This window comes from Opisthocomus hoazin, chromosome 13, assembly GCF_030867145.1.
Source record: "Opisthocomus hoazin isolate bOpiHoa1 chromosome 13, bOpiHoa1.hap1, whole genome shotgun sequence".
NCBI classification, from domain to species: domain Eukaryota; kingdom Metazoa; phylum Chordata; class Aves; order Opisthocomiformes; family Opisthocomidae; genus Opisthocomus; species Opisthocomus hoazin.
Window position 1 is genome coordinate 16,836,809 of NC_134426.1, and position 65,527 is coordinate 16,902,335.

Genomic DNA, 65,527 nt, shown 5'->3' on the forward strand with positions numbered 1-65,527 from the left:
CTCACATTCCCCTGCATCTCCTTGGCCTTCAGGCAGCTTTCGAAGCTGACAGGCAGACAGCGCCGAGCCATGGGAACCTCCCACTCCCACTTTCTCCCTAATATTTCCACAGTGAGTAAATCTCCATCCTTTTAGGGCTCTCAAATCTATTATTTTTACATTTGCAGTGGATTCCCTGGCCCTGTTATTAATGAAAACCTCCAGGAAAGCTGCTCAAATACAACTTTGACTTTCTGCCCAGGACCTGTGGACAAGGAAAAAAAAAAACACAAGGCAACCTTAATAAAGCAGGAGGTTTCTATTAAGTCTCAGGGACTGGACGCTCTGGCTTTCTTGGATGCTGAAATCCTCTAGTGCAGGATAAATCTTATACACTTCATTTTCCCAATAGCTCCTTCAATATATTTTAAGAGAACGTTGCTAGTATCAGAGTAAATAATGTCCTAACTGCAAACGTGGGGTCTGCAGAGTGGCGTGGGGTCAGCCTGTGGGCTGTGGCATCCTCCACTGTGGTCTGCTTGTGGTCTCAGCCCTCTCTCCGTAATCAGGGGGTTGGGCTTGGAGAGGTTTTAATTAGCCGCGAATACAAATAACAAGCAATTCCTCGAAGGCTGGGGAAGGAAGCCAGTGAGGTAACGTTACGGAGATGTGCACTAAGTCACAAAATATGCAAATCAACGAGCTCTGCATCCAGCACCAGCTTGGTGTGAGCAAACCTCCCCCAGCCCTCTTTCCTTCTAGCAGGATGCATTTCCCATCTGCCTGCGAGGGAGCTCTCCGTTTGCGGGCTCTGCTTTCTGCTTTGCACAGCACCTGCATTTTACACCTCTCGGCTCCTCCTAAAGATGCCGGATTTTCTTGGTAAAAGCTGTTCTCTGGAAGCATGCATGCCAGCTTTCTCTGCAGAGGGAAAGGGAGCAAGTCCATGGGGTCCTGTGAGCCTAAGGTCATGCTGGGAGACGGCTTTGCTTTGCTTTTATGCCTTTGGCAGCTTTGCGGAGCGCACTGAATGTGGGCTAAATGCAGCACTGTCCATGCGGGCAGGTGAGGGAGCGCCTTTGTGTCTTGTTTCGGCACCGGCGGCTCGCACGCAGCCACCGGTCTGCGATGGATGCTGTGAGCACAGATGCAGGGGTTCCATTTTGTTTGTATCTTGGCACCTCTTTTGCCTTGGATTGCTGTGCACTGCTGGCAAGGGGGCAGCTGTGCTTCCAGCAGACATGAGGAACTGCTTGTTGCTTCGGGCTGCTTGGGGGACTAAATATGAAGGACTTCTGTTAGCTGGAAAAACATCAACCTTCCTAGGGAGAAAGAGCTTGCGTGTTCTTCAGTCACTCACGCTGGTGGTTTTAACCCAGCAGGACTCTTAGGTGTAGCTGTAACGCAAATGCTGATGCTTTCTGATGGTGCTGGAGTGTCAGAACTACCTTTCTCCTGCCTGAAAAATGCCAGGCCAGTCCCAGTCTGCAGAGGCAGCAGAGTTCAGCCAACATAAGACAGGAGCCTTGAACTCACAGCGTCCTAATGCTGACACACATGCAACCAAAGCCCCCTGCAATAAGTGGTAAATGAGAGAAGGGTGTGGCACAGATTCAAATTAATAAGATCCAGTATAGCTTATAAGGCAGTTCTGGGGCTTGAGGAGCCAACTGTGAAGGGCTCTGGCCCCAAGTTGAGAGTGTAGGCCTGGAAAGCACCATTTGGACGAGAGGCACCAATCCACTGGCAGCTCTGAGTAGCCAAAAAAGGGATATTTTGGACTCTCCGCCCAGTTCAGAGGCCACCGAGTCTGCAAACACATCCCAACCCTCTCTAGAAGATCAAGGTGTGTAAGTCACAAAACAAATTTCAATCTCACTTGGAAAGCCCCAGAGGCCGTGCCTCGTGACGTGCTGCGTTTGCCCTACGTCACACCCAGAAGCCAAGGTGTAAGCGCATCTTTTCGGATACAAAGGTTAGGAAGACCATCTTCTCCAGCTGAAGTTTCCTCTAATGGAAAGATGCATCCAGGAACAGCACTGGGACGGGCAGTTGTAGCTCTTGGACAGAGACGATGCATTCTACGGCTGGACCAGCGTGGATCTGATCCATTCCTAGGGCTGCCAAAATTGCAGTGGGTTTTTGCTGTTCCCTGTCTGGCAAGGACTGGGAGAGGCTGCGAGCTGAGTCTGTAAGCAGTGCTTTTGGGATGGGTTGATGCTGCTGTGATTGAAGATGTTGTGTGGCTTCACACATACGGTTGGTAAAGCTCCCCTTCATTTTCCCAGTAGCCAAAGGTGATTCATGCCCAGGGCTCTATTGCCACCCAACCTGAGAAATCGGCAACGTATCCTGCTGATGAAGTACAATGATACCAACATCTTCATAGCTCATCCTCTTTGCCCTCTGCCTTACTTGATCCATCACAGGGGAAACTCAGCACAGGCTGGATGAAATACATGGCCTAGTCCTGCTGGAGATGAGGGTCCAAGGATGACGCTGTGAACAACTCGCATCCTTGGTAGATGAGCCATGAAACAGGTCTCCGAGCAGATGATGTAACTTTGGCACGGTGAAGGCATCACACCACGTCTGTGCGGTGGCTCCGCCAGGGAGGGCCAACAGCGTGGAAAGACGTTTCCTCTCTGCAGGCTGTGCTGCGGGAAGCCCTGCGAGGAGCTGGGTACAGGATCGCTCGGCCTCCATCCCCCTGCAGCACTTTTACTGGTCCCATCAGGACTCATATTCAGTGTAAGCATGCGAATTTAGGGGAGGGGGCAGAGAGAGAATGGCTCTCTGTCAGTGGCCAAATGCAATAAACATAGTCACTAACCACTTTTCACAGTACACACATAATAATATGTGGTATTTATGTTTTTACCACCCCAGTGGGACTTCGGAAAGTAAATGGGATTTTCCCACCCTGACCCAACTAAACATTCAGGGGTGAAAATAACAGATTGCCTTTGCCTGAAATAACCATGTACTCATTCCAGGGGGATATCAGCTGAGCGATCCTTGCTTCTCTAGACCAGTCAGACCTTGCAAAATTTCCCCCTCTTCTCCTCAGCTTCTCTAAGGACCCACTCACATTGAGCCGGATCCAAATTCCACCAAAGTCAGTGGAAAGTCTCCATCTGGCTCACACAGATTTTTAACAATTCTTTGGCCATTAAGATGCCAAGAAGGATGGGTGGGTAGAGTCCTAACAACTCTGGCCCTCCTCAGAACAATCTTTTCCCATGTTTCAGACCCGATACCAGAATGTCGCTCCATTAGGAATGGACACAGGGGAGCGATCCCCAGGGAAAGGGCCCCCCTCGACCATCCTGTTCCTCCCGGGGTAGGGTACCTTTAAGGTCACAGGACCCCAGCTTCCAGAACAGCCATATGTGGCTATTTGCATAGGCGTCACAGTGGTCTCCTGATGTCACGAGCTACCTCACCGCATTCTGTTCAGGAACCTATAAACACCGGGCCCCCAGCAGTTGGCCCACATTTGCTGAGCGTCCGGGCCCTCAAGCGCCATGATAGTTGGCAGAAAGAAGACTCACAGCAGCAAGGTGAAGAGGTGCCCACGTCTGCATGGGCACCCAGACAAACAACAGCAGGAGGTGCACAGGAAGAGGCAGCGTCAGAGGGGAGGCACCGTCACCTCTATGGCAGTGATGGCCGTCGCTCATGTAGCTGGTGGTGTGGAGCCCATGGAGGTGGATCCACCTGAAGGTGAGGAGGAGCCGATGGAGGTGGATCCATCTTCAGGATAGCTCCCTTGGCACCACTACATCACGCCAGGGCTCCCCACCCCAACACCATCGACAACATAGTGTAGGAGCGCCTGCCCAGCACCCTACCACCAGCCCGGCCTCCGCACCTGGCACTAGCTGGGAGACCTACCCTCCGCTCCTGGCCTGCTTGCGGGCTCCCACCTTCCATCTCCCTGGCATCAACAATCATTTTGTTGATTGCCATGGGTCCTGTGAGCCCTTCCTCCCTGTCGCCCACCCTCTCCCCTACCCCCGCCCCTTCTGAAGGGGTGCCATCTCCTCTGCTCTGAGCCCTGGGAAAACGGGACGAGACAACACGGCTTCGGCCAGGCTGCTGCGCTGGGAGAAGTCCCTCAGAGGACACCGAGGGCCCTGGGCCCTGGAGGTGGGGGTTCTTCGGCCTGAGGACGAAGAAGGTTGCCCCACGGCAGGTTGGAGCTGAAACCAAACGCCCCGTGGTGGCACACAAAGAGCAGCAACAGACCGAGAAGAGACCCCAGAGAGACAGCCACTCCTCTGGAGAAGCAGAAGGCTGCAGGCCTGCCAGGAGGAAGGGACGGCCTTCGGCATTAACACCCCCTCTTGCTGCTTCGTTAGCTCTCTTCAAGGTTAGGCAACAAAAAACTAAAAAAGACCCAATAAACCAAGAAAGTAACAGTAAAATTGCTTTCGCTCTCTCTTATTTGGCACTTTGGCAGCTGCGTCCAGACTCCCCTGTCCCCTCCGATGTCCCCAGCCAAGGAGAGGCCCGGGTGGGTGGGAGCAGGCCTAGCGCCGGGCCTCGGGGTGCTGAGGGGCAGGCGAGGGCCGGCCGAGGGAGCTGCCTCTGCCCAGGAGGGTGCGAGACCCCAGGGCAGGCTGCCCAGAGGGGTTCTGGGTGCCTTGGAAACGTCCAAGGCCAGGTGGGTTGGGGCTTACAGCAACCCGATCCAGGGAAAGATGTCCCTGCCCATGGCGAGGGGTGCACCGGGTGAGCTTGGTAGGTCCCTTGCCACCCAAGCTGGTTTATGCATCTGTGGTCCTGCAAGGCCATCTTGCAAAATTTTCCCCTCTTCTCCTCAGCTTCTCTAAGGACCCACTCACATTGAGCCGGATCCAAATTCCACCAAAGTCAGTGGAAAGTCTCCATCTGGCTCGCACAGATTTTTAACAATTCTTTGGCCATTAAGATGCCAAGAAGGATGGGTGGGTAGAGTCCTAACAACTCTGGCCCTCCTCAGAACAATCTTTTCCCATGTTTCAGACCCGATACCGGAATGTCGCTCCATTAGGAATGGACACAGGGGAGTGATCCCCAGGGAAAGGGCCCCCCTGACCCTCCTCTTCCTCCCAGGGAAGGGAGTACCTTTAAGGCCACAGGACCCCAGCTTCCAGAAGAGCCATATGTGGCTATTTACATAGGCGTCACAGTGGTCTCCTGATGTCACGAGCTACCTCACCGCATTCTGTTCAGGAACCTATAAACACCGGGCCCCCAGCAGTTGGCCCACATTTGCTGAGCGTCCGGGCCCTCAAGCGCCATGATAGTTGGCAGAAAGAAGACTCACAGCAGCAAGGTGAAGAGGTGCCCATGTCTGCATGGGCACCCAGACAAACAACAGCAGGAGGTGCACAGGAAGAGGCAGCGTCAGAGGGGAGGCACCATCACCTCTATGGCAGTGATGGCCGTCGCTCATGTAGCTGGTGGTGTGGAGCCCATGGAGGTGGATCCACCTGAAGGTGAGGAGGAGCCGATGGAGGTGGATCCATCTTCAGGATAGCTCCCTTGGCACCACTACATCACGCCAGGGCTCTCCACCCCAACACCATCGACAACATAGCGTAGGAGCGCCTGCCCAGCACCCTACCGCCAGCCCGGCCTCCGCACCTGGCACTAGCTGGGAGACCTACCCTCCGCTCCTGGCCTGCTTGCGGGCTCCCACCTTCCATCTCCCTGGCATCAACAATCATTTTGTTGATTGCCATGGGTCCTGTGAGCCCTTCCTCCCTGTCGCACACCCTCTCCCCTACCCCCGCCCCTTCTGAAGGGGTGCCATCTCCTCTGCTCTGAGCCCTGGGAAAACGGGACGAGACAACACGGCTTCGGCCAGGCTGCTGCGCTGGGAGAAGTCCCTCAGAGGACACCGAGGGCCCTGGGCCCTGGAGGTGGGGGTTCTTCGGCCTGAGGACGAAGAAGGTTGCCCCACGGCAGGTTGGAGCTGAAACCAAACGCCCCGTGGTGGCACACAAAGAGCAGCAACAGACCGAGAAGAGACCCCAGAGAGACAGCCACTCCTCTGGAGAAGCAGAAGGCTGCAGGCCTGCCAGGAGGAAGGGACGGCCTTCGGCATTAACACCCCCTCTTGCTGCTTCGTTAGCTCTCTTCAAGGTTAGGCAACAAAAAACTAAAAAAGACCCAATAAACCAAGAAAGTAACAGTAAAATTGCTTTCGCTCTCTCTTATTTGGCACTTTGGCAGCTGCGTCCAGACTCCCCTGTCCCCTCCGATGTCCCCAGCCAAGGAGAGGCCCGGGTGGGTGGGAGCAGGCCTAGCGCCGGGCCTCGGGGTGCTGAGGGGCAGGCGAGGGCCGGCCGAGGGAGCTGCCTCTGCCCAGGAGGGTGCGAGACCCCAGGGCAGGCTGCCCAGAGGGGTTCTGGGTGCCTTGGAAACGTCCAAGGCCAGGTGGGTTGGGGCTTACAGCAACCCGATCCAGGGAAAGATGTCCCTGCCCATGGCGAGGGGTGCACCGGGTGAGCTTGGTAGGTCCCTTGCCACCCAAGCTGGTTTATGCATCTGTGGTCCTGCAAGGCCATCTTGCAAAATTTTCCCCTCTTCTCCTCAGCTTCTCTAAGGACCCACTCACATTGAGCCGGATCCAAATTCCACCAAAGTCAGTGGAAAGTCTCCATCTGGCTCGCACAGATTTTTAACAATTCTTTGGCCATTAAGATGCCAAGAAGGATGGGTGGGTAGAGTCCTAACAACTCTGGCCCTCCTCAGAACAATCTTTTCCCATGTTTCAGACCCGATACCGGAATGTCGCTCCATTAGGAATGGACACAGGGGAGTGATCCCCAGGGAAAGGGCCCCCCTGACCCTCCTCTTCCTCCCAGGGAAGGGAGTACCTTTAAGGCCACAGGACCCCAGCTTCCAGAAGAGCCATATGTGGCTATTTACATAGGCGTCACAGTGGTCTCCTGATGTCACGAGCTACCTCACCGCATTCTGTTCAGGAACCTATAAACACCGGGCCCCCAGCAGTTGGCCCACATTTGCTGAGCGTCCGGGCCCTCAAGCGCCATGATAGTTGGCAGAAAGAAGACTCACAGCAGCAAGGTGAAGAGGTGCCCATGTCTGCATGGGCACCCAGACAAACAACAGCAGGAGGTGCACAGGAAGAGGCAGCGTCAGAGGGGAGGCACCATCACCTCTATGGCAGTGATGGCCGTCGCTCATGTAGCTGGTGGTGTGGAGCCCATGGAGGTGGATCCACCTGAAGGTGAGGAGGAGCCGATGGAGGTGGATCCATCTTCAGGATAGCTCCCTTGGCACCACTACATCACGCCAGGGCTCTCCACCCCAACACCATCGACAACATAGCGTAGGAGCGCCTGCCCAGCACCCTACCGCCAGCCCGGCCTCCGCACCTGGCACTAGCTGGGAGACCTACCCTCCGCTCCTGGCCTGCTTGCGGGCTCCCACCTTCCATCTCCCTGGCATCAACAATCATTTTGTTGATTGCCATGGGTCCTGTGAGCCCTTCCTCCCTGTCGCACACCCTCTCCCCTACCCCCGCCCCTTCTGAAGGGGTGCCATCTCCTCTGCTCTGAGCCCTGGGAAAACGGGACGAGACAACACGGCTTCGGCCAGGCTGCTGCGCTGGGAGAAGTCCCTCAGAGGACACCGAGGGCCCTGGGCCCTGGAGGTGGGGGTTCTTCGGCCTGAGGACGAAGAAGGTTGCCCCACGGCAGGTTGGAGCTGAAACCAAACGCCCCGTGGTGGCACACAAAGAGCAGCAACAGACCGAGAAGAGACCCCAGAGAGACAGCCACTCCTCTGGAGAAGCAGAAGGCTGCAGGCCTGCCAGGAGGAAGGGACGGCCTTCGGCATTAACACCCCCTCTTGCTGCTTCGTTAGCTCTCTTCAAGGTTAGGCAACAAAAAACTAAAAAAGACCCAATAAACCAAGAAAGTAACAGTAAAATTGCTTTCGCTCTCTCTTATTTGGCACTTTGGCAGCTGCGTCCAGACTCCCCTGTCCCCTCCGATGTCCCCAGCCAAGGAGAGGCCCGGGTGGGTGGGAGCAGGCCTAGCGCCGGGCCTCGGGGTGCTGAGGGGCAGGCGAGGGCCGGCCGAGGGAGCTGCCTCTGCCCAGGAGGGTGCGAGACCCCAGGGCAGGCTGCCCAGAGGGGTTCTGGGTACCTTGGAAACGTCCAAGGCCAGGTGGGTTGGGGCTTACAGCAACCCGATCCAGGGAAAGATGTCCCTGCCCATGGCGAGGGGTGCACCGGGTGAGCTTGGTAGGTCCCTTGCCACCCAAGCTGGTTTATGCATCTGTGGTCCTGCGAGGCCATCTTCTCCTGACCAGCCTGAAAAAGCCACTGGAGGAACTGAGCTTGCTTCCGCTGCTGCTTGTCATTTTATATACCAAAACAAAACCACTCTCCTCCTCCCTCAGCCCTTCATGAAGAGCAAAGGTGGAGATTTTAAGCAAAATTAGGATTTTTTTTTATACCAAAGGGATACAAATATCTATATGTTTTAGGATAAAAAGGGTATCAGGATCCTTTTCACAACAGGATCGTCTTTTCAGTATTAAAGCATATAAGGATGTGTTTGTTTTAGGATTAAGGCAAAATTATAGGAAACCACTATCCTCCTCTCTCAGCTGCTTCATACAGAGCAAAAGCTGAGAATTCAAGCAAATTTTGGAAGGACCAGGTTTTTCTGTCTTCCAAAGGCACTCAGTAACTGCTTGCGTTGGATGCAGTGGTCTAGCCTGCAGCTCCCAAGCAGGTGCAGTGCCTTCTGCTGCCATGTGGCACATACCTGCATTTTCATTAGGACTTTCCTTCTTGCTGCTTCTCCTGTTGTCTGGAGACACCAAGCCACAAAGCTGCAGCAGAACTATTTCTTACCCTGCCCTATTACTACAGCTGAGTTCCTCCCTGGTTCTTCTGGAGTAGACATTTCATTTCTCTACAGGGTATGGGCTTAGTAGGGTCACCAAAGGCTATTTGAAAAGGTGGCTGGTCTGTGACGTCCCATGGAAAAAAGTCACCTCCTGTTACTACGTCCTGAAACCTATGCTGCACCTGAGGTAGGTGTCCTTGAAACCCTTCAGGAGCTCTACGGCTTTCAAGGCCCTTGGTGTGGTCAGAGGCTAAGGATTAAAGCATATAAATCGTTGCCTCTGTGGTGTGTGGGGACCTCAGATGGTTCATCGCAGACCGGCGGTCCCCTGCCACTCCCAGCCGCTGCTGGAGGATCATCATCTCAGTTCAGGTTCCATAACACTGACAACAGGAACAGCTGTTATCCCCTTTCTTGCCCTTGATCAATAGTGTCCCAGTCTCAGCGTTCGATGGCATAAATTATTTATCTCTAAGTGGATTGGATGCTTCCTTGGCCCCAATGAATCAATTAATGAGTATTTGCCATCAGACTTCTTGGTGTCCTCCAGAGAGACTTGTCAGCGCAGCACCAGTGGAAACTGGTGCTGAAAAGGCTGGGAGGAGCAGAAAGGAGATCTCTTGAGGGGTTCTTTCTTTGGAGGACAGGCTTGGTTGCAATGGCTGTCAGGCATCTGATCTGGAAGGGGAGTTTCATAAAACCTTTGTTCTCATTGCAAGACCTTTCCTTGAAAACCAAAGCTCCTGAGATCACATGAAGCGTGGAGAAGCCTTAAGTCAGCGTTGTCCACTCTGCATCTCCATCACTTTCCTCTTCTATCTGTAAACAGTTATCTACCCCTGCTATTATAACCTCAAGCTACTTTTCAAGGGCAGTAGCCATCTGTCCTATAACTCCCTTACCATGCTTGGCATTGATAATCAGCATGAGGATACCCTCGTGCTGATACACTCTTGGGTAGCAGTGATCCTCTACATGCCAGCACCTGTCTTTGATAATGAAGAGTCTTTGAGAACTCAAATGTTCTCATTTTAAGCTCTGGTAATATTTAAACATGTGTTAACTGTTTAAAGAAGCAATCCACTAGAGAAAGTCTCATTTGTCAGGAGCAGTTCCTCTAAATTTCATCATAACTGAATTAAGGCAACCCAGAATGGAGCAAGCTAGAGTGAAGACAGGAGCGCTGACGGATGGTTCGCACTAGCTGCTAAAATGGTCCTTTGAAAGCTCCTTGAGCTGAGGTTCTGCAGATCATCCGTGTAGAAGCAAGGCAGCTTGAAGAAGGCTGAACTGGATTTCTGAACTATTGTGCAGAGCCACACATCAACACGATGCCTGACAGTAATGCTCCTCATCCTCCAAATCATCCATATGCTGTACGAAATCAAATCATGGGCTGTCACTGACGGTGATGACTGGAGAGACTCAGATATCACCTTCGGAAGTGCAGCACAGCTTCAGGAACTGCATACTTAAGATAGAAGAAAATCCACCACCATTGTGGTTCCTGGAGATCTTCACAGTTCAGAGCCTTTTCTGCATTTTTAGCAACAAGACCATGAAATACCCTTGCAGCCCTGCTGTTCCTGATTCCTTCTACTCTGGATAACTTAAACTGCTTATCAAAGCAGTGAGCCTAGATAATTGCTTAACACTTCTGCGACTGCTAAACATGAGAATCAGCAAATATACTGCAGTGAGTTATTACTCCAGGCTATAAACAAGGATGGCCGTGGAGATTAGGTGCTAACCAGGCCAGGCAGGGAACCAAGTCAGCAAGTCGCTCCTAAAGTTACCTGCAAGGTTGGTTCATCTATCAGATGAAACTGAGAAAGTGGAGGCTCTTTTGGGGCAGCCAGGGCAGAGGAGGTCTCAGTGTAGGGTGGGATAAATGCCAGAAAGTTCCTACACCAGTCTGGGTTTGTTACGAATCAAAATATTTTGGTATGAATGTGTTGAGACTGGCTAGCTCGGGAATACTTTAGAACTTCAAAATATAGGAAATGGGACCTTTATCCCTATGATATGACAAGTACAGCAGTGACAAGCATTACACAACATGCTGTGCAAGGAGCTGTGCCCACAATAGCAAGAGACCACTTGGAATACACGAGCAAAAGAAAAGGAACTCACCCAAGACCACACGGTTGGGCAGACCTGGGACCTTCAGTGACCGATGTCCTTGCCAACCTGAAGCAAGTGGTTGCATCGCATGTTTATGGCTCCTGGGGAGCAGCAGCACTGAGCAACACCCAGGAAGGCAAAGACATTATTCTCCCTGTGGGACAATATTTTCTCTGCTCTCATCATAAAGCTTTTTAGCACCCGCACCGGCCTTCTCCATTCTGATTTTCAGCAGATGCTGTGCTAATGAATAACAATGTAATCTCAGTGCCTTAATATAGTGCTGGGGTGCGATAAGTCTGAAATGGCTGTCATCATCGGTGTGGGGAAGATCTGGTCATTGTTCAGAACTGTCCTCCTCTGATGATTACATGAAGGGGAATGTATTTTCTTCCATCTACTCCCACTCTGCTTCCAAATTTAAAACTATTCAGGCATTAGATACTTCTGTTTTTCTAAGGGCTTAATAAGAGGCCAGGATGCAGATGTTCTGATAAGGCCATGACAAATTGCATGTGGAGAAGCCATATTAAACTTGACCGATTACAGGATGCCAAGCTCAGCTCTGCCTGTAGAAGAACAGTGACAGTCAGAAAAGGGCCCCAGTAGCTGTGCTAAACCAGCTGCTACCACCATGTGCTGTGTACTGGTGAGGGCAGGGTAGATGGCTTACAGCCCAAGCAAATATTGCAACTGAAAGCTGAAAGCCAGAGATTAAACACACGACTTGAGGAGAGAGTAGATGGGCAAGGGGAAGGCTTGGTTTCTACGCTGGCATCTGGTGATATAACCACACTTAGATCAGAGAATGGACTAATCTGCAGAGGGACCAGCCAGAGTAGGAGCCCAGGAGAAACTGCATAGCGGAGAGGATGGTTGAGCAGGATGGGCATCACTATGGGGCTGTGCAGCTCCCACCTTTGGGAGGTCTGGGAGCAGATGCTCCAGGCATCTTTCACCGTCCGTGCTGCCAGGATGGGCTTGGCAGCTCCCCAGACATCTCCCTGCACATCAGGGCAAGACAGGCCCAGCCAAACACTGTAAACTCCATTCTGCTTTTAAAGGGTCTAAGGAACATGCCTACATGGCCCATGCTTAGGGAGAGAACAGTGGGACACAAAGGGAACTGAAAGGGGAGAGTAAAGGACAGTCTGGGTGTGGGGAGGGTAGCAAAGCACCAATGCAAATGGAAGCTCTTTTCTAGGAGAGAAGACAAGGGATGGGAAGGCGGCTTGGGAGCAACAACACGTGCAGCAGTGCTGCCTTGGAAGAGGAGTGGAGAACTCAGGGGCAGAGCAGGAGAGAGGGCAGGGGTGAAGTGCCATGTGTGAAATCATTCACGCAAATAAAGGTAAACATCAGAACACCAGCCTTTGCTCCACTGGAAAAGGACTGACTACAGGCAGCTGGATCTACCAGGCAATTTAATTCCAACATCTAGAGAGGCATGTAGGTTAGGAGGGACTGACCTCTGGAGGTCTCTAGTCCAGTGCCTGGCAGCTCGCCCTGGCAGCTTCTGACCAGGGCAAGGTGAAAAACTTTTTTTCCTCATGTCTAACATCGGTTTCCCATGTTCCAGCCTGCCTGTTGCCTCTTCTCCTATTGCCATGCACCTTGGAGATGAGTTTGGTCCCAGCTTTTCTATAAAGTCCCATCAGACAGTAGTAGACAGCAATAACATCTCCCCTTAGCCTTCTCCTCAAGGCTGAAGAAATCCAGTTCTCAGCCTCTTCTGTACCCCGCATGCACTGGATTCCCCCCGCCGGACTTACTCCTCTACGACAATGTTTTCCTTGTCCTGGAGAGCCCCAGACTGGATGTTATACTTCAATGCAGCCCCCTCTATTTGGGGAATAGTCACTGCTCCTGACCTTCTGGCTACACTCCTGCTCATACAGCCCAGCTCATCTCTGCAGCAAGGACTCGCTGCCAGCTCCTATTCAGCTTGTTGTTCACAGGACTCCCTTTTCTTCAAAGCTGCTTAGAAAAGCTGACCCCAGCCTCTCCTGTCACAGGGCTAAGTCCCTCCCAGAGGCAAGTATTTGGGTTTGCCTTTGTTGAACTTAACGAGGTTTCTGTGAGCCCATGCCCCCAGCCGTGGAGACCCTTCAAAAATGGCAGCTTTGTCCTCCAGCATATTGACCGTTTCCCTCCAGCTTGGGGTTGAGAAGAACAAAAACAGTGACCATAGAGAACATAGTGACCAGCAGCGGGCTGACAGCCTCGACCAGGACTGCCATAAACTCTGAGAGACACCCTGGAATTTGGGTGGTGAGAAACGTGGACAAAACTAGTGCCTGTAAGATTCTGATCCTCTGTCATAGGCTGGGATCTCTTCCCATGCAATTAGACTGTTTGAAACACTGGTAAAACTGGAAAAAAATAATCAGGAACCATCCTGGGTTTATCCATATGAAGCAGTTTGGCAGCAGTTTGCAGTTTGAGGTGAAGTCCCCTAATGAAGGGGGGCCAAATCACTGGCAGCTGAGCTGCTCTGGCTCAGGACCGAGCCTGGGGCTCACCCTGATGCGGAGGAACAGCAGGTGGGAGCTGAAGCTTTGAACTCCCCCAGGGAAAAAATGCTTTTTGCCCAGTTTCATTCCTTTGCTGCCAAAAATCCCAACTATTGAAGGAGGTTAAGGGGCCAAGTAGATGATTTCTATGAAAAAGTATCTCCAGAAAATAAGGAGAGGGTCCGTAAGCCGAGGGACATACTGCCTTTGCTTCCTTTTGGATCTCAGCCCACATCACCAGGCCCTTCAGGATGCAGCAGAGAGGCACAGCAGGTACCCTGGAAACATCTGCACCCTCCCCTCCTGCTTCTATGGCAGAACCTGGCCAAAACCCATGGCCAATTTTCACCACGGCTCAAGGTGTAACTGACATCTATGGGCTATTTTTCTTTAATAAAAACTCCTCTGGACAGTGTTTTCTGGCTGAGGCTGTATCTCCTGGTACCTGTTGCATGCAGCCCAGCACTTACCATAGCTACCAGCACTCACCAGCTTCACACTTTCGAAGGTGAGAATCCATAAAAATATATACACAACCACTGAAGCCCAATTTCATCCTGTCAGAGCTCCTTAGGAGGAGGCATATCCACCTGCAAGTAGTTCTAGGGTACCTTCCGCTGCTTCTGCATCTCCATTTGTACAAAAACTTCAGTACGTCATCACATGAAGTCCTGAGCTCAAATTAGTTCTCCTTCTAAACTCTAGGGCTGTGACAATTCTTCTGGAAACCAGCGATTAAAATCTCCCTGTCCGGTCTTGCTTCCACACTGCCAGCTTTGCCGGCAGCCATTCTGCACTGGTAAAGGCAGGATGATGAAGGAGCCAGCAAACACAGCTTAGAAACGCCTCTGTTATCCAGGGACAAAAGAAAAGCAGAGATTCATCTAAGTTGTACGGTCCTGGGGAAATGCTAGCTGTGCTCCTTTTCTTCCGGACTCTGCTGGACAGCTAAATCCCATCCTAAGCTTATGAAATATCGCTTGCTCTTTAGTTATAGATCTGATGTATTTGCTGATGGCCAGAACCGACATCTCCATGGCTCCCTCTTTCTAACCCCGCGGTCTCTGGATCTGCAAGCAGCCCTGATAGAACAGATGAAAGCGCAATGGTAACTCAATCTAGCTTGCTCGGTGTAAAATGTAATGAAAATGGGGCCCAGAGCCCAGGCCTGAGGCTGTAAATTTTCCACCAGCACCGTGCCTGTCATCCTGCTCAGATGTTTCTCCCTCATCTCTTCCCTGCTCTGCCTGGTCCCACCGCTGGAACTCATGTGCTGCCATTGTGCCTTGCTGATTTGGGGATTTCAAAGGAGCTGATCCAGTGGGCTTTAATTCAATAGATACTGTGGCAAGGGCAAGATGACTTAGGGGAAAGGCAGAAAAAAGTAGGATACACTTTGCTTTTGCCAGAGCCCAGATGACCGATGCGAGGGAGACATGTCTGATAGGGAGAACAGGCTCTGCTGTGCTCCATGCGGACAGCTGGAGGAAAGGGCCTGGCAGCACTCATCCTTGGCTTGTGTGCAGCACGGGAAACACCACCATAAGAAGCTAATTATTTCAACTTCACTAATGGCTTCATTATATACTGGGGAATAAAAAGCCATATGTATTACATACTGTCCCGACTTCTCAGTCTCCCCTCTGTGTCTGCTTTCGACCAGCTTGTAAATAAACAGATGTGAATAACAAAGTCTTACCTGCTGCCAGCTCCAGGTCTCTCCTGCTCTTACTTTGCTATCCATTTTCGTCTCCCTTGTCTAGAAACAAATCAATACCACATCAGTTCACACCTTGTTCTGACTGTACGTTGTCATCAGAAATAGCTGGTGGCCAGCAGGGAGGGAGCAGGGGCTGGTGGCTGGCGTGCTCAGTCCAGGTGCGGGATATCACGGCTCAGTTCCCTGGGCTGCCACAGACAACTGCGGTGACCTTCCACTGGGAGGAACGACCAGACCTGCTCCGGCAGCTTGGAGTTGTTAATGGTATCCATGGTGCAACACCCCAGCTCCTCAGCCCACGGCTCTGTACCACCCCACTGGCTGAGCCAGGAGAAAAAGGCTCCTACGTGAGCTCAGCAGATGGGAACAGAGGCTGCAGCTCCGGGTGGGATGTGGCCTTTGCAGAAAACTCTCTCAAAAGGAGTGTCTGCAGCAATGACTTCCATCTCTAAGTGGAGCGGAAAAAAAAGTTCCTGTGGACCCACCACACATTTATCTAGAACAGATTTTTTTTTTGTTTGAAGTTTTCCTGGCAGATCAGCACAAGGGAAGGGGGATGACACAACTCAATTTAACCATCTAAGTTATCCAGCAGAAGAGTTAAGGGCTGGGGGATCCTGAAGAGATAGCAGGGGGAGAGGTAGAGATAGACTCTATTTCACAGCTCCACTGGAAGAACTCCTTGCTCAGCTCCCTAGTAATACCTCCCTCACATCCTTGCGCTGCCTGAAATCCCGCAGGCAGAGCATCCCAGCCAGACACCCCCTCCCCAGGCAGCAGCAGGGACCCCCTCCTGCATCCCTGGGAGCTGGGGGAGGCAGACCCAAGATGAGCCTTGCAGAGAAGGGGACACAACAGCTCTCCTCCTCCACCCCCACCAGCCGGGATGGCTGCAGAGCTCAGACCCTGCAGGCAAGCAGCCTGGGCTTCTGCATTGTTTTACCCAAATCCTGCAGGTCTCCTTCGCAAATCGCTGGCTGCAAAAGGTGCTCAGAGCCAGGAGCTGCCCCACCTCCAGCAACAAGCCCAGGCTGAGCACCAGCAGTGAGGAAAGGGAGAAAACACAGCCCTGCTCATCATGCCTTCCCTTTATAAGATCCCTTCACCCCAGCTGAGCTCTTCCGCAGCAGTGGCTGGGAGCCAGGGCTGCGACGCACTGCACCTGCCTGCAGCTCGCTCGGGCCGTTATCCGTGCCCAGGCACAGCTGTAATTAGGGAATGAGGGAGCTGGGACATTGAATGTCTCAAACCACATCATCTCTATTGCTTTGCATTAAAGCATCCCATGACGCACGCTGCAATAAACAGGCAGACAAATAGCCATTTTAAAATGTGATCCCCACAAGCTGTTTTGAAAAGAGATTATCTCAGTGGAGCGTTAGCTAGAATTACCCCCGTTAATCAGTCCTCTTCTGCCTCCTTCGCTGGAAAAGCCCTGAGCCAGCACCGCCTGATTTACGGTGCTCAAAGACACAGATCCGAGTCATTAGAGGAGCTGGTTTTAAAACTCTTCTTTTATAGACACAGATGTCAAAGTGAGTTCAGCCCCACATTTGACCTCTAGAGCCAGGAAAATGATATTACTGGGTACAACGTGTCTTCCAGAGTCTAAACATCTGCTGTCACCTGCAGAGTCACAGGCTGTGCATGAAGTGGGATGAAGATGCCACCTGCCCCACGGGCACCGGTGAGGAGAACAGGTTCCTGCGCCAGCATCTCCTGCTGGTCGGGGAAAATCTTCAGTCCCTGTAAAGCAATCCCTGTGCTGCCTGCCACAAGGCTCCCTGGCCCTGAGATGTTAGCAGAGCTCCAACTTCCTAAAGCTGATGCTGCCTTACTCACTGAAGAGCAGGCAGAACAGGGGTTTGGCTTGGTCTCTGAAACCTGTTGTTTCTCAGCCAAATCCTTGAAGTCTGAATTAAGTAAATTAAATGATGAGTATTTCTGAAATGTTTACAAATTCATGTTTAACAATTGGCCACAGTGTTGACTAGCCCTTTCGTAGCCAAGAAATTAATGCCATTCTGGTTGAGAAATTGTGTACATAAAATGCAAAACATCAAAGTATTTTCCTCGCCACCTTTCTTGTTCTGTCCTTCCACCAGGTAGACAATTCTCTGCCCTGCTGTGCATGAAGAATGAAGAGTGCGTATTCTCACAGGATAGTGGTCTTCAGGATTGTTAATTTCATAGCATTAAATTTTATTGCAAATGCACCTTTTGAGTTTTCAATTGTCCATGTGACTTCACATTGCTTAAAAAACATGGACTTACATTGAGCCGTGCTACTGTATGTGCTTCGGTACAGATGTTTATGACCGTCCCGTGTAGGAAGCTGAAGCTGTGGCTGGCCTGGAGCTCCTCTCCTTTCATCCCTCCAGGATGCAGTGGTTCATCTCATCCCAGGCTGTCCAGCTCTTCCCAGGTAGATTCCCGTACCCATATACATGATCTTACGGGGTATTGGGAAAATAACATCCTACAAAAAAGTTCTTCAAAACCCCCTTCTTTCTCAGCACTCCCTTTTTCCTCTCTTCTCCTGCTGCCTAGCAGTGCCAGGCACAGGCAGGGGGTTTCAACACCACCTACTTAATCTAAAAACTGCATGCGCTCCAAATTTTTTCCTTTTTTTTAATAGGAATGAAGAAAACAAAACCTCCCCTTTCTTTTAAAATGCCTTGCACTAAAATCACACCGAGCGGTGAAACATTGGGCTGTGATGCTCACCGTGGTGGTTGCATGGTTCTTACGATCTTGCCTGCCTCCCTGCCCATGAAGCCAGCTGCCGGCAGGGACGAGGACAAAATTTGGGACTCCCCCCATCCCACTTGGCCACTTCCATCTTGCAAAGAGCTGCGAAGTGGGTGCAAAGCACGACTGGCCATGCTGCGCCGGTGTGCCTCTGGAAGCCCATTACCGTTTTATGGAGGTCACCCTCACCTAATTATGCCACTGTTCCTCCCAGCCCCAGCCTGACCCTGCCTGATCCTGAAACGGATTAACATGTCTTGGTCACTTGAGCGTGTGGTGTGAGTCTGCTCCGGGAGGGCAGCGGCTGAAGGTCTGGCCGTATCTCAATGTTATTTTGACCTCGGCCGTTTTTTTCCGTGGCGAGTCCTTCGCAGACCTGTTGAATGGGGCTTTCATTTCGCTGACCCCGGGGGTCATCTGTTTTCGGAGCATGAAATATGGCTGCCGGTGGACAGGAGGGAAGAGATAAACTTCACTGAGGAGCCTTAACAGGCCAATGAGCCGTGACTAATGATGATTGTGGTTTGTCTTTCGAGGGCATAATTTATTGGGCTGCTGACCACTTAGTGCACTGGCGGGGGAATTAACTCCTTCGGGTGCGGCGCCGGGCACGGGCTCACAGGACTCTGCCCAGGAGGGGTTTGTCTGCTTGTCCCCCATCCTTCAGGGAGAAGGATGGGAAAGGGGGACTTTGCAGAGTGAGAAAGCATTTTTCCCCCCCATCTCTCCCCCCCTGCAATGCCTCATGGTTGTTTTCATGACTTTTTTACCCTGTGTCCCCCTTCACAAAAACGGTTCTTGCAGCTTTTCTCGGGGCAGATTTCCTAGTGCAATCTCCTCTGGGATGCCCCAGCCATTTCCTGCAGCCAGAAATGGGGCCGTGAAGCACGTTGACCCTGTTGGGTGAGGGACAGGGGCACTCCTGGATGGCAGGCGGCCGACGCGAGCCGCAATTGCCCCAACAAAGGAGCTGGCGTGTCAAACACTGCTCTTACATCTTCATCACGGGGCTCCCTCAAGGCCAGCTGCTTTCTCCTGGGAGGAAAGCCCAAGCCTGACAGCACGCTCCCGGCAGCTCTGCCATCAGTCTCTGTCAGCCCGTGGATGGACAGGGCGGATGGACGGGCGGACAGGGATGCTCACTCCTGGCTGGGGTGCGGACAGGCTGGAGAGGGATGGCAGCAGCCCCATGGCCAGCAAGGTGGTGCAAAAGCAGGGGCAGCGCTACGATCCAAACCCTGATTGCACTTTTTTTTAACTTGGTGTTCAACTTTTAGGGGTTAATTGCAAAAAGTTGGGTTTGTCATGGTGGGAGGAGAGGCTGACACCACAAGGAGCTCACTGGAAATAAGTCATTGGTGTTCTTGGGGGACCTGTGTCTTCTTCAGCAGCCTAAAAGCTAGATGTCAGGAAAAAAAAAAAAAAACAGAGTTTGTACAAGTGTCCTACAGGCTTTAAGTTATTTTAACGGCTAAATTCTACCTTTGCCTGCATTGCTGCATTGCCCAGTGCGGTCAGCGACCCTGGGAGCAATTAAGGAGGCTCACCTAGTTTGCAAGTGCCGCAATTTCCTCATATGAAACTACGTGGCAGTGGGAGGATGCTAACACTGACTTTCCATACGACGTGTTTGGAGATCAGTGGGGTGAAGACGACCACCCCGCTGAAGAAAAGCAGCTCACCTTTTTTCATCCGCTGAGAAAGCAGCTCACCTCTCCTCCTGCCACAAGATGCCGGCACCCTACGCTTGCCTGGGCGCTGATGGGAGCCCAAGCGAGCCCCCGGCTGTGACAGCCCTGCCCTGCCTGGCCCTAGGGCTGGAGGGGGGTCCTGCCTTTTGGGGTGCTCAGTGCAGAGCCGTCAAGGCAGCAATGCAGGGGCAGAGGGGACTGTGCTTCTGGAAATCGCAGGTTAGGGAGAGTCCTGAAAGAGCCATTTTCAAAGAATCAACTGACTGAGTTATCAATTAAATTGTATTTTAAACACTGATCCCACAAATCGGAACGAGAGTGGTCTCCTTTACATGATTCCCCTTAAAAACACAGAAAAAAAAATATCAGAAAGCCTGGGGGGAGACTGGAAGAGTTCCCCAAGGGCTTACACGAGTCCAGATCTGCTTCATCATTTAAAAAACTTCAAGCATTTATGCAGTAAGAGCCATCCTGCCAGAGGAGCTCCCCGCCTTTGAAGCTATTTCTGCGGCAGCATCCTTTAGGATGCAGGAACTTCAGCAGGGCCATGGACCACAGGCCAGAAGCCACAAGCTCTCTTCTGGAGCCAACAGCCCTCCAACGGGCACAGCACGAGGTGTCCACAGTGTCTGGGACACAGTAGGGAGATGGGATGCTGACACAACCACAGATGCCTCTCCATCCCTTAGCATGAGACTTCCCTGCCCTTCAGAACAAGGCTTGAGAAGGGCTCTGGACATTTGGGACTGGTTTGCTGCTGATTTACAAGCCAAAGGACAAGCCGTAAACCTCAGCCCCTTAACTGCAGTAAGAGCAGTGGCGTAGCCCGGGTCTGAGCTGCAGTACGTGTACAACTGCGTGTGTTGATACACCTCGCCGTGACCTGGTACTCTGCAGGTTCACTCCTGCTGTAACTCATTACTAGCAAATTAGAGGAGATCTTCTCATCCTATCTGGGCTTGTTGAAGATTTCCGGGGAGGCACAGGAGGATTGCAGCTCCTCCAAGAACTACACGATACAAGATTTCATGGGGAATTGGGAGGCTGAGCGATAGGAAAACCAGAGCAAAAGCAGTGCAAGTTCCAAGCAGCTTCCAACTCAGGTGAGGGGTTTGTGTGGGAGTGCTGCAGCAGCTGTAGTTAGGTGTGTTAGGGCAAGACTCTTAGGAAGATGGCAAGTGTTTGACATTAATATTGCTGGGAGAAATAAAAATAAATTGTAGGTAGGGTCTGGGAGCTTCTGTGTGTGCGTGTCTTCAGGTATTCAGATATATTTTTTAAACTTCTTTCCAAAACCTAAAAAGATACCGGTGTTATTTATTTCTCTGCATATTTCTTGCAGAAAGAACAGAAGTCTGGAAAGAAGAGAAGAAAACACCTCCTTCCTTGCCCATGCAGCATGGTGGCACCTCCTGGGCTGCTGTCCCAGCACCGTCCAGCCAGACATTCCACCTCCCTTTTGATCTCCCTTCGCAAGAGACCTTCCTCCGACTGTTATTGTTATCGCTAAATAATACCCAGGCAGGAGAGGCAAAATTACACTGCTTGGCCCTGTTCCTCCCAGGTGGAGGACCACACACAAGCACAGCCCGCGGCGCGAGAGCAACCTGCGCCCCGCGAGACAGGGGAGATAGCAAAGATGCACAAGATGTGTGAGAGATGGCAGCCGGCATGGCAAGGCGTGAAAATAAAGATGTGAGAAACAGGAGACTGAGTCAGCAGGGAGGGAAAAAAAAAAAAAGGGGAGGGGTGAGCAAGGCAGGCTGAGAAAGTGAGCTCACCACATCCCACGGTAGGTGCAGACCTTTAGGGCTCTGCAGCCACAGTGATTAGCCAAGAGATGATCCAGCCTTTTCTGGCCTGATGCAGGGTAAGAGGTCAGCAGCAGGCTGATAAAACACAGTATCTTCAGCTCCTCTTGGGGGTGGTGAGATGGCTAAAACTGGATTGCAAAGCTTTCTGAGCAAACAGTCTTGCAGTCCCCAAAAAGCATCGGTGGCCACCGGGCTCAGCTCTGCCCTCACCCCCAAAAAGGGGGGACCATATGGTGCAGATGAGTCTTGCAAAGAACAGGGCAGCTGCTTCTCCCTGCGTTGTGCTCAGATGCTGTTGTCAGGGAGTTTAATTTGGGGAGGGGGGAAATGGTGCAGCTCTGTCCTTTTGAAGTGATATTGTTACCTGCTGTCACAGAGCCTTAATGGATGGGAAGATGGCTCTTGGCTGGGCTGAAATTCCCGAGCCCAGCCTTGTAAAAGAGGATCTGAATGTAAAAGAGATGTTTAACAGAGCCGAGAGCTGGCGATCAAGAGGAGAGAGGAACATCCCAGCGCATCACGTTAACCCTTACAGTACCAATTCATACGGCTCTGAGAGCTGATCTGGATAAATCACAGCTAAGAAACAGAAAGAAAGTCAGGGTCTTGAGAAATACCCTTCAGAAACATCCCAGCTAGGTTTTTGGAAGAGAAAACGTAGTTTGCCTCACCCTGAAGCCTATGCTTTCCTCTCTCGTGCTCTGGGGCAGCAGCACAGCTCCCAGCCCCACAGCCAGTGGGTGACCAGCATTGCTGCAAAACCATTAACTCCGCTGCAGATGCTTTCGCTCGTTTGGATAAACAGCCTGCTGTTGTTCTGCACATGTGAGTTACTGTAAGAGCTGGTGAAAGGTTCTGGATTTATAGCCTTGGAAAATGATTTATTTTTTTAAGCCCACAGCTGATAAAGCTGGGGAAACGCCAGGGTGCAATTTCTCCGCGCTGCCTCTTGCTGAAGCACTGCATCTCGGAGACGCCAGCCATACAGTAAGGGGAGAAGTGCTCACACAAAAAAAGCCACAAAATCCACTGCTCACTGTGGTGGTAAATACTGTTTATGCAGCTCTGTGTCCGCCTGGGCAATCTGCTCTGCTTCCAGTACTGAGCCATCTTCAGATAGGAACACAAGCAGGCTGGGGATGGGGTGGGTTAACGACCTCTTATCCCAAGAATGGATCCTCAGCAGACAACCAGCAGCCACCTTCTGGCACTCAAAGCTTCCCAGGTGCTTCAGGAGATCTCTTCTGATCCTCTTCTACCCGAGCAAAGTGTTGTTTTGGGGCCAGTCTGGCTCTCCCCTCTCAGGAGTGATGCAGCACCCAGTGGGACCCAAGAGTCCTCCAACGCCTGCACACAATACCCCATTCCACCAGAAGATCCTGCCTTCAATGCTGCTGTCAAGGAGCAGAAGACATGCTCTCAGAATCGTGCTGGAGAAGCTGCCCAGTGTGTGCTTGGTGTGCAGCATGAACAGAAAAACCTCACACCTGACACCAGCACACTGCAGGGGTGTTACCGCTTTATCTACGGTCATCCTTGTTTTTAGGGTCCTGAATTTTTGGAGCTAAAAAATATGGCTATATCCAGCCATACCTAGAGATACTTTTGCCACAGGAGTATGCCAAATTGTGCTCGTTGGAGGTTACAGCCATGCAAAATCTTAATTAACACCAAAGTTGTCTTACCTGCAGTGTTGCTCCTCTGCCCCTTAGGAGTACTGGGAGGTGTCAGTCATTAGTGCCAAGTAATTTCACAAACCCCAGACCACAGCACTCCTGTTAATGGGGGGAAATTTCTGCTACTTCTGTAATTACCTCTCACTCCAGTCTCTTGTGGGATTTGCTGGATTGAATTAGCAGACAGGTTAACACGCCTTGGATGTAGCCCTGTCCTGTCCAGCCATCTCCTATATGACAGAGAGAACCACTTTCCATAGGAAGCATCTCCACCCTTTTTCATTAGTTAGGGATCCAGCAGAGAAAGCAAGCAAAAAGGTGAAGAAAGTCTGTCCCTATCTGCAAAGTCCTTGAAGGAGGAATTTGCACTCAGCAGGCTCTTGGCCTGAAAAGGAGAGCGATGCTCCAGCATGCTCAGCCCAGCACCCTGAGAACTCATGGGCTAAGAGCTGTCCGCCCTCAGGACAGACACTCTGGGGATGGGCTGTAGGCTGCAACACCCCTCCTTGCCTGATCTTGTCAGGACATGAGCGCAGCTCCATGTCCCCTGTCACTTTTGTGGCTACGTCTGACCCTGCCATCCAGCCTACATCACTTTGTGAGTGAGGTTATTCTTATTGCAAAAGATGAAACTCAGGAAAGGAGCTGAAGTTTGAGCAGTAGCGCTACATTCTCAGATGAGACCAGGGCATTTGGGCCAGGGACTGCAAGAGGGAGCAGGATATGGACCTGCTAACTCAGTCTTGGTGTCCTAGCCATCCTTCATGGAAAATAATTGCAAACTGCTCCATTGACCATGTCCGGCCCCTGTCAACTGACACACCCATCAGAGATGCTGGGCATTAACAGTTTGCTGTGGCCACGCTAATTGTAGGTCCCAGCGGGGGTAAAAACTGGCAAAACAGCTGTGGGACCCACTGGGATGACACTGGTAACAACACTTGGTGCTACACATGAATAATCAGAGGTTACCAAAGTCTGCATTAAGCAAACTAGGGTTGGCTTTCCAGAAGATGGGTTGAAAGGCAAATGTCTCCCTTTACAAGTGCAGTGTCCAGAAAAAGAATATTCCCAGCCTATTCTAGACAATGAAAAGAGTACGTATGTCTTAAATATTTCTATTACTTCAAAGTTCATAAATCTATTGGTTTAAAACTGTCAACAAGAAAGAGGAAATATGAGCTAGAGACATGGTTATCACCAGTAAAGGAATTTCCTCCAAAGGGAGAGCAAGACAGTAAGTCCAGGACAGAGGAACAGATAGGGAAATACCTCTATGAGATGTTAGGAATCTGGACGAGCTGGAATATCTTTTTATTGACTCCAGCAGACTTTGTCTGTGCCCCAGCATAAGAAAAGGATGGTCAGGGAAACTTAGTTATCAACTCACCAGGAAAAAAGTAATGGAAATAGTACAGGTTTTTTGGTATTATCTTGCTGCTTTGTTTGGGATTTTTTATTTTAGGAAGCCTTGAAATATTTCAGGCTTTTGCCAAAAAAACCCCTTTGCCCAGCTGGCCTGATACCAATTTTTGGTAGACTGAACTGGTGTCCTCAGGGAGAAAAGACAAGTGGCAAAGAAGTTACATGGTCTGCAGGGCACAAAGTAAGGGTGGAAACCCATGGGAAAGAGAAAGGAGACTCCAAGAAAGGATCTTTTGGTCTCAGACTGAGAGAGGGGAACAATGTGAAGGGAGGAGAAAGAGGGGAAAGCAAGGACTGAAGAAATGAGTGCTGGACTCCGCACTGGACACTGTGCCTGCTTTTGGTTTGGCCAGGATGAAACAGAAATGGCTTTGACCCTCAGAAGCATCCAAACCACCAACGATGCTCAACTTTGCTGCCATGACATCGATATCTCTCCAAACACAGCCCCCATTTAAGACCATCCAGACTCTGAACCCACTGATACTGTTCGTACTTTCCCAGCTATTGAAAACACTCAGGGCATTGCTGCTCATAGCAAAGGCGACCTGAAGAGCTGATACCTTCCCAAACAGTGATGGGAAAAGGGCAGAGCTTATACCAGGAGTGCTCGGCACCAAATCAGCAGGCACCTGCAGAAGGCTGTGACAACAAGAGCTGCACATGGAGCAAGCACTGTGACCGTCTGCTCCAGAGGGCAACAGGGTACCACCGTGAAGCAGCACATATTTTGGTTCTCAGCATCTCTACAGGTGTATCAACAAATCCTCAAAAGGTGGAATCCTCAACCAGAGCTGTGTCTGTGCAGCCTCCCAGTGCTAATGCTGCTGAAAACCAGGCTTTTAAGACATCACCTTTATTGTACCCACCAGGGTTGAATGGTCTTGGCCTGGTCTGAGCAGATGGAGCCCCACCACCCCTTGCTCTGGACACAACACTGCCTGGTGCATCTATTCTGGGAATATACAGAAGACTCCGGTTCCCAGAGCTGTCAGAGCAGCACTAAATCCACCAAGAACATGTTCAAACAAACACATAACAGCAGATAAAGGATCAGATAGTTGGATGTCTCTGACTCCTGCCTGAGAGCAACACGGCCACACAATTTCACCCTGCCTGAATTTCATCCTCTCTCTGTGTATTTGAAAATGGTTCTTTAATAAGTCCCATCCTTCACCCGCCCCTTCCTTTGCTCCTTCTATCTAATTCTGCTGAAAGTCACCATCCTGTTTTAGGGCAAAGTTCCCACCACTGCCTACCCCTCCCCTCCTTTCTCTTGATAACCCAAGCATTTTCAGTCCAATCCCCTTGTGCTCTGCTCTGTGGGTAAGCAGTAACTTGCTCATATAAGAATGTTTACATTTGAATATAAGTACAATTACACCAGCCGATCTAATAGTCTTCTCTGTATATGTTACTGAGTACTTAGGGCCATTTTTCTGAAAGCCATTATGCTCATGTGATTTTCCTCAAAGCCTTTCGAAGGGATTTTGTTTTGACAGGAGGGCATTAAGGGGGTGAAACTGATAGCATAAGTACCACTTACAGACTTTGATCAGCTTGGGTCATAATTCTCTTGGAGAAAGTCTTGTATATATTAGAGAAGGAAATTCATTTTATTGCTGCTGTCTTTTTTTCTGCCAGTAACATCCAAGCACTTGTGCTCAGGGTTTTTGGTTTTTTTTCACTGCCAGCCCCCTGCATTCAGAGCTGAAGTACAAGCTGGGCTGTCCTCCTCCCAGGGGGAGGCACTGGAAAGCGGCTGCCAGCATCGCTTGGGCCCTCATCTCAGTCCCCAGGATGACGGTTCTCTCCTTCACCATCCGACAAGGAAATGAGAGACTTGCAAGCCTCTTCCTTCACGTTCACTGGATTTAAAGGTTGTACAGATGAATCACAGCAAGAATCTGCTTTTTTGGTCTGTAAATATCCAAAGATAAGCAGGTAACTGGACTTCACAGATGCCTACAAAATATTATTTAGGATGCCCTGTTCCCAGGATAATGGTTTGAGAAGAGCTACATGAGAACAGGCTAAGTGTCACACGTTTCTGCAGCCGCAACACAGAAGATGATCAGTTTATGCCTCCAACCCAGCTGGTACACTAGGGAGGGGAGAAGCAGAACTGACTGGCACCGTAGATTTTGAGGTGAATAGGTGTTTTCTCACAACTGGCCATAAGTCGAGCTCCCTACTCTGCATCTCAGGTCCTGTGTGTGTTTGACACAGAAGCGCACGGTCCGGGCTAAGACAGCCATCGGTGAACACTGTTGCACATCCCCACAAGCTCAGCTAGTGAGCCATGGGAGCTCAGATGCATATTTAAAGCAGGTTGAATAGATGTAGGGGAGTAGCCACATTCTGCAGGAAGACTTAAAACTTGGTCATTGGCGTTTTTAGCCAAATGAAGAACACCAAGGAACAGCTCAGGCAGTGGAGAAATGATGCAGTATCAAACTACTGCACACCTGAGCTGGTCATAAAAGAAATAAAGAAAAAAAGAGTTCTGAAAACCTCCCTTTGCATTTTTGCTGGTATTTTTGTTGTCCAGTCAGGTGGTGTTCCAGCTGTCACTTTCCCTTGGTGCCACTCTATGAAATGAAGGGACAGGAGAGCGTGGACAAGCAATCTCCAGGAGCCGATAGCCATCTGCAGTTGTCACAAATCTCAGCAGCACCTTGTCAGCAGGTAGGAGCTGGCTGTGATCTGTAGCCTGCAGTTGTCAGGAACATTCCCTCCTTAAAGACAAGGTGATGATGTCACCCAGAAGTGCACAATTGTGTAAATCTGATCCCTCCTTCCCAAAAATCATCTCAGCTCATGCCTTGGTCTCCTCTAGCAGAGGAGAACAAGCTACATGTTCTCACTCTCCTTTATTCATTGTAACACATTTCTGCAAGATGTTTGGAGTGGAATTACTCCCACGTAACATTGGCAATCTATAAGTGATGTCTAGGCTAAGCTCAGGTTCAGTTTAATCATAACAAGATGGATCAACGCTTAAGAGGAGCCTTTCCACCTCCTTAGCCATCTCTAGAGACACCAGCCTTTTGCCAAGGACAGTAGAAAAAGCATAAACAGTTGGTGCACACACTTACCTTGCCTTTGGCTAGAGCCAGAATGATTCCCGTCTTCAATTGGAATTCCTACACTGATCCAGGGACTGCATCATAAAGAAAGAAAACCACTAAAAACTGTGAGAAAGACCTGTAACTTGGCAGAACACCACACACACGCTCCCCTCTGAAGAGCAGAAGTGGCATGCATTACCTATGTTGGCCCATTCAGGTGAGCTACAACTGCACTTCAGCCCACCTGCACAAAAGGCTCAGAAGACCTTCCTCCTACTGATATCCCTGTCCACGTTGACAGAAGATGCCTGTGGGCTACAGCTTGAACAAAGCCTAGGTGAGCTTCTGAGCCGGTCCCAAGCATAATACAAACACCAAGAGATCTTCTATTGCTAGGGGCAGGAATAAATAGATGTGGGAAGTCTAACTTAGACCCAACTTTGGATCAGCAGATATCTAACCCTAATCCACCTCAAAGGTGAGCACCTCACAGGAAGGGAATGCTTTAATTCCTGCCCAGGTTAACCAGCCAGGCAAACAGTGACCTTGGTCTGAGATCTCCCTGGAAGCAGGATGCTTTTAGCAGTATCGAGTCCTTTGACAGGGCAATACATCACTGACGGGTACTGAAAAGAATAGCCCCTCTTCAGCCGTACCCCCACTCCCTGCCAAATCCCGATTGGAATCGAGAGCGGAAATGTTTGTGCGTAGCTAGTGAAGCTGGTTGGAAAATTTTTGTCAAAACAGATTTCCATCAGAAAATGACACCCTGTTGGCTTTGGCAAATTTTTGTTCAGGAACAAAGTGGAGAGAGAAAAAAATGTAAATGTCAGCATGCCCTTTTGACATTTTCCCCAATGAAAAGGATGGACTTTCTTGCTTTGAAGTGACTTTTCCTTGACATTCATTTTCTACATTCAACTCAAAACAAATCAACTTCTCTACCAAAGTGGAATTTGTTGACTACTCTAAGAGGTTTTTTTGCTTTTGGAGTTGAATATGCAGAAATTCTAGGATACTGGCTTTTTCCCAATTCAGGATGGGACTGGATGAAAAAAACAAAGCTTCATTGTTTTCTGGTGAGTCAAAGATTCATTCTCCATACCAGCCAAGTCCCTGCCATCCTCTCACCTGAATTTCTCGTTCTTTCCTTGCTCATCCTGGAGTGACACTTCAACTTAACTGTTCCCTGAATTTCCAGCTCTAGCACTACCTTTTTTTCCTGATTCTGTTCTTCCAGCCCTGAGCTGACATCAGACCCCTCGGAAAAAAAACAGACACAGCCTGGGTATTACAGGTTCAGCTGGAATCCAGCAGATGAGAAGTGTTTACCCCTGGAGATCACCAGTTATCTCTGTACTCAAAGCCTTTCTCCCATGGTCCAGCTGTGCCTCTTAGCCTGGAAGGAGCAGCAGCAGCTCTTGGTATCCTCTCCTACCACTGCCAGCCATAAGAGTGACCATCTTCTCTCATTTCGCCTTTACCCACACTCCCTTTCTCCATCAAGGACAGTAATCTGCAAGGCTTTCTCTCTCCCTTTCCTGCAAAAAAAGGAACAAGTGTTGGGAGAAAAATCAACTGCATCTTCTATAAAACCAGCTTCAGTTGTTCAGCTCAGGCATTGTCTGGTGAAACGTGATCTGCTTTTTCCTCTATACAATAGGTTCCCAAAACAACTGGGAATTTAATTCAACAGAGTGTAATCTAGATGCATTTTCCTTAAGCCTAACCATCTGCAGTAAAGTGTCTCATCTATGCTGACTGTGTGGCCGTCTTCTGCTGTCAACAGACAGTAGATCTACAGGGAGAGAGATCCCCACCGCATTGCTCCATTAGCTATAAAGGGCACTCATAGCAAACTGTAGCTCTTCTATATAGATAAGACATATGGCTCATCATTTCTTACCTTGGAGTGCAATTCTGGACTTGTACCAGCTTCAGACAGAGAACTAGGACTCTGCTCCATCACCACAGAATTTCCCAGCCTTTGCTGTAATAGAGTGAAAAGGTCTCAAACACACTCTTGTCTGACCTCAGCAAAAACAACTCCCAGTTACAGAGTACTGACATTGCAAACAGATTCTGTAATGAATGTGGAAAAGAAGCGGTTCTAGACACAATGTCCTCAACTTCAGCTTTTTAAGATACACCTACTGCTAGCATTGAAGGTCGCAAGCGCACATCAGCAACTGCAGAGCAACACGGCTCAGGCAGAACAGAGGTATGGCCTTTATCATGCCATCCTGCACAAGAGTTCGCTGCCAATGCTTGTCAGACCCTCAGAGCCATGGACTACTACAAAGGAACCCATGAGAGATATTTAGGGACAGCAAGTCTATAATCAGAAGCTTAAAATGCCTGTGCAGGGCTCATGGAGAATTTAGGGAAGAATCTGCAACTCAGAAAAAAGATTGAAAACTGCTAGACTAAACTTCTATCCTTTGTTCAGCCAAAGCTGATGGAACGTCCATCTCCTCATCCCCACATCTCTCCTACATGCAGTAGATTTACCTTGCTTGAAATTACCTAAGTGTTCCCACAGGGACTTTCCTGCTCAGGTCCTGCTTTGCCCAGAAACACAGGAGTTTTTGAAGCTGGTGCCAGTGATTTCCCTTGGATTTGCAGCTAATTTAGAGTTAGGGGCAAACTCCAACTGCATTTCACCACAGGCAAGACCAAGCACCTCAGAAAGGATCTTTCCCTCCCATCTTGGTAGCCCTGGGGATATTGCACCATGAAAGAGCATCCTGACACAATTCAGCCACCCTGGCTACTCCGCTGAGGGTTGGAGAAGAGGACTCTGAGCTTAGAGCCAAAAAGCAACTGCGGCAGTTTGTGGCCAAACCAATGTGCTCTGGGAGCAGTGGATTTTGCCAAGGAGTTGCAGGCTGCTGGACCTCCCTGGTGTGATGAAACTCAGCTGCTGGAGGCAGGAGAAAGCACTTCAGATAAGAGGCCAGCAGAGGGAGAAAAAAAAAGGAGCAAGCATGCTGGATATTTGATGCCGACAATCACAAATCTCCCAGGGTCCCTGTGGAAGAGGTTGGTTTTTCAGAGTGCCACGAACAACCACAGCTCTGTCCCTCCAGGCAGGACAGCCAATGTCTCTGCTCAGTTGGCCGTGCTGCATGTACAGGACTCTCCGGCTGCTCCACACCCTCCCTGGGGAGGACACCTCCAACACCACAGCCGGTGACCCTCGGCGATGCAGAGAAATTCAGGCTGACAATTTGTTGGTAACATCAAGAAACACTTGAGCTTCTCTGGAGACCTGAGCACTCCCTGCTCAGAAGGGCACAGGTGGTGGGAGCAAGGGATGTTTTCTGAAGTCCCACCTGGCCTCACACTTTCCTTCCTGCCACTTCTAGGTTCCTTCATCAAGGGCAATCGATGTGTCCCAGCCCTCCCTCCCCCTGTTGATGAATGAGACATCTTCAGGGCTTCGCTTGGCTGCAGGAGCAAGTGCTGTGCTGACAAGGCAGTAAAGGGGAGAAGCCCCAGGATTCCTCTACAAAGTAGCCTTTCAGCATTGGCTTTCTTGACTTGTTTCCTGCCAGAAGGGAAGAAAGAGGGGGAATGGAGCTGAATAGGTGTTTAAACAAACACTCCTACTTAGTAGATCAAATCATTTCTATCAATCAGTCTAGACTGCAGACCAGCAGAGCAATGCTGGATGCTACCATAGAGAATCTAGCCCTAAACAGTAGTCAAAATATTTAACTGTATCATTTTTCCCCCCCCAAGAAAAATCACTGTTGTAATGTTAAAATTGCCTAATTCCAGCCCTTGTGAAGGGAAAGCTGCATTGCCCATACTGAACGCCTCCAATGAAAGGCTTGGCGGTGTCCAAGCACAAACTTGCAGGAAACCCTCAGCACAGATTTGGTGACATCACCAGGGCAGAGAAAAGAGCAAGCCCAGCCACACTTCGTGTTTATTTTGCCTAAAGAGCAGTGTGACCAACTGACCTTCACACCAGCAGACCTGGAAAATGGCAGCATTTATTTTGGCCAGCTGAAAAGTAAATCAATGAAACAAATTAAAGGATGAATAATTCTGTATTTCTTAGATACTAGGAAACTCATGAGTGGAAAAATCTGCTTCCCAGTGTTTTGTTCACCAAGATCTCAGCATATCAAATACAAAATTCATTCTGAAAACATTTCTTTCCAAGTCATTTTTGCAGGCTTGACCCAAACAGTCCAACAAGCTAAAACCCCAGCTTCCTCCAGATAGCGCAGTACCACGTGGTCTTGTTTTGTTCTTTAGCGCAAAGACCTCTTTGTGCATTACTGAGACATTTCAGAACTATGCACTCTTAAATACTATCTAGACCAAAAAGCTTCTCAGCCCCTCTGCCCAGCCTGCAGTGTTGCAGGGTCACCCCAGCTCCTGCAGCACTGCTGTGGACGGACGTGGCGTTGTGCCATTTTTCCAACCTCATTAGCAGAAGCCCAGAAACTTCATGGCTCAGGACCCTAACCCTTCCACAGCAAGGACGCTGACATCAGCCAGAGCTAGACATGCAGCGATAGAATCAGAGGCACCATGAAGAAGAGAACAGGAGGGATAGCAGTTAGGGGCTGCTACCTCTAGCATTTGGGGTAAAACTATTTTTACTCATTAGCTTTGTTCAAGGCACAGCAGCTCAGTCTAACACGAGGTTAGCCTCCACTTACTGCCAAAGGAAACAGAGCTTCTGTATTTCTCACCCACCTTTTCTTGGATGAGTAGACCAGCCCTCTGGAGCTGCCCATCCTTCTCCAGTGACAAGTGGAGGAAAAGAAGGTTATCAGGAGTAGTCAGCATGGATTCACCAAGGGGAAATCATGCCTGACCAATCTGATAGCTTTCTACGATGACATGACTAGCTGGGTAGATGAAGGGAGAGCCATGGATGTTGTCTACCTTGACTTCAGCAAGGCTTTCGACACAGTCTCCCATGAAATCCTCCTAGGGAAGCTGAGGAAGTGTGGGCTGGATGAGTGGTCGGTGAAGTGGATAGAGAACTGGCTGAATGGCAGAACTCAGAGGGTTGTCATCAGCGGCGCTGAGTCTAGTTGGAGGCTGGTAACTAGTGGTGTCCACCAGGGTCAGTACTGGGCCCAGCCTTGTTTAACTTCTTCATCAATGACCTGGATGAAGAGTTAGAGTGTACCCTCAGCAAGTTTGCTGATGACACCAAATTGGGAGGTGTGGTAGATACACCAGAAGGCTGTGCTGCCATTCAGCGAGACCTGGACAGGCTGGAAAGTTGGGCAGAGCAGAACCTGATGAGGCTCAACAAAGGCAAATGCAGGGTCCTGCACCTGGGGAGGAACAACCCCATGCATCAGTACAGGCTTGGGGTGGACCTGCTGGAGAGCAGCTCTGCGGAGAGGGACCTGGGTGTCCTGGTGGACGACAGATTAAGCATGAGCCAGCAGTGTGCCCTGGTTGCCAAGGCCAATGGGATCCTGGGGTGCATCAAGAGGAGTGTGGCCAGCAGGTCGAGGGAGGTTGTCCTTCCCCTCTACACTGCCCTAGTGAGACCTCATCTGGAGTACTGTGTCCAGTTCTGGGCTCTCCAGTTCGAGAAAGATGAAGAGCTACTGGAAAGAGTCCAACGGAGGGCTACGAGGATGGTGAGGGGACTGGAGCATCTTTCCTATGAGGAGAGGCTGAGGGAGCTGGGCTTGTTCAGCCTGAAGAAGAGAAGGCTGTGGGGGGACCTAATATATACTTACAAATATCTGAAGGGTGGGTGTCAGGAGGATGGGGCCAAGCTCTTTTCAGTAGTGCTCAGCGACAGGACAAGGGGCAATGGGCACAAACTGAGGCACAGGAAGTTCCGTCTGAAAATGAGGAAGAACTTCTTCCCTCTGAGGGTGACAGAGCCCTGGACCAGGCTGCCCAGGGAGGTTGTGGAGTCTCCTTCTCTGGAGATATTCCAGCCCCGCCTGGACAAGGTCCTCTGCAGCCTGCTGTAGGTGACCCTGCTTCGGCAGGAGGGTTGGACTAGATGACCCACAGAGGTCCCTTCCAACCCCGACCATTCTGTGATTCTGTGACCATAGCTGGTGCCTGACAGCCCATCAGAGGGGACGTGCTGCTCTGGGTGACCTCAGCTCCAGGAGGTAAGCCTGCTGGGGAGCAGCAGGAGAAGGGCTGCCCCACAGTCAAGGACAAGTTGTGAGCTGAGGGTGACCCCAGCACAGGCAATTCCCTCACCAGCAGGGTTCTGTTCTGCAGGGTCTGAATGCAGCAGGGCCATTAACAGTCTCAGAGTGAGTGATGAATCAGGTTCAGAGTCCACCCAGAGCAGAAGACAAAGCCAGTGACAGGACTGGAGGCAAGAGGCCTATCTAGATGACAGGAACATAGACAGACTATCTACAGTAGAGGTCCCAGGTCCAGCCAGGACAAGTTACTCACAGGTCTGAATTTCATGCAGAAGGTCAGGTTAGAGAAAAACTACCTGCAGCAGAGAGCTCAGGGCACATCCCAGAGGCAGGGCAAGAGGCAAGCCACTTACAACATACATCCACAGGCTACCCAGGAGGCCAGAAACATAGCAGGCACATCTACAACATAGCCCAGGGAAAGAGCAAAAGCTCAGGGCTGCCCTTAAAGAGAGCTCCAGGGCCATGGGAAGAGGAGGGGTGGGTGGAGGCCCCAACTGAGGCTGGTCAGGTCAATTAAGGCCAATTAGTGCCTCAAGATGACCAACTTGCACCTGCTCCTGCTGCGGTGTCTGCCATGGCAGCAGAAGGGCTGGTGGGACCACCTCAAGGGACCCTGAGTCACAGTTCAAAAATCGCGCGGAGGAAACATCTTCCAAATGCTGCAAGGACCTGAGCACGTCCCTCTGCCCGGGCCTGGGAGTTAGGCTGGTGGGGAGCCAACAGAAGGAGCTGATGTGGTGGATTTGCTGAAAGGTGACAGATGGGACAGATGTGCATTTTCTGCCCTCAACACCACAGAGGAAAAAAGTAGTTTCTCACTGTTACACACCTACCCGTGAATGACTCAGGATGTTTCACCTGTACCTGCTATAGATGAACATCAGAGCAGAGGTCTTCCCTTGGAGCTCTCCTTCTCAACCAATAGACTCACAAGGCTGGTTATCACCCCTGGCCATCAAACCAGCTCTGCTTCCCAAGCTCTCAACACTCTGTTCTGGGCACCTACACAGCAGAAAGGAAAAAAATGAAGCAATCACCATGGCATGTGGAAGGCAACTCTCAAATGCACCTTTTGGAGGATGACCAGACTTTGAAGATGTACAAAGTCTCGTACAGCCTGAGACTTTAATTGATGCTCTGCATCGTGTTTCCATCAGGCGTGCAGGGTGAAGCAGGCAAGGGAAGGGGAAACTCGAAACGCTATCTACCGATCGCTGAACCACCAGACATGAGGGCAGTTTCCAAGCACACATTGACGTATTGTACAGCAGAGGGAGGCCTTCAGAGCATGCTTTGACTTTGTGCCAGGTTGAGGCAGTGTGCTGCTTTGTATTAATTTGTGTAACTTTAGGAATAAACTGTGCTTGGCTTGTATATGAATTTTAAATGAATTGTTAACACATTTTTATGAATTGAGGAGGAGGTGCTAGCTGGGGAGGTTCACTGTTTGTTGTTTAAAGCAGAGGAAATCAATCATGGTTTTTTGAAAATAAAACTTTATTGAGCTGTAATAAACAGATACTTCTAAAAAACATTTAAAACCACATAAAAACCAAGTGGAAGGTGCTTGACTGCTTCAGCATAAATCACAGGTCAGTGAATGCATATCTGTATTAAAGCTCCTCATTTTTTTCCTAACATCAAGAAGAAAGACGGATTAATGCACTACGTCGGTGCCTTCATGATGGGTGGAAGATGTGCCTGTGGCCCAGTGTCTGGGATGATTGAGACACCCCATGCAGCATCTGCCAGATGCCAGTTTGAAGACATTTTGATGCAGGATGCTTTGCTGTGCGAACGGCTGCCCGTTGCACTTTGTAACACAGCAATACACCCGCCGTCTGCGCTTTCTGCTCCCATCCATCCTCTCCCGTCCTTTCTAGAGACTTCTGACTGCTAAGATGGTTGGGAAACACTACCTCCTACATCTGTTTCTTCATCCCTCCTTTAGCAGTGGCAAAGGGGATTCTGCTTAAGGTTGTTGCTGGGGAATAGGGAACTCTCTGTTTTTTCCTATGAAGATCTGAAGCAAGTCAGCTTTAATTAAAAACAGAGAGGCAGCTCTCACTGTGGTGAGTCCCTCGCTCTTCTGCTATCCACTGGCTGCTGCTGTTGGGAAAGCGGGGTCACACAGCTACAGATAAGACACCTACGCTAAGGGGAAGTCACTTTAGCGGCCTCAGCAGTGAAATTACTCCTCTTCCTCTGTTCCACAGCCTCTAGAGTGAAAAATTTCAGATGTCAGCATGGACAAGAGAAAGACAGAAGAAAGACGGGAAGAGTCAGAGAAGAAAAATGTGCCGGTCTGCAAGATCTCCAAGGCTTTTGCTACTACATGCCAATCAGGTCTCCAGTGGAGGGAGCAGAGCATCTCCTGCAGTAGAATGAAGACAGCTTCCCAATTACGTAATAGAGGTGTAAATAATAGAGAATAAAAAGGAGATCCAGGCCAAGAGAAACCTCAGGTGGAGAAAGTTCACATTGCTGCCTGTTCCTGCAAGCTGAGGTCTTCAAAGCCAAACTCTCTCAGCCAGGAGACAAATCAATTCTGCTACTTTCCCTCCCCAAAATCCAAGTCATTCATCTTGGAACGGGAAACTCTGACTGGAAAAACCAATGGGCTGGTTCTTGGTGCTTCCATTACAGACTTGTGTTACAGCGTTATTCATAAAAGGTCCTGCAGACTGAATGACCAATTGCTGGATTGCTTCCAAGGATTATTTAAACTTTTCCGTATTTTGTAGGTCTCAATTTGAATGTGTGACTTTGGCCAGTGCATTGATTGATGTTGCTAAAAAAGCTTGCTGCCCCCCCTCCGGAACATAGGTGTTTTGAAATGTTTCTGGTCTACTTTTAATAGTGAGTTTCTCGCTTGCTGGAGATCACCAGTGTTTGTTAGTAAAATAAGTGGATTATTTCAAAAGGCAATTATCTGGTCCCCTGCCCAAGCATGCTGGCTGACATTCTGTAGTGGCTGAGGACAGTAAACAAATTTTCAAAGCTTATGAACAGAGCAAGGAAAACAGAATGTTGTTCCTTCAGCTGCAGAGGCCAGTTTTCTGTCCCTTTGTGTCTTGTGGCCACGAAAATCTCTAATGTCCCATAAAACAAAAGCTTTGACTGGAGTGTTACCATTACCACCTGAGGTATCTCTGCTTCTGGGATGGACTGAAGCTTAAAAGACCAGCTTAAACTACATGTCCTAGTCTTGGATCACAGAGTCCAGAGCCAGACTTGTGCTGTCCGTAGCTGCACAGAGCCCAGGACATCTTGTAGTGTTTCCTGGGCCAGAAAGCCCAAGGTTTATTTGTGACTTTTACCCTCATGGCACCTGTGGGCAGGGAGGAAGAAACGGCATCTTCAGCCCTGCTAGGTGAGGTTAGAAGGAATGAGGAAACAAGATGGGCAAGAGATTTCAAAGCTGGGATCAGAACATTTGCTTCATAAGGACCAGCACAGCATGGGATAGTGGTTTGCCTGAGTATATGAAATGCAGCATTGCTCAGCAGAATGGAGCTTGTAAAGAGCTTGGGCTCTTCTGAGAGACAATTAAATTTGACCAGCATAAACTCTGGGTTTTCTGGTGGAATTCAAAATGAGGGATGGTTCCAAGACGTGCAGAGACAAGAGAAGTCATATTAGCAATAGGTTGTTGTGTAGGCTGGGATTTGCTACCTTTTTTATTTACCTTACATCACACAAAACTGCATGTCACCAGGCAGAAAAATATTGCAAACCAATTCTTGAAGCCAATGGACCTGAGATGTCAAGATCACCATCAAAGCACAAACTCAAGATCATCTGCAACGTTGCAAGACTCAAGGGGCAGAGAAAGAAGACTTCCAGCAGCCTCATTCTGCAAGAGAAAATTGTAAAAACCGTGACATGAAACAAAATTAGAAAAAGAATGCAGAAGAAACAATAAAGGTGGGGTTTTCACCGTGTGGCTTCTGAGCTCTGAAGAGCTCACATTTTCTGGCCATTCTTTGCAAATGCGAGTGTTAGAAATGCGCTTTATTTAAAGAAAATGACAGCTCAAGTAATTACACAGCTCCAGGAGCCAGGACTCTAAGAAAAACACTAAGTGTTTCAAGCGTTGGCAATGCTGCCAGTGGAAAAGGAGTGAGTCATGGTGTCTTTTTGGAATCCTGGGTGGGGGAAGGAGCCCAGTGCAGCCGTTCTGGAGTGGTGGGGGTTTGCTCAGCCACTCGTGTGGCTGTGGGCCCGCTGGCCGTCTCCCCATCACCACTGAGCATGGCTGTGATGGGAGGCATGGAGGCTGGCGTGGCTGGGACCATAGATGCAGAGCGCAGCGTGCCCCCGGCTGCCTCCCTGGGGTGCAGAAGGGACAAAAAGGCAGCAGCCTGGGGAGGGAGCAAGAAGGTGATGAAGGGGGAGTCCCTGGGCTTACAGGCACCTGGGAGCATGAGTTGGAGGGAAGCCATTGCGAACCAGCAGCTATGAGCCTTGCAAGGAGATAAAAATCCCTTTTTTCCTGGGCAAAGACTTTGAAATGCTGAACTGTTCCTTCTTTAAAGGGGTGCAAACAGACCTGGACTCACCCTGCCCAGCGCCAGCAGAAAGGGACAGAGGGAGGATCAAGACATTAAGCACAGGTGGTATAGTGGGAGCAGGGATATGTTCTGCTTTGCTTGAAGAATGCAATCAATATTTTAGCAGTCCCAAGGCTGGTTTGTTGTTTTTGTTGCACTTAATGGCCTTCCAGCCCACCACCTCCCTATCCCTCCCTGTCTGATTTGTCCTACATATGTCCCTGGTCCCAGTGCATTTTAATTAAACTACTTTTTCAGACTGAGTGCCTGAGAGTCAGAGAACTTCCTCAGTCCACTTATATGCTGTATGAAGCAGCCAGAAAGGGCATCTCTGGAGTCAGGTCATGGTGGCTACCTTGGGTCTGGAAGAAGAATCAGCCCCTGTCTCACTGCAATATCTGTACACACATCCCTCAGCAGGGCTGTGCACCCCAGAGGACGCACAGCAGGCATCGGGCAGCCTCTGAAGCCATCACTTGGAAGGCAGCAAAGAGATGGAGGGCAAAACCGGGAGAGGCGACAGGGAGAAGCTGCTGGCTGGTGACGCTGCGTGTGGGAGAAGGATAAACAGAAGCAGGCATGGAGCTACAGCCTGCGAGCCAACAAGCCCACTACCCACATCGGTGGGATGCCCTGGGTGACCGGCCGAGCGCTCCCCAAGCATCCAGCTTCCCAAAGCCATGCTGCAATCCATCTCAAGGAAACAGGGGCAGCTCATTACAGGGATTAATTCCAGGCAGCCAGCTGCACGGGCCAATAAGCTCCCCATTGATTTCTGACTGCCCTTCTTCCCAGCAGAGGGAGTTTGGGAGACACTTCTGTATTGATCAAACCTGTTGTTTCCATAATGGGGTTGTTGCCAGATGAAGTTCACGTTAATTAAAAAAAAAAAATTGTAATTTTCAGATGTGTTGAACCTCCCACCGCTCCAAGGAGCAGGCGTTGGCACCATGTCAGAGAAACAATCCTCTTTTCCTTGACAGCCCAGGGAGCAGGGTGACAGCTTCGCTTCACCTCTCTGGCACACGCCATGTCTTTGCTGATACTGACGAGCAAAGTCTTGAATTCATAGTCAATAAATTGCAGCTAAAGTTGCAGTCAATGGCCAAGATCCCACGGCTACACTGGGGAAGAACCAGCCCACAGAGTCCCACCACCATCTTCATACTCTTTGTGATCAGCTGGGCCATCTGTGCTAGCCCTGACCGTAGAGGAGGATGTCAGGATTGGGACCTCTCGGTTGGGGACATGGTGAAAGCAAGCAGTTGCAGGGCTGTCTGGCTCCCCTGCGACACCAGAGAGGACCCCAGGGAGTCCTGGTGACTGCAGCAGGTCTCTGCGGGTGGGAAGGGTCCTCCCAGCAGAGCTGCTGACTGGGTCAAGGTCTGAGGAACAAGTTCTCCAGCCAGAGGTTAGGTGCTTTAATTCAGGTCCTGTGAAGCCCACCCTCAAAGTCACATAACTCAGGCAATCATTTTTTTACCTAGACTAAACTCATTTTCTCCCTCACTGCCATTTAATTGGCTCCATAGGATGAAGAGATACTCTTATTTTCTGTCTTACAGAACCCTATATTCCCTCATACAGCAACCGAAGACACTAATAACTCCATCTAATAACAGCGTGAGTGATCCCTGTTAAGGAGAATGGCAGATAGGGAGATAGGCTGGTATTATTTGTCACCTGCTTTGCTCCACGTGGTGCTCGAGCCAGCTCCACTTGCTTTTTTTAGCAAGCACATTTCATTTTTCACTCCCCACTGTCATCCCCTTCCCTGTCTCATTCAGAAACTTCACCTACTCATTCTATCACAGCCTGTGTCTCTGCTGCCCTGCAATATAAATCAGCATTAATTAAGCTGGTAAAATACTCTAAATCACTCATTGTCCTCATTATTATTATTTATCTTAGCTTGAAGGTGACACATGCAAACGCAAGCTCTTCTGTTCCCCTAGCAAGGATTTTAATGGACTTACTGGCTTGGCAACCCAACTGCAACACCTTGCGCAGAGTTTCCTAATGAGGCTGCGCCCGCCTGGTTCTGCATCCCTCGGTCTGGGTCCATGGGGGTGATTCACAGCCTGGTCTAACCGCTCCCTTCATGGATGGGGTCCAGACGAAGTGCTCAGGACAGCTCCCCGCGAGCATCGGGCTCGCTTTGGGCTCGCTGTTGCAAAGGCACCGTCTGTGTACTGGAATCACCGAATTAAAACCGGCATCCTCGTGGGTACATGCAAGAAAGGGCACACACACAACTTCTGTCTGGGCTTTTCAGAGTGGTTAAGCTGACAAGTGTTAATAATTTTTTCCTATCTCGGTTATATCATAAACTGAAGGAGTTAAAGCTCTGTAATTCTGGACTGCGCAGCAAAAACGGTGCAAGTAAATAAACAGCCAACCCAGCCTCTTTCCTCCTCTGTCTCCCGGATCAGGAAAGCCAAATGTAAGAAATTGAAACTGAAAAACTGGAAGCCAACTCGCCCTCCTAGAACAAACCCAGACTGAGCACAGAAGCCAAGGTGGCAGCTTCTGATTTGGAGAGGGTCCCCAAATCGCATCCGCACCGATGGCGCGCAGCCCAAAAAGGCAGCTCTCCTTCCCTGATGCCAGCCAAACAGCAGATCTCTACCCTCAAGTCTCCGTAAGCTGTATTTTCCAGCCTGCCTGCCTCATGCCTTGGCAGGACAACACCGGCCCCACGCAGCCGAGACACTGCGAGCCGACCTCCAGCCCCCCAGCAGCAATAATGCACGGGAGTATCGATCCTCGCACTTCTCGCTCCGGATGGATGTGCCACTGCTAAATCCCTAACCTTTAGCTGTGCCTGGAGTCTGTAAACTCCCACCTTCTCCTCCCGCCAGGCAGCGAACACCATGTCCAACAGCCTATTAGCAGGAGAACAGCCTGTCCCCTGTCAAAACACACAAGGTGCCACAGTCCCCATGGGAATGCCGGCGGCTGCTGACAGCGCTCTGGCATGCCTGCCTCCCCGCCTCACCGTCCTGCCAGCATCCCGACACCCGTGGGGAGCAGCAGCGCCAGGGAGCCCCGGCTGAAGAGCAAAATGACCCTGGAGCTAGCAAAGGGAGGAGGAAAGGTAGGTGTCATTCACTTGCTGGCTTCCAAACCCACTTCTCTTGAGACACAAAAGTGATAGCGCTGGCCTTCCTCCCATCAGCCCTCCTCATCATCTGCAGGAGGAGAAGGGAGGCTGCTCAGGGCAGGATGCATGCAAGGGGAATGATTTTAGGCTAACACTACGTGCATTTCAAAACACTCACTAACAGTTTGAAAGGAGATCAGGAGCGTTTTTCTAGTTTCTTTGTTTCAGGGAAAATGGTGCAAGCAGATACAGGCAGGTAATGAACTCCCAGCCATTGATTTCTAGTAGGCACCCAGAAAATCCCATGAAATATTAAAACAGTCATGCATTATTTCATTAAGGACGTGATTACACTGGAGCTGGATTCTGCCTGCAACTCAGATATTATCTCAGATTTAGAGACACCCAAAACCTTGGTGAATCCTGGTGGCTTTGAGGCATCTTTGATTTAAAGTTAACCTCTTTCGGTGGGTAAAATGGGGGAGGACACAGCCAGGGCTGGTATAAATCATGTGGCAACCTCATGTCCATGGTTATTCCCAAATCACAGGAGCTAAGGACTCCTCAGACTCTTCAGAATAAACAGTTTGCCCGAAGCTTAAACCAATTCTTCAGGTCAGTTCCTTTTCCATGCAGCAAATCACACCCCAAATGCATGGTTTTGGTGGGGTCTTTTTAAGCCTTGTCGTGGTGGGACCATCTGCCCCTGCTCTGCTGCACGGGGGCTGCAGTGCACCCAGACGATGAGAGCCCCATGTCCAACTGCTCAGACAGCCTTTCCATCACTCCAGCCTGTGGACTAGACATGTGCCAGGGCAGTCCCCACAGCCACTCTGTTCACAACACTTGACCTGAGGTAGGTTTGACACCTTCACGTGGCTCAGTTTTTCCTGTCCTGGCCCTAAATAGTCACTTACTAAGTCCAGGTTTACCATGCCGTGGGTTAAACCCCGTTAGAGTTGAAACTCCTCCACCATTTTCCTCCAGGCTGTGCTCCACGTGGGAGCTTTCCTAACTAGCATCCCTCTGGGATGAAGCACACCACGTTTGATCTCAACCCAGACCTCATTTTTTCGGTCATTCATAAGAAAAGCACCATCCCTGTGTGTCAATGAGCCCCCTCCTGTAATAACTTTTGAAATCCATGGGTCCATTTCAATCAACTGAGACAGGAAAAGCCTCAAAAGCATTAGCAGTTGGCTCAGCTTGATGGCTGTAGGCAGCTGAATAGAGAGAAAATGCTGCATTGCTGCCCTTGCTGGGAGAGGGGCCACGGCTGGAGCACAGCGAGTCTGTTAGATGCTGGAAAAGGCACACAGGAGAGAGATCTTTGAAAGAAAGGCCCCAACCTCAGGAAATGTTTCGATTAGAGCTCACACCTTATTAGGCACGCGATAGTCCAGACACGAGACACAGAGCCACAGGAAACCAAACTCCATAAGTCCTACTCCTCACGGATCAACTTCGACTGAAAAAAAAAAGACAAAAAAAACAACAACAACAAAAAAATGGAGTAAAATACAATGAAGAGCCTTTCATAAAGCAGAGACTTCTGGAACAGACACTTCTGGGTCTTCCTGCTGTAACAGAGATGGGCTTGGGACTGCTTGGAAATGCAAACACCATCGCTAAAGCAGAAAGACGCTTGAAGACAACAAAGAGGATTTCCATCGAGATCCAGAGAGGACTGTAGGTGCCAAGATCCTCTTCAATGAGACTGAGGAGCTAAAAAACTTTGAGAAGCTCTACCTACTTAAGGATGGCTTAGTTTTAATAGGAATTCGTACCCAGATTTTTTTTGTATTCTGGTTTTATCCTATTTCTATAACAGTTGTTACAAGACAAATAAAAAACTCGAATTTATATCAAAACCCTATTTCTCTAACTGGAGAAGATCCCCTTTGCTAACCTGCTAGCTACAAGCCAGTAGCAAACAAGGTTTGATTAATTTGATCTTGATTAGAGCTAAAAGACTTTTTTTGGCCAGAGTTATATTTTGAAGCAAAGTCAGTGGAAATTCAGTCAAACCACTCCATAACACATTTTTTAAAGACAAATAATTTGCCAAGCTAAAAACAGAGAAAACCCAAACACTTTATTTATTTTAAAGCCGAGCATTTAATTGCAGTCCACTTTTAGTTAAAAATGTCTTTTTGTTTTCTTCAAAAGTGATTCTCAAGATTCCTTGATTGCAAAATGAAATTAATTTTGAATTGAAGTTTTTGGCCTGAGAACAGTGTTGAGTATTTTCTAATTCATCAAAAGGAACGTAGCTGTGCGGCTGTTCATTCTGCTGCGAACTGAACTGACACCAGCTCTTTCCTCGGCGCTAACAAATTCAAAGCCGCAGGTTAAATAACAGCATCTAATACTCTTTTTTTGTGTGGCCAAACATGTGGCCCGAGTGGGGATTTGAAGTTCAACTTTAAATGCTACTTGCTCCTCTAGATCATATGCATGTATTGAAATATATTCTTAATGACTGTTGCGGAAGAGGACACAGACTGGCATTTTCATTTAACATATCACTAATTTGAGGAGGCTTGGGAGTCGTGAGCTGTGACCTCCTCTTTCATGGCACGCTGCAGGTCCAACCCTTCACTGGACTGGCAACCTCAGCCAGGAATTCCCTCTGATTCCCTACTCAAACCACTTGATTCCTTCTGCTTCCTTTATTATTAGGTTTAACGATCCCTGACATGCTTTTGGCAACCTCCTCGGAGATAATCAGGTTGTAGCGCTTGAGACCAGCTCTGCTCAGATAAAGAAAAAATGAGTGATAAAAACCAGCGATGTATTTGCAGATGAGAGGCAGACCAGTGGAGAGCACGCTGTGTTTTAGACTTTTGATCAGAAGGGAACGCTCGTTCCTCGTTAGTGCTGTAATACAGCAGTCGCAGGATTTTTCTCTATCAATTGTCAGGCAGAGGTCAGAGCTGGAGCCGGCAGCCCTGTCTGCAAAACTCAGCTCCTTCCCTGGTGTATTGGACTCAGCTCCTTCCCTCTTTTCTACTCTCACAGATATTTCTTAGCACAAATCATGCCAAATACCTTATGTCCTAATAGATCTCAATTCTCTTGCAGCTACCCTTCAAATCATAGCCTTCCCAAGGATTAAACCTGAAACATTCACAAGAGAACAGAAAACTCCGAGAAGGGAGGAAAACAAAAAAGGACAAAAAATATCAAGGAAAAAAATACAGCAAAAACAATATGACAAAATAAAACCCATAAACCAAAAAACAGAACAGACCACCCAGTTGTTGCATCTGCAAAGATCTCCACTCTCCAACTCTATTGATTTCATGACACCTCTGCTGCCTGACCCATTAAGCATGGCTCACTGGAAAGCTGTAAGATATTCAAGTTGCACTTTGTTCCATCCTTAGACATTTCTTGTGCCTGGAGATGTTCAACACCTCCCCAGCTTTTAAATTTTCTTAGTTTAGTGGCAAGTTCACATAAATCTCTAAGTGAGAGGAGTTTGTTCATAACCCAGTTTAAAAGTGCTCCTTCCAGTCTGTATCTTGACTCATCAGTGTTGATGTCGTGGGCCGATGCTGGCTGGGAGTCATTTACTCAGCGCTGGCCATCAAAGGTTGGCTGTCCCCGGGCCATGTCTGTAGATAGAGGGGTCTGACACCTCATAAGGTCTTTCTTCTCCCCTAAATATGGCTGTTGGTTTGAAGAATGGCCTCTTGGGCTGCTGATCGCTCTCCATAGACTATGGACAGAGCCTGGACAACTGGAAATCTGGTTTGTAGATGAGGAGAATTACTTGAGAAGCATTTCTCTCCTCCCATGTGGCTAGCATCATCTCACATCCCTCAGTGACGGGCTCCAGACATACTCTCAGACTTTGCCAATCAAACTATACTCGGACACACAGCAGGGTTGCACGTCACAGCCTTGCTGTACAGAGCAAAGGGTCACAGGGAAGGTCCTTTTCAGGAAAAAACAGGGACTGTTTTGCCCAGATACTTTTTGAGAAATGTTTTCTTTCCGCAAAGAATTGGCTCCATTGCTGTGCCCGCATCTTACCCACGTGTCCTGGGAAGTTGTTGTCCCTTTCTCCAGAATACTGGACAAGAAGACTGGACTCTCTCTGCCCCCCAATACAAGCAGAGGGCAGGGGTTCATCAGCCCACACCACTGCACGGAGAGGCCACAGGCCGTCCTGCCTCCTTCTCGGCATCGGGCTCTGACCAAGGCTGTGGTGATTCCCTGGTGCCACATATGCGGGTTCACGTTATTTGTCAGGCCCAAAACTTGCAACCTGCATCTCTGACCAAACATCCAGAAAACCCAGACAAATGTCTGCAAACCTCAAACCCCACCCAGACACAATTTGTGGGGAGAAAAAAGGAAGGATATGGGCAAAACCCAACCGTAGCTGAACCCGCTGACATCTCCACTGATGTCCAGCTTCCTACACCCCCGGGTGCATGACAGCACCCTGCAAAGGATACTCCTGGATTTAGTACAGACTTGATTAGGGCAGAAATGACAGAAAATGCTGCAGATTGGCAGGGAGGGACCGAGGCAGAAGGAAAGCCTGGCAGGCATAGGTCTAGCCTACATTAAGTCCTGCCTTTGCATCCAGAGTAGACATGAAACCGAATGCAATTCTGGTATCTTGAATGTTCTGAGGGCTGTAAATCCGGAACCGCTCAGTACTGTGGTGAGAACTTCACTGGAGAAAACTCCTCCACACGCAGAAACACTTTGGAAATACCCACCCCAAGTCTGCAATAGGTCCCAGATATTCCAGTGGGAGAAATAGTCTGTCTTTCCCAATTTTCTTCCGAAGCCTCTCCATATACTTTCTAATACACCGTGCCTTTTCCTGGGAGATGATTAGGTCAGTGGTTTTCCATATAGTGGATAATTCAGCCTCATGGGTCAATGCACAGATTTTTATCTCAACTCCGAGTTCCCATCAGCCTGGCAGCTTAAGCTCTGACTACCCCTAATGGATGTGCCTTCGCTGGTGTTTCAACTTGATCCCCTTTTTACCCAAAGTGAATTGTAGCCACTAGTGTAAAAAACAGAGCGTGTTTATCCTGTGGGGATGACTCTGTCCTTTCTGGTGCTGGGTGCCTTAACAGAAAGTGCTGGTTAACTGCAGGATTTAGCCTATTGCTTTTGGTTGAAAATATCACCACTGATAATACCTAAATTACTACTAACTTAAACAAAAATTTATGCGAGGAGTCCGTGAGAATAGAAGACCTCCTGTAATTCACGTTTATGAGTGCATCTCCAAGGCAATCCCACTTACCTCAGAGCAGTAACAAGGGTGTTTCAGTTTTATTCCTCAGACGGCAGAGAATAAATAGCACGTTATGGAAACTGCTTATCGCAACCTGGGATCAGATGCTTTCCAGGAGCAGATTTTTCCAGGCAGATCTCAGATATTTCCTTGTTGTCCCTCTCTTTGGAAAATTTCTCTTTTTCTTTCAGTATTTTGGAGCTTCCATTGCTAGTCTCACCCAAGCCCAAGCAACAGCAACATTTTTGGAGCCTGATGCAGAGGTCTGCTGTGACTTTGGGTGTAGCTGACTATGCCTGGTCATTTAACCTGCTTTAAGTACCCAAGGAGAAAGAGGGAGTCCACTTATTTTGTGACACCTGCTGTGATCCACCCTGGAACACTCCAGAAGAGATACAGGAGAAATGCTGAAGATGTATTTCCCTCAGACCACAATATATTCCATATGCTCCAGCAGTGGAGGAGAGGGGAACTGGTAGGTTGAGTTAGCTCTGGTAAATCTATCATTCCCAGCTGGGGGGCCAGAGGGGGCCAGGAGAGCTTATCAGTGTTTTCTCTGACTTTACAGCTGGAAGAAATTTACAGCCAAACGCACACTCCTGTTGCAAAGGAGGGATAAGCCCTCCCCAAAGGTGCTTACAAGCCACTGTTGTTATCAGAGGATCAGCGGGCTTTGAATCACGTTTACTGTTCACCACCAAGGACTCTTCTTGGTTCTGCTCTTTGCAGAAGCCATCGGGCAAGATTCTTCAGCAAGGGATGCTGCCCTGTCAGGAGCAGTGCCCTTAGCCATCCTCTTGGAAAGCATGTTGACAAAACTTAGATTATCTGAGAGCCTACATCCTTCTGAAGACTGCTGACAAGGCAGGTTTTGCTCCCCCTCTGCACAGGTCCCTCTCTGGGAAGCCCATAACCAAACATCTTTTGCCTGCACACTGCAAAGCCACTTTCTGGCGGGGAGTTTTCAGGTCCCGCAGCCTCCTCCCTTTGCAGGAGCCTCACAGGAGGTCGGGTGCGTCTCTGTGGGTTCCTCTTTGCATGTGCTAAAAGCCACACACGTCCGGGACCCAAATGTCTGCCTGATTTCTGTCTCCATGGGGATCTTACTGTTCGGCAGGGAGCATTTTCTATCTGAAATTCATCTTCTGTTTTTGACAAACTGGCAGCGATCAAACACCCAGCTACAATTCTGATTTCTGAAATGTAGATAGGTATTTTTAAAAAAATGCAGTTTTATAGGCTTTTTAATTACTTACCTTTCAGCAGCTTTGCTTAATCTTCAGGTTTTAAAAGCCATTGCTGAACTCTTGCAGTTCCACCTCCTCCCACCGAGAGGGTGAACTCGGTGGCGGAGGGAGCTCTGCTCAGGTCACCAAGGCTGCACGTGTCCTGAAGAACTGTTGGGAAGTGGGGCCCCAGGGAGGACAGCAAGATAATTAATTGTTCTCTAAGCAATTGACTTATTTATAATCATTTTTTATAATGAACATTGTTTAATTATATTTAATTGATAATTATCTAAATTGTTATATAAACTGCAGGCAGACTAGACAGTGCTTAAGATGTCTGCATCTTCTCAACTAATTTCTGCTTTTAAATAGAGCACTCTACTAAAACCGAAGAAGAAAAAAAGATTTCATACATGCTGTTTTTCCTTCAGAACAGATTTTTCTGTATGTAATCATTTCCAGCTACATAAAAATACCTCACTGCTGATGAGTGTCCCTAGAATAACAAACCTCATATATACCTGTGTGTGCACATGGCCCACGATTCCCCAAAAAAAACCCATTCGCTCTTACACTGGCGTTTGCAACCCAGGCCTTGTGAAAGCCAAGCATGAAAACAAAGCGTGTTCATCACAGAAGGAAAGAAAGTCCGCGAGGAAGCAGATGTAAAACTCAATACACTCTAGCAAATAACCAATGAAAGAATAATGACTTGAAAGATGCCGGGCCAAACTCCGTGCTGGCACAGCTCCATCAGAGCCGGTGGAGATAGGCCAGCAGCGGATGTTTCCCACTTCGTCAGTCGAATGTGAAGAGTTTATTTTCCAAGTCAACCCTCCTTTTACTTCAATTCCCTGTTGTTGATCAATGGGTGTCCCAAAGATGCTGAGTGGAGAAATCTGTCGCTTACAGAACTGGTACTTCGCTGCGTAAAAACAAAAGGTCTCCAATCTGGAAACGGCAAAGAGATTTCTTCGAGCAGCTGCCAAAAAAAGATAAAAGAAAAGTTACAAGCTAGAGGCTGCGTTTTCTGAGGACGTTGCCAATTTTTTAAAAGGATAATCCCAGTAGATACAGGGTTCTATGACAAAAGTCCCATTGTGGAAATGCTGCCAATTTTTTAAATATCAACATTTAATCTCCTGGCAATAATACAAGTCCAACTATGCTTTTGTTTTTATTTTTTACAGACACTAACAACATATTTGCATACATTGCAACAGCGACATGTGGTCTGAAGAAGGTTAATTTGCTCTACAATTAACAGTGGCATGCAAATCCACACACAGCTAATATGGACTGACCCAAAAGGCAGAAAGTCACTGAAGTCTGAGCTGAAATGTGGACAGAAGGGGGACATTTGCCAAGCACCTGACTCTGTTTCAACCTGATATTCTTTCCAGAGCAGTTGATAAAGGCAACAGCAGGTTAAATCCATCTCTATTAAGGCACAACTCCTCCTATTTTTTTTACAGATGAAGTTTTGTGGGATTTGCGAAGAGGTTTTAAGGAGCTGGGACCCAAAAAGGTCATGAGCATGAAGCCAGGATCCTCATAGCCCCAGGCAGTGGGAGCAAGGATGCACCGGTGAGATGTAACGAGAAGCTGAGCGGGGAGAAGCCGAGGCAGAACAGCTCTGAGAACGCTGATGGTGCACTCAGAGCTGAGTAAGGAAAGAAAACCCCTTGCTATTATTATTCGTATGTAAAACATTCAAAGTCTACTAATCTAGAGAGAGAGATATAACATTATCACAGTGCCATAATATAGTGACTTTGTATAGACATAAATTTTTTTATCTGCAATATATTTACCAAAGAAATAATAGTAAACCTAATTGCAGCTCATTCGTAGCAGCCCAGCACCACTGTCCCTCTGCTCCCTCCCACCGCCCACCCAGCTCTGCCCAAGACAGCAGCCCCGGCTGCTCATCACCAAGCCCCAACCCTTCGATCCGGACAGGAGCCGGTCGCGTGGGATTGTTCACCTGTCATTTTGTTTTGCTGCAAGTCCTGTTACGAGCAGGCAGGGCTGGATACGGAGAGCCGAGCTTTGAAAACGAGCCCCCTGCGGAGGGGAAGGAGGCAATAAAGCCCTACCCCTCCACGCTTCGCACAGGGTTTTTGCCTCGCAGCGAAGCAGCAGGAGTTGGGGAGCAAGCGAGCAGAAGGTCACCGGGTTTTGAAGAGGGAGGCTCGCAGGGGGAGGGGGAACATCTCTGGTCTGCCCGGCTGTAGGATTTCCCGGGTCTTTTATAATGATGTGGTTGCCCAGGCTTGCTCGGCTTTAATGAAGCAATTCACGTCCGGTTTGCTAATCGTGTTGGGGAGGTGCGGAGCTGCCCCGGCTGACGCCTCTTGCTCTAAAGATGGGTATCTTCCATCCTGGATGAAGGGAAATGATTTGGGTTAAAGGCTTTATACTGCACAAGCACTCCCCAGATGTAGCGTGGCACGTAGTCCCCAATGGGCCACAGACACCCATAAAGACAAAACACCCAATTCACCTGATGTAGCTGAAATTAGTAGTCTCTACTCTGTGAGGAGAAAGGATCTTTCAGAGACAGGATGACCCTGGGAAAGAACCTGTGTCCCCTTCCTGAACTGCATGACAGCAGATATTTTTGCTTTTCCTCAAGCCCCAGCTTCTGGAGTCATGTAATTACAGGGTAACTCAGCCATAATTAAAAAAGAAATAGAAAAAGTGGGGAATGGTTCCCATTTTCCTGTTTGGGGAAGCTGGAACCATGTGAACCTATAAAGCATCAGCAAATAAAAAGTTCCCCACTAGCACTATTACCATTATTATTGCTAACAACAAACAGAACATTTTCAGATGCTTTCATGACACATCCCAAGTTATAAATGTTGAATGTTCAAATTCATGTTCTAACACTGGGTACCTGGTTTGGCTGCAACGGAGGGCAGGCTGCCACAGAGGGCTGGCAGCTCTGGGCGAGACCTTCCCATGGGCTGGCAAGGACAGCAAAGCTCTGAATGGGGCAGGAGCTCGGGGCCGCCGAGGCGAGCGATACAAACCCAGAGATGAGTCTTCCTGGAGATTTCCACCATCCACATCTGCCAGGAGGGAACCGAAGCAGAATGATTTCCCCAAATGCAGGTTTCATCACTTAAAAGGATTCCCCGCGTAGCAGCTAATCCAGGCCATGCTACATGGCATTGAAAGGGTCAGCAAAGACCAGCAGCAAGAGCAGCACTATCTGCCTGCCCTTGCAGGGGGATGCGGGGAGGGGAGGAGAGCCCAAGGGGAGCACGTTCACGTGCATGGCTGCAAACGGGAGTCTCCCGCAGAGATGGCCCCTCTGCCATGCTCTTGCATATCTCCAAAGTGAAATGGATTAGCAGCTCACTTTCAATCAGGCTGAATTATGAGTGCAGCGATTTGCTGGACATTTTACATGAACCAGAAGATGTGTTATCTGATGAAAATTGCTTAATTTAATATCCTGGCCTGACAAGCAGTGAACTGTACATCTCCTAGAGAATTTACCAGTGCAGATGATTTTACTTAGCTAGAAGGATTAAGCAATTGGACCCCCTTTCTTCCCCCCAAAACTCATGGCAGAAAACTGCCCAGAGAAACTCTGAGGAGCTGGTGGTGCCAAGGTTACTGGCACTCTGAGGGAAAACAAAAGGTTGAGGGGTTTTCCATCAGAAAACGTTGCAGAATTACATGCACTTTGCCACTGTCACACCAAAAAATCAGTTCTTGGGAAGGGAAAGTAAAGATGCTGGTAAGCAGATCAGATCTCACTCTCCAAGCTGCCTTGAGGACACAGGACATGTCTCCCTACCCTAGGAGGACCAAGCTTCAGAGCCAGTCTTCTAGTTACATTGCTCCAATAGATGAGAAGCCCTCCTGGGAGCTGTCTACAAGACGAGGGACCAGAGGCAGACCTCAGTTTCCTGTGCCTCAGGGTACCTTGGGCTGTGGCTGAATAGGTGTGGGCTCATCCCAGGCACCCTTCTTCCAGCAAGCACTTCTTAGTCCAGGTTTGCACAGAGACAAGTAGGTGGTGGGTGAGGTTGGTCTACAAAGCAGGTGCAAGCTCTCCCTTACCTTACAGTAAGGACCTTGCCAACAATTAATCTGCCAGCAGAGTTCTCTGGCAGAGCCAGGTTTTCCTCCGTGGCCCTGAGTAATAAGCCCAAGGCCATGCTTGTTTTCACAAGGAAGATCTTTCAGGCTGAGCCACAAGTGGGGAATCTGGGGGCAAGTTTGAAACAACTGCAGTGCAGAGCAGGAAAAGCATCCACTACCCCAACCTTTCTCCTTAAATAAAAGAGCCCAGAACAGTCTGCAAAGATGGATAAACCTTTCCTACTAACTGTGCTGGGGAAAAGAAAACAGATGGACAGCTCAGTATAAACCAGACCCTGTCAAAACACATGCCATCAGGCAGCTGAGAGCTGAAGGAATCTGAATTACCAGCGTCTCTTGAAGATCTTGCCATAAACTAGTCGTATGTATTCCCCTCGCTTTGCTACGAGGCACTCATCACTGTAGACATAATACATGAATGCAATTATGTAGTGTTTATCCATGCTGGCAATCTTATCCAAATTCAAGGCTTTTATTATAATTGAAGGCAATTACGATTTATGGTTATGTTTTTAAATAGCACATAATTAAGTGGTAGAACTCACTCTCATAGGATGTTGTAGAAGCCAAAAGCATAAATGGGTTCAAATAACAATTAAAGACATTGAAAGATCCATCAAGGGTGATTACACACAAGGATGCGATGTGACCTTTAGCTCAGTAAGCCCTTCAGCTGCAAATTGCCAGGAGTTGGAAGGGCCATAGGAAGTATCACCAGGGGCTTGACATGGTCTTATATCTCACCCCAAGCATTTGCTGCTGGCATTGTTAGAGAAAGGATGTTGGGCTAGATGCATCTTTGAAGCGAGCCAGCACGTCTATTCTGATGTCTACATAGCGCGACCTCTGACAGATCTATTCTTTCCAAAAGGCACTAGGCCAGGTCAATTCTAGATTGTGGTGTAGGCCTGCAAGATACAGACCTGACTTAAAAGCTGTATCATCTCCATCTAGAAGACTGAGCCAGAACTTCAGGTCAGGAGATTGGCACATCTTCCAAGCTTTGGTCTCAAGAAGTCCTTCAATAGGGAGTTTTCATTAAAGGAATTTTCTATGACTGGGAAGAAAACCTTGAAAAACAAATGTTGCAATGTGTGCTACAGTTTTCTGATTGCCTAAGTTGGCAACGCTTTAAAAAAAAATAAGTACCAGGGAAGAACATGAACGTCATCCCGGTTCACAAAACATGCAGCTGAGTTTCCCACATTTGTGGTGATGGCTGGGGTCCGCATAGCCAGAGCGCAAGAGCTGAGCTTCAGCCTGCAGAAACGACCTTCCCGGATGAGGGATGTCCCCTGCATTTGCAGGATCCATGAAACAGTTCCCCTTCAAGGGGAAACTTGATGGACCTTTGGTCTTTCTTAGTAGTGGTGTTTTTATGTTACTCCAGTCAAAAAAAGGTGTCAGAAGATACCACTCTGACAGAGTTGCTCATTGACTTAATGCTGGGGGAAAATCTCTTTCATTTCAACCAAAGTAGCTGAAGAATGACCTGGACAAGCCCTTTGCTGCACTAAATTGATGCAGCCAGGAATAAATCAAGTGAATACAGCTTTTTCATACCAGTTGAAGAGCTGCTTCTAGAATACCTGTTTCAAAGCATCTCTACTCTTGGCAACGCTTTGCTGTACATTAGACAGGACAAAACTTCAAACCTGTTTTCCTGCAATCAGTGACTTACTATGAAGCCCCCAGGGCACGGCAGTAATTCTAGTTGTTTTTGCAGAGGATACCACATAGGTGCTGGAGTCCCATCACCTGGTTATCACAGGTGAGGTAAAGCAATATCACAGGTAGTGACGAGTCACTCCAATGGACAGTAAAGAAAAAACCTAAGCATTATTCCTAAAGTGAAGCAGTAGTTCATAATACTTCATTAAGTCAAAGAGATCCCTGTTTGAAGAGCTCAAACCTTCATAGGGCATTTCAACTGGATCCACATTCCCACAAAGGCAATATGTCTATGTGCCAACTAGAAACCTGCTGAGAACAACCTTGGCACGACACCTGGCTGGAGCTGGGTGGCTGGGGCTGATGATCTACCTTGCGGTAAGGTTATGTGTTTAGGCAGAACTGACAGCTGTCTTTGTCCTGGAGGAGTCCTGCTGAACTGGCTATTCACACTCCACAGTGCTTTAAAAAGACCCATAAATCTACTTCAGCAACCTGGATCTTCATCGACTTGAAACAAAGGTCTGGAATCCAAAGCCGATTTCTCAGCAGTCACCTTTGATTGGATTAACATCAGCGTTGGTGCAGGAGGTAGCACAGATCTCTTGCTGGCTCCTCGACATGGCACAAACCCGATGATGAATGTTCAGCAGCAGCTGGAGAGCAGCACCTCTGGAATTTCCCCAATCTTCGCTCAAGGACACCTCCAGCCACTACAGATACTCTCTGTGTAACAAAAACAGGGGCTGAAGTGAAGAAAGCTGGGACCAAACCTAACGGTGTTCAGGCATCTAACTCCCGCTGGTGAAAATTAGGTGCCTAAAAGCCTTTGAGATCTTTGACAGGATCTGTTCAGCCACGTAGAGTTTGCATAGGAGAATGGAGTGCGAAACTCAGCATATTTACGGGCATTTTGTAGAGCTGTAAATGACGGAACAAAGTAAAATACAAAGGAAAATCTGGCCCTAAGATTCAGGCCAATGGCTTTTAGTGGGAGGGTGTTTTGCAAGGACGGAGAGATGTCATAATCAGAATTAGCTCTTTAACTTACTCTTAAATGGAAATCAAAGGGATCATCGTCTGAGAATTCTCAGCTTTCAGTCTCTGAAGATTTCCCACACACTGAATTTTTGGCCAGCCAAGGCCTAGAGAGGACTTCTTGGGCTGGCTAAAGAAAGCCTTAGCAAATAATAAACGCCAGGCCTGTGGGCACGGAGGGGTGGAATTACATAGCACCTCTCTGCCATAAGCCTGGGAGCAGGCACATCACATTAGGCAACACTAAAGGAGAGATGATAGCCCTGGAGAGGCCACAGCACAGAGTGGCAGCGGAAGCTGGCTGAGTCAGCGGGTGGACAACAGCCATGGCCAAAGCAAAGCATCTTACTAGAGCTTGGGTGGGGAGGAACGACGCACAAGTTATACTGCAGATATCGGAGCTGGAAAAGAGGACAGGACAGGCTTGAGAGCAGCCTGGTTTAACATCTTCCTCTGCTTTAGCAGCAACCAGAGCAGTAAGTTTCAGTGCAGTCTGCTGATTTGGTCAAGCCCTCAACAGCCCCCTTAGGAGAGCCAAGGAGATTCAAGACACTAGCCAATAAACCAACAGATGAACCTGAGAAGCCCTACACAGTCCAAGACACCATCCTCAAACCAGGAAACAAGGTCTCCTAAATCCCTGCTCTGCCACTGTAGGTCCATCATACCTTCTGTGAGTCCAGGCAGGGCTGGGACACCTTTCATCTGCTGAGGACATTGCCCCAGCCAAGCACCACACCACGAAGGTCTCCCAGCCCACTGCAGCCACAAGGATCCACACCGGTTCCTCCGTCCCAGCAAACCTACTTCCTTCTGCCTGAACCCTCTCCAATACCCTTGGGCAAATAACCCACCCTTATTTATAACCCATGTATGACCTGGACAGCCAGGCATCGCTGTAAGGACACAGCTCCCCTAGCAGAGCACACCAAATACGGAAAGCTTTGCTTTCCTCTTTTGGCAGGGAGATTTTCAGAGCCAGCTTTGTCAGCAGCTGCAAGACAGAAGCATAGACTAGAGAATGAATTTTTTGGCAAGTGAATGGATGTGGCACATAGCTGGAAAATAAGGTACTCTAGAAAAAGAAGTATTTTAGGCTCATGAGAAGGCAGGATTCTTTTCAACTTTCCAGACAGATTATATTGGCCAGCTCACGTACCATTTATCACCTTGCCGAGCAGTTTACAACCTGGAGGGTTTGCTCTTTTTGGCCTAACAAAACACTCTTGGCTTTGCAAGCCTTGTTTGGGTGAAGTCACCAAGCTGGCACAGATCAAACTGCTTTCTGACCATGTAGAAGTGCTTAGCAGGACAACTTCATTACAAAAATTTTCTTCGGCAAATGAGCCAGCTAAGATTTCCTATCGCTGTCTCTTGCAGGGAACCTGAGTGCTTCTAGTCACAGCTTCAAAGCAGCTCCTGGATGAAAAATCCCCATTTGGAGAAGGAACAAGGGAGCTGACTTTTTATTTTGTGCGGTTGATTTCCTCCCCTATTTCTTTTTTGACTTGGGAGTATGTTCAGGTTGTAGGAGGTGACTCGCTTAACCATTGAAAGACTTTTTCAAAGGAACAGCCTTTCCTCCAGGCAGCCAAGCTGTGAATTTACCCACACCTCTCCAGAAATCGATTGCACAGCCAGATCCCTTCAGCCAAGAATGCAGACCTGTCAAATCTCAGGCACTGAGCAGGAGACGCGCAATCTGCTCTGACCCTCTGCTCCTTTCCAGCACAGCCCGGCTCTCCTCTGCTCCCTGACCCCGGGTGCCAGACACGACCCCACTTCTGTTTGGCCGAACACCCATGCCTGGTGCTGGGATGGTCGCAGTCCTGGAGAGCAGCTGGGAGCCTGCATCCTGCTGCTGGAGGATACCCCGTGTTGGGATGCTTCTCTGGCCACAGCTGTCCGCCAGCTCCCCCCTGGTGCCCCTTACCTCCTCGCCCCATCACCAAGCACAGTGTTGTCTTACATGTCAACACTGCAGAAATCTGAGAATGGTCCATCTCCAGTTTGAGAGCGCTTTCATCCTGGCTTGCGCGCTGTATCCCAGAAGAATGCAGCTGTCTCAGTCCGGGATCATTTTTGTAAAGCAGGAGAGAAGATAGACTCTTCCCCCTGCTTTTTTTCTGATTTATTTGTGCATTGCATAATGACTTGTCCACAAATGTCCCAGCTTGGTTAAATCTTTGACGTGTAAAACATTTCCAGAAATTCTTGCTGCCATCCAACAAGAAAAATGGGTAGGACTTGGCTTTTTTTTTTTTAAAAAAAAAAAAAAAAATAGAATCCTCACTTTTCTTCTGTTTTCTTCTTTCTAGTGTGACTTCGTCTCTGGCTTTCCCAAAGCAACGCACTCATTTATCAGGCTTGCAAGTTCTTACGCATTGGCAGACTCCACGGCTTTCCGCTTGGCTCGGGGCTTTCAGCCACCATATGGAACGAGTTGCATGTTTTCACTCCTTATCGGAGTTTAAGATGGAAATATTTCCTTGGTTCTTCTTGGGGTATTTCTGCAATTGCACACATGCTGGGAGTATTTAACCCTGACATTGCTGATGAGTAGCTGTTACTATTAATATGCCATCAAAGATTGAACTGAATATTTTTTACAGTGTGTTATGCCAGCAGTTCGATTCTGTTCCTGGTTAGAAATAGTTCCTTTAATAGGTTTGGAGTTACATGCATATAACAGAGAAGAATCTGGCTAGCTGTCTATTTGTCTGTCTGCTTGTCTCTCTAAAGAGACAACTTTTTCTCCCTCTGCATATTGATCCAGTTTGCTGTAGTGCTGTTGTAACGGTAATGGTCTAAAGAGGTAAGAAACACTATTCTCTCTCCATCCTGCCTCTATTAAACTAGATGACAGCTGAAGACAGACAATTTTTCAGGCACAGATCTTCAATGCATAAGCCTACCGCTGCTATGCATCTAGCTGAAGAATTTTTCCTCTGTTCCATGAAAAGTCATGCATGATACTCGGGGTTTGTTTCAGCCCCTCTTTTTAGCACAGGCTACCAGTTAGCACAGTCATGGTAAGTGGAGTGTAAGCCCATCAAAGCCAGGCTCTCTAGATTAGCGGCTACAGAAATGAAAGCAGCATGGTCCTCCAAGATCACCCCTAGCCTGGGAAGTTCAGGAGATGGTAAGACTGGCTTGAACTCTCATTCTGGCTTCCTCAATCAGGTCACATCAACATAGCAGTAACAACGCCAGGTGGTGTAAGCTTTCCAGCACCACCAAGAGCATGCTCCAAGACAATCCAGGAGACACTGCAGCCAAAGCCAACCCTGGGGCAGAGATCAGGAACAGCCACCCCAAGCCCCGATTCACACATCCATAGCTCTGCTGTGGAGCCCCAATGAGCAAGACCCTCTCCCTCAAAGCTTGGGAGGTGCAAAGGCCTGGCTGCCCCAGTGCTGGTACAGGAAAACCAGTGGAATAACATCTCTCCTGCTCTTCACCTGCCCTCTGCATGGCAGCAGTCCAAGTCCCATTCTCTGTTTAAACTGTCACTTCCAGCTCTATGTCATTAGATATTCAAGCCTAGAAGCTCTTAGATTATGTCAGCGATAACAGGCATATGTCTTTTTTGACAGGTTAGGGCATATACTAAATCATGCATCCTAGTTAAGCTAAAACTGAAGGATGAAGCCCCAAAATCCACTTTCAGAGAAGAAAAGCAGCAAAAAACCACCAAATATGATGCAAGAGCTGGGTCATAGACCTCACTGCCTCTTCCTCATGGTCTCTTCCAAGGAGGTGAGGAACTTCCACAACATACCACAACAAAGGCTAGAGTCTGGATTGGTTCAGCCCATGTTGCATTTGACAGCTTATTGGAGCTCAAATATGTCACTGGACTCTGTAAAAATAGACTTTTCACACTTGTCAATCCTGCTTTTCTCATTGCATGTGGTTTCTAGACATGTAAGGACTAGTTCCCCGTTATCCCAAAACTTTGTACGCAGTGGTAGAATACATAGGCCTTCAGTGTAAAGGGAATTGAATATGACTTTCAGGCTAAGGAATGCTGCCAGAAGGTTGTAAAGCAATATTATTGTAAATGGAAAGTAGGGTCTAGTGTCTATATATCTGAGATTGGACATTAGCCCTCCATTTGGTTATTCTTGGTCAAGTTTGATATTTTCTTCCATATTGGCTTTACCTGATTTGTACGGCTGGTCTTAGAGCATTTCCCTGAGAACACTGTGTTTTTCCATCAAGCTCAACATTAGTCCCACAACGATTTCTACGTTAGATCCACTGGCTTCAGCATTAGCTCCATGAATTCCAGCATTAGCTCCAGCTGCCAGAACTTCACCTTTAGTGAGCATACATCACCACCAGCCTCCAGAGCTGTTAAAAGAAACATGGTTTCCATGGAAATCATAGCTGATATTAGTCTAGATATCTGCTTTTTCTTTTTCTGTGCCTACAGTTAACATAGCAGAAAAAGAAACACGTGAACCCCCGTTTTTCAAAATTTCTTTCTTTGCAGTGGAAAAACAAACATGTCTAAAAGATTGAAAGGAGAGAGGGAATCTGATTTCTGTGCCCAAGATAGCTGGTTTCCAGCAACTGAAGCCACACTGAAGCTGCAATTAGGGCAGGAAGGTGCTGGTTCACTGCACCTTCTGCCTGCCTTTTGTGAGATGGGACAGTGGGTGTACAGTTTTCATTTATCCATCCATGTTTGCATGAATCCAGAGACAAGGGAGCTAGGCAGAACCATATCCTCTGCGGTAGAAGCTGGAAGGTTGGCCCATGGCCAGAGACACCAAGGTGACCAAGAGGACGGCATGGGCAAAGATGGTGTAGATTCTCTGAAGGAGGACAAAGCAAGAGCCCGCTTGTACCAGCCAACAGAGCACATGCACCACCTAAGGTGAGTGTAACTGCTCAACCTCCCTGTTTGGAGAGAAGTCTCAGCCAGCCCTCTCTACAAATAGCCCAATCTGGTCCAGGCAAAGAATTTTCCTTCTTTTTGCTTATAACTAATGAACCTGCGAGAGCACTACAATCACAGATCTCTTTGGACACGTGGGCAAAGTCATAGGGGGGGAAAAAAAATACCAAACAATTGGCCAACTTTAACCTCCATTATAGGAAGGCCAAATATTTTTAAAGTTTCATTCAACTTCCCATGTGCTTGTCTCCTCCCACACCAGCCTGTTCAATGCAGAGAGGCAGCTGACCCAAGGGAGAGTTCGGGTTGAGTACCTAGCAAGTAGATGACATTTCCCCATTGCGGTAAGCCTGGAGAGGAACCATGTTAGTGCTGCCCAGGCCAATTTCTTCCTTATGTTCAAAGGAAACCCTAGATATGTTTTCTAAATCGCTTTCCAGCCCTTTCAGCAAACAGGAGGCTTGGAAAACACATTCTGAAATCCTTCTCCATCTCAATGCATCTGTTCTTTTTCTCCTCCATCTGGACAGCAGTGCAGGTACGTAGACTAGACCCTGGCCTTTTGCCGACATGATCTTTCCAAGTAAATTTTGGACATGAAATGAAAAATCAGTCCAAAGCTCACTCCGCAAAGGGCTTTTATTTCCATTTGATTCCACTTCAAGGGCCTGCAATGGGCTTAGTTTTGTTATTTTTGTTCCCCTTTCCAAAATAATAGCCGAGCAATACAAAGTTTGGATTTAGAGAATTACTGGACTGTTGCTGAAAAAGCAAACAGGAGAAGCTGCGTCTCTTTACTTGTATCTCTGGAGCAGAGTCTTGACCACTAATTGTACATGAGATTAAGTCCTCACTGTCATTCTCTAACTCAAGATCAGACTCCTGGACTGACTTCAGACAGTTGCATTAGGCAGAAATAAAAGCTGGCACAGTCAAGCGAGGCCGTTACTCATCCAGCGGGATGAGCAGAGCTCGGGAAGTGACATTGGCTGGTAAAGAGCAGGCACCTCTCAGAGGCAAGACGTGACTGCTGGCTGCGAGATGACATGCTGATGGAGCCAGGACAGAGGGCTCAAGCTGACACATCTGACACAGCTGATCTACTGCCACTTCTGCTGTTAAAACGCAGCAAGGGGAAAGGCAGGGCGAGAGATGCTGTTGGCAAGGGGGAAAGAAGAGATAAATAATGAGGCAGTGTGCCAGATGCTTCAGTAGAGAAAGAATGAATCATATCTACCTGCAATTTTAAAAAAATCTTACCAGTCCAGGAGAAGCATCTTTGCCAACTTCCCCCAAGGATCTGAGTTCACAGAGCAGGTGTTTTGGCTTTTCACAAAGCACTTTGGAAACACATGGAAGAGGGAGCAAGCTGGAGTGTGGGAAACCAAAGAAGCCAAGGCTTCCCAGAAGGGCAGCACCGCAACGAGTTTGGGAAGAGGAAACCAGCCTCCAACTTCATCCTCCTCTGCCAGGGGGTTTGCTGCCAACAGGTGACAGAGCGACACTGTGCCCTCGGGGGGACTGGGCCACCAGGAGGGCTGGGAGCACGGCTCCTCTTCCACACAAGAATGCTGGCTGGAAAGGCACAAAAGAGGAGGGGGCTGGAGGAAGAGGGGAAGGTGAAGCACATCCTTGTGCAGATGAGAAACTTAGAGTTTGCTTTTCCAGAATAAATGCTTGGCCTTCCGAGCTTTACATCCTGCCTCCCCAAGCAGCCAGGACACGATTCGTCCTGTGTAACGAGCCACCCTTTCCATGCACTAAAACAATTTTTTTTTTTTTCCTCCTTCTTTTTTAGGGCCAGATGGGAGGAAGTCTGTAGTGCTGGATTCAAAATGGCCAATGTCTTTTCCAGTCGTGGTAGATTCTACCATCTCCCAAGCAGAATACAAAGTCCGTGCCATGACCTAGAATTAGACAAGAATTTCCTCTTTAAGGACTTTTTCAACCACTTCCTTTTATTTTATTCCCTTCTCTTTGAGATGGGGAGGGGTGGAAAAGAAAGGATGAGGCTAGGATTTTAGCAGAGATTAGCAAGATCAGATCCAGACTGAATTAATTCTCATCAGACATCAGCTGCCTGTTTGTTTGCCTGTCCATCAGGGACTTTTCACTGATAGACCTCCTACTCCTGTCGCACAGTGTATGGCCCATTTTGCAGAGAAGCTGATGGTGTGTGACTCTTGTTGACATTCAGGTTGTAAACTAGGGATTAATCGAAGTGCAGCAAGATTGGAGCCAGGTCCTAGAAAGCTTTTTTTGTGGTTTCTATTGACAGCCGTTTGTCTTTCCCTCACGAATTGCCTTTTGTGTTCATCTCTGAATGCAAGAAAAAATAACAAAAAACATTTCACTTTTTGACTCTGAAGCAAAGTTTTTTCTCTCAATTCACTTGGGCCAGTGAGAAATTTTCCACATATTTTCCCAGGTCTCTTCTTGAAAAAGAGAGCAAAACTTTTCATGGAAGGGAGTCCTTATCTTCTTGTATGCTGAAATGTTTGCTTTGGAGGGTAGAAGAACATGTCCATCAGTGGGGTGGAAAATCAGGATTAGGTATTCTCATGCAGCTATTCATCTCCTGGGTCCACCTCTGTGAAATAGTTGAGCAGGTGCACCACTAAAATCACTGCCAAAACAATGGAAATGCATGGTGAGCACGTGCTAGATCAAGCACGAGAACAGCCCTGGTGAAGACACAGTAGTGCAAGCTCAGCGAGTGCCCAACATAAGATGTGGTTTGTAATTTGTGCAAACACAGTGATGTCCCCTTTATTGAACTTGTAGCCAAAGGTTGGATGGTCCCTTCAGGTCAGTGGATCTAAACAAATGTTTGATTAGTTAATTATTAGGGGTTTTTACTAGCCTAAGGCTAGGTGAAACACAAGTGCTTCCTAAGACTAGTCCTTGGGTGATGTTCCAGTCTTTACAAAGGCCATGTCCCTCTCCTGCCCACCTCACCAAGCAGAGGGAAAGCAGAGAGTCTGGCACTCTCCATTGGTCTTACAAGTCCAAGACCACATCTGCTGGAAAAGTTCCCCACTCCATCAACTAGCACGCTTGCCAACCTCTGTAGGTGTTGGTTTGGAAAGGATTTGCCCTCAGTGGGATGAACAGCAAGAACAAGGCAACAGACCCAGTGAAGAACTACAGAAGCCCAAGAGCAGCCACGTCTGATGAATCACAAGCTGCCCAAAGCTCTTCCCTTCCAAACAGGAGGAGGAGGTTGTCTTTTTATCATCATACTTGGGTGATCATGGAACTTTCTGCTAAAGAATCCATCATTTTCCTAACACTCACAAGTCCACTGCTGCCTTACACCTAATGTGAAAAGGACGTCCTGGACCAAAGGGCTTCAGCCAAAGCATTGCTTTGTCAATGGTGTCTGTGCCATCTACCTCACTGATGCCTTGACCCCAACAAATTTGGTTAAAGCAGTGATGTTTCAGTTTTGACTAAAATATTGACCTACTGCCCGTCAAAGAGAACAGAAAATTTGTCCTTGATTTGCAATGGTGCATCAGGCCTCTTGGTGTTGAACCACAAAGTCAGACCTGGAGAAAGCCTGAAGCCAGTCGGTTTCCTTTTGTAGCACTGTATCTCTCTTTCTATTTCTAGCACACTTTAAAGTACAGGAGCTTGTGTGCTTCTTATCACTTCCAAGCAGTGCTAGAACACAAGGAGCAAGCAGCAGACAGTCTATGCCAAAGTACGGGTTAGGAAACAGGCCTAACGGGGATTTTTTTTGTCATTGCTGTGGTGATTATTATAGTTAGTTGTTGACTTTGTCTCTGCTTTGAAAGAATGTAAACACCACCAAGAGCAAATATCAGAATAGAAGTTGCATTTCTGTCAATCCAGCCACCGTTTCCCTTTTCTGTTTATCTTTCTGTCTAGGCATACAAGAGGCTCAGAACAGAAGTCTGACTCTGCCAGCACCATGTCCTCACCCAAAACCAGTGCACCGTCTCGCACTGCTGGGCCATCCCTCCAGCCATACCCTTTCTCCATGCTTTTGCTGCGGTGCTGACCTGCACTGTTTTTAGGAGTCAAAGGACACACATGTTACTTCAAGAAAAGCCTGGATGGGTGACTTGGATTCAATGTCTAAATTTTAAATAACTAAAATTAAATAATGAGGACTCCCAGCCCTAACTACAGGAGCAGCTGATCTCTCTAGGAGGCAGAGATTTCTCCCACAAGGAGAGCACATGTGGGGATGGGGTTACACTGCCAGCAACCCCACTCTGCCCTGGAAAAGAGACGGATGCGGCACTTGCCAGGCTATTGCAAATGCTGGTACAGCCCACGCAAGGCAAAGTTTCCCAAATACATTATGGTGGTTTAATTTTTTTTTCAGCAGGTTGAAGATTACAGTGCTTGTAGGAACATGCATCAGCTGGATGCAAGTACAAGATACAGGTCTCAGCCACCTTCTCCCAGAAAAGCTTATGGACTTTGCTCCACTCAGACCTACTCTCCCCGGGTCTTGGTTCAAGACAGCCTCATAAAACAACAAGCCAGAGTGGAAATTTCTTGGACAAACCCCTTTCAGGTAGGCATTAGAGAGCTCAGGCCACAGATCACAGGAAACCTCTGTACAGAAAGTTCTCAAAAAGGGCTGTGAGCTCCAAAACACAGCCCTGTTCCAGCTTATTGCATCCCACTCCCCTGCCCATTTACTTTCACTCCTTTCCCTACAAGCTCCCCACGCAGTTCTTTTTCTGTAAAAATGGCTAGCTGGGTCTTAAAAGCACACAAGGCCTTTGTGGCCTGCTTGGCAATCGCCCCCATCATTTCACTGCCCTGTCAGCAAGGAGCTGCTTCTGAAATTCCCTTTTTACTAATGGCCAGACAGTGGTCCCACTGATTTTGAACCACCTCCTCCTCAAAGCCAGTATGAGCCATTCAGCTTGATCAGTCCCTTCCTGATTTAGAAAACCTCAGCTTAAGGGTTTAAGTCCCCCGACAAAGGGTATGCTTTTGACTTGGACTCACCCCAATTGCCCCACTCCATAGGACAGCGATGTCCTTCCTTCTGACCACAAGCGAAAGCAGTCATCGTTCTGACTATGGCCACTCTCCCAAGGTGATGCCATAACTGTATCTTATCTAAGTTCCCAGTCGATTCTTTGGTGAAGGGAACCCCAGTGCCCCATATTTTTTTTTCTGGCTGCCATTTCTACCTCATTCTAGCTTTAGAACTGAAGGCATCAAAAGGTTTCTCTGATTTATGAGAAGGCTTCCCCCTTTCCCTTTTGCTCTGATAGTCTGGCTTCTCAATATGACCTTGCGGGCATTCTGACGTCTCATCATATGCCTTCAGAAGTGCACATTTTTGTGCCAAGAATAGTGATTATTGAGCAGGAACGAAAGGGATCTTGTTATTTGGACTCCAGAGAGCAGAAAAGAAAGAAGCAGCTTGGTACCTCTGTCTTGAGTAAGAGCAGAAGCAAAGTCAATAAAGCTGTCTGCCTCTCTGCCTCACTCCCTTTTGGACACTTCTTTCAAAGCTTCACCTCCAAATGTGAAATTCCAAAAGCTACAACTTTATCAAAGTAGAGGGAACACAGCCCAGTCATTGTCATTCCCTAGAGAATTCAAAATGACATAAAAACAAATAAACCCAAAGATTACACTGCAGAAAACTCTACTGATGCATTTGAAAGACAGTACATATAGGGCTGCATATTCCAGACCCCTTGGGCATTGCAAGATCCAGGGATGCTCAAACTCATTCATTTTGCCAACATTAATAAGATGTAGCTTGAGGTCATTGCTCACACCAAAAGCCAAAGCTATCCAACTCCACTTATCTGCTCCCCTGTC

The 65,527-nt window shown here is 48.6% G+C and overlaps 1 long non-coding RNA gene across 1 annotated transcript; it reads right to left on the reverse strand.

Annotated features, from left to right (window-relative positions):
• Positions 1-48,229: 48,229 nt before the first annotated feature.
• LOC142363011 (uncharacterized) lies at positions 48,230-56,901 on the reverse strand. The gene is made up of 4 exons (XR_012765432.1): positions 56,765-56,901; positions 50,867-51,041; positions 49,952-50,348; positions 48,230-48,946 (listed from the first exon to the last, which is right to left on the reverse strand). It is a non-coding gene; the product is annotated as an uncharacterized LOC142363011 (long non-coding RNA).
• Between the last annotated feature and the right edge of the window lie 8,626 nt (positions 56,902-65,527).